Source organism: Zea mays, chromosome 7, assembly GCF_902167145.1.
Source record: "Zea mays cultivar B73 chromosome 7, Zm-B73-REFERENCE-NAM-5.0, whole genome shotgun sequence".
Lineage (NCBI taxonomy): Eukaryota > Viridiplantae > Streptophyta > Magnoliopsida > Poales > Poaceae > Zea > Zea mays.
Window position 1 is genome coordinate 182,024,210 of NC_050102.1, and position 71,922 is coordinate 182,096,131.

The 71,922-nt window shown below is 45.6% G+C and overlaps 3 protein-coding genes across 4 annotated transcripts; 2 read left to right on the plus strand and 1 right to left on the minus strand.

The window, feature by feature from the left end:
* The first annotated feature begins 8,484 nt into the window (after window positions 1-8,484).
* On the plus strand, window positions 8,485-9,546 carry LOC100284532 (uncharacterized). Its single transcript, NM_001157427.2, has one exon. It carries the CDS (start codon window positions 8,607-8,609, stop codon window positions 9,345-9,347), a length of 741 nt encoding a protein of 246 aa, NP_001150899.2. The 5' UTR covers window positions 8,485-8,606; the 3' UTR covers window positions 9,348-9,546.
* Window positions 9,547-13,171: 3,625 nt separating this feature from the next.
* On the plus strand, window positions 13,172-17,727 carry LOC100191764 (Alpha-galactosidase 3). The gene is made up of 15 exons (NM_001137189.1): window positions 13,172-13,507; window positions 13,596-13,654; window positions 14,011-14,067; window positions 14,156-14,190; window positions 14,867-14,970; window positions 15,069-15,141; window positions 15,310-15,368; window positions 15,471-15,536; window positions 15,644-15,727; window positions 15,824-15,888; window positions 15,992-16,074; window positions 16,303-16,393; window positions 16,601-16,659; window positions 17,104-17,244; window positions 17,335-17,727. The coding sequence occupies exons 1-15, from the start codon at window positions 13,314-13,316 to the stop codon at window positions 17,440-17,442; spliced, it is 1,278 nt and encodes a 425-aa protein (NP_001130661.1). The 5' UTR covers window positions 13,172-13,313; the 3' UTR covers window positions 17,443-17,727.
* Window positions 17,728-51,380: 33,653 nt separating this feature from the next.
* LOC103634435 (uncharacterized) lies at window positions 51,381-57,607 on the minus strand. Of its 2 annotated transcripts, none has more exons than XM_008655958.2 (9): window positions 57,173-57,607; window positions 55,322-55,507; window positions 55,086-55,178; window positions 54,827-55,009; window positions 54,629-54,722; window positions 54,358-54,540; window positions 52,846-53,975; window positions 52,071-52,648; window positions 51,381-51,884 (listed from the first exon to the last, which is right to left on the minus strand). In XM_008655958.2, the coding sequence occupies exons 1-9, from the start codon at window positions 57,476-57,478 to the stop codon at window positions 51,809-51,811; spliced, it is 2,829 nt and encodes a 942-aa protein (XP_008654180.1). In that variant the 5' UTR covers window positions 57,479-57,607; the 3' UTR covers window positions 51,381-51,808. The 2 variants fall into 2 exon arrangements, with proteins under 2 accessions (XP_008654180.1, XP_023156402.1); XM_023300634.2 differs by lacking the exon at window positions 57,173-57,607 and adding an exon at window positions 55,670-56,257.
* Window positions 57,608-71,922: the final 14,315 nt, after the last annotated feature.

Genomic DNA, 71,922 nt, shown 5'->3' on the forward strand with positions numbered 1-71,922 from the left:
TATTCATTCGTCACTCCACCGACACCGACCAGTAGCGCACTCCTGTATTGTATTTGTATCAAAGGGCTCTGAATTGCGTCGCCCCCAGTACAGTACAGGCCACAGGAGGATCAAAGCGAATCCCTTCGGATTCGTATAGAAGCAGTCGAGCGTCGTGTCGTGGACCAAGCAGTAGACTTTGCATGGCCCCGCCCCAGCCTGCATTAGCATGCCACCGTACTGCTGCTTTAGCTCCAGAGATAGGCCAGCCAGAGTGACGCCCTCCGTCGACGGACGAGCTCCATCTCCACGGAGACAGACAGTGAGCGCCGGTACGGTACGGGCTGGCTGGTACGTGAAAAGCTGTCTCTCAATGGCTGTCGCTGAATCACTGTGATCTCTGTCTGCCTGCCTGCGCCCTGGTCCTGGAGTAGCTTGGGGGAGTCGGGATCCTCCCCTCTTCGGCTCTTCGCCCCGCCATGGGCGCAGGCGCGCCTGCTTCAGCCCCGTCCCTAGGGCCTGGAGCCCTGGACCTCTCTGTGCTGTGTGTGTGGTCCGGAGTCCAGACCAGACAGACAGCAGTAGGTTTCACTCCGTATACTCCAGAGATTACACGCGCACGTACGGTCGACATGCCTTTCAAATTATTTGACTTCCTACCTTGTCTAATCAATCCATTGCCCGAGCATCAATCAAATGGGACGGAGGCCGTGCATCTCTCTCTCTCACCGATGGAACTGTGTTGGCTCCGGCCTCCGGATCGGGACCGATTACTAGGGTTGAATCTTTAACCGGTGTTATCGACGGTACGTAATTTAGAGCCAGATGGTCCGCGATATCGTTACCGGAGCAGCTCTTCTCTACGCAGCGTTGGATGGTATACGCACAAGGCTAGGCGGTTCGCGATGGCCAGAGCATCTTCTTCCTCGGTAAAACCCTGGGCCTCGCCTCCAAAGAGAGAGACCTCGTCGAAAGGAGAGCTCTATAGGGTGCTCCTGGGTCGACAGACCATCCGAGACGTCCTTAGACGACGTAGAGTCGACTAGATATGAAGGAATAGATTGAGCGAAACTAATACTAAGGCTAAATTACTGTTACTCGTAGTGTGAGAAAGTAAAGAAACTTGTAAGTAGATTAATTGTATCGATTGTGTCATGCGCTAATCGATCGTACCACTTCATATATGTAAGCAGGAGGTCTACCCTCGTTTCTAGGTGTTCCCCAACAGAATCCACATAATTAGTTGGATAAGCATAGATGGAAAAGGGATTTTCTCGCCTGAATTAATCCTATCACGGATCGTCTGGACCATATGGACGGACCGTTTGGCCTTCCAAGGTGCCACATATATGGTGCTCAACACATGCCCCTGCTTTTTGGGAAGCTAAATGAATCAAAAGCACCAAATAAATGTTGTTACCAACTCGATGCAAGACCATCGGTTTTCTAAGCACCTTGCCATACATTAGGATGATATTGCTTTAAGAAACGACTATTCAACATCTTGATTAGTTCGTCAACTTGCAAAGTCTGTAACATGTATGCATCACTAGATAACACATGTGTAACTCTGTAAGACCCTTCCTAGCTTAGGGACCATTTGCCAAACTCCTCGTCCCTGCTCTTTAATGGCAAGATGTTCTTCCAAACTAGATCTCTAGCCTGAAAGGACTTAGCCTTTACCTTCTTGTTGTAGGCTTTGGTGACTATGATCTTGTCTTTTTCAATCTCTCTTATCGGTCACCTCATTAATAATATTCATCATTAGATCATGATAGTCACCGACGGCTAGATCGATTTTGCCAAACAATTCTGATAGTGTTCAGGCTTATCTCCACAAGCAAAACAACTTTCTGTCCATATACAAGCTCAAAAGGAGATACCTTAGTAGCACGGTTTCTATGAGCTCATAAAGCCTCACACAAAACCTTGTGTCAATGTTTAGGATGATCAGATACATTTTTCTTCATAAGGCTAATCAATGTCCTATTACTTGACTCGGTCTGACCATTGGCCTGAGCATAATATGGAGATAAATTGAGCAATTTAATCTTATATGATTCAACAAACTCATGTACCTCCTTTAACATGAAAGAAGTCCCCCTGGTACGTAGTCAAAGTTTGAGAAATGCTGAATCTATGAATAGTATGCTAAGTTGCAAACTCAATTACTTCATTGTGTACCATATTTTTCAGAGCAATGACTTTGGTCCATTTAGTGAACTAATTTGTGGCAATTAGCATAAATCAATGCTCTTTTGATGACGAAGGACGGATTTCTTCTACAAAGTCCAAACCCCATCCCCTAAAGGGCCACAACTGGTAATAGGATGCAGTTCGCCGACATAAACTAATTGCAAATCACTGAACTTCTGGCACACTTGACATTCTTTGTAGTACTAAAAACGGTCATCTATCATGTCAGAAGAATAGAAACCATATCTCTTTAAAGGCACTTTATATTTTTTGAAGTAAAAGTTACTGTAGGGGGTCCTACAGTATTTTATTGCTTATTGCTTTTAAGGAAAACAGAGTGGGGGAGAAGATATAGGGGGGTGAGTACAGAGGAAAGAGGAATTACAGAACAGAATAAAGAAGCCAGGTTCTAATTTTATCTCCAATTACTGGTTTAACTCGGTGGCTAAGAAGGTTCATTTCAGATTTGAACATAGCTCGACAACCTTCTACCGTGGGCGGAGTCTCATTGAACACCCAATTATTTCTGCATTTCCAGATGCCCCAGGTCAATAGAATTATAGCTTCAAGTTTCCAAGGGACGTGCCAATGTCTTCTGATTCTTAAAATGGTGTTTAGTAAATCCGCAGAATGTGAAGGAGAAATTCCAATTAAGGACCAACATCTCTTAGCAAAATTGCATCTGAAAAAGAGGTGAATGGCCGTCTCTTCAACTTGGAGAATACAGTTGTTACAGGAATAAGATTCCAAAAACATGGACCGTTGTCTCAGAAAAGCTCTAGTATTTAGTCTGTCTTTCAGTAGTAGCCAAAATAACACCTTGTGCTTGGGTTGACATTTGGATTTCCACAACCAAGAGAAAATGGGGTGTGTCCACTGGTTACCCATTAGATGAGCATAAATCTTTTGCGAGGAAAATAAGCCAGAAGGAGTAGAGCAGCACCATTTGTCTTTGTGATTATTATGAGGGAGATTATCCATGCAATCATTCAACTCTTGAAGTTGAACGAAGGCTTCAGGGGACAACGGTGCATGGAACAATTCTTGGGAGTCAGCCAGTCTTGCTTGTAGCACAGTGATGTCTTTGCAGGCAGAGAAGGACCAAAGTTCAGGATATTGTGTTGATTTGGGAATACCATCCCAGTTATCATGCCAGAGAAGTGTTGTTTTTCCATCACCAATTTTCACCTTAGCAATACTCTTAAATGGTTGAAACATTTTAAGGACATCTCGCCACCAAAAAGAGCCAACTGGTTTATCCGAGGGCAGATAGTTATTGTAGTGATTGTTCCAAATAATATTGACCCAGGGGATGGCAGCTCTGTTGAAAAATTTATGAAGGTTTTTCATGAGAAGGGCTTGATTTTGTAATGACAGATTGATTACACCCAATCCCCCCTGATGTTTTGGCCTGGAAACCGAACTCCAAGCAACTTGAGGGGGTTTCTTGGCGTTTAAATCAGCACCTCTCCAAAGGCAGTGCCTTCTGAGTCTGTCAATATGCCTGATCACCGTTTTGGGGAGCTTCAGAGTGCACATGTAGTATGTTGGGAGAGAGGAAAAGACTGCATTAACCATTTGAAGCCTTCCAGCCTGTGATAAGAAGATGGAGGTTGACGCCAGTCTTTTTTCAATTTTCTGGATCAGGGGCAGAAAAGCACCCAATTTAGGTCTTTGGATACCCAAGGGAAGCCCTAAGTAAGTAAAGGGCAATGATCCAATTTTGCAATGAAAAGTATTTGCAAGGATCTTCATTTTCTGGTCCGTGACATTGATGGGGTAAATGTTGGACTTATGGTAATTCACATGGAGCCCAGTGAAGTCAGCGAAAGAGTTGAGCATTGCTTTTAAGAAGAAAAGTTGTCTAGGGCAGGCTTCCATTATGAGAATAGTGTCATCAGCATATTGTATGATAGGGAAATCCGGGCCACAATTGTTTGGTAATGGCAGACGAAGAATGCCACCTTCGCAGGCCTTGTTGACAATAGACTGTAAAAGGTCAGCAGCAAGAACAAAAATAAGCGGGGACAGGGGGTCGCCTTGCCTGACGCCGCGTCGACAGTGAAATTTTTTCCCAGGGACTCCATTCAAAAGAACCTCAAAAGATCCGGAGCCAAGAATCATAGAGATCCAGTGGATCCATTTATTACCGAACCCCTTGTGTCTCAAGATCTCTAAGATAGCAGCATGCTCCAGTTTATCAAATGTCTTCTCAAAGTCAAGCTTTAGAATGACCATTTCTTTTCTGGATTTGTGACACAGTGAAATATATTCAAAAGCCCAAGCTAAGCAATCCTGGATCGATCTATCCTTGATAAAACCATATTGATTCCGATGAACGAGCTTTGTGATCACTAGCTGCAGGCGATTGGCTAAGATTTTTGTTAAAACTTTGATACTCGTGTTAAGGAGGGAGATGGGTCTGTAGTCACCAACAGAATCAGGAGAGCCATTTTTGGGAATGAGTGTCACATATGATCCGTTGATGCTATGCATGCAGAGAGATCCTTCAAAAAATTTGTTGAATAGGTCATAGAAATCAGGGGCAATTACCGGCCAGCATTTTTTTAACAAAGTCTGTGTTAAAGCCATCCGGACCTGACGATTTATTTGAAGGCAGACGTGCAATGATTTGATCAATCTCCAGGCTAGAGAAATGTTGTTCAAGCACGGATAGATTACCAATTGGCTGAATCAAAGCAGGTAAGTTGAAGACCATAGTAGTTTGCTGAGAGGTCCCCAAACGGTTCTTGAAGGCATTAAAAAGCACCGCTTCTTTTTCATTGTGAGAGAGAGCCAAATTTCCATTATCATCTTTAAGAGAGGAGATAAGGTTATGTCTGTGCTTGACAGTGGCATTGGCGTGAAAGAATTTAGTACCGGCATCTCCAAGGGTGGCCCATTTGATTTGACCTCTTTGCTTCCAATAAATCTGTTGTTTAGCTAAAAGATCTTGTAAATGAAGAAGCAAGATTTCTTTGAAGTTCCATTCCTGAATGGTTAAATCTCTGCTCTCCTCAATGAAGTCTAGCAGTTGCACCACTAACTTAACCTTATCAATCAATTTTGTTAAGTTGGGGAGAGACTTACACCAGCCATGGATATGCTTGCGTGCCATTTTAAACTTTGCCATGAGCCTTTTAGCAGGGTCTGGTTGAAAGATAGGCTGATTCCAAGAGTCTTGAAAGATAGAGTGGAAATCATCAAGCTGAAGCCAATAGTTTTCAAATCTAAAGATGGGTGGCTTGGGCACATTTATTTGGACATTGACCATCCAAGGGATATGATCCGAGGTTCCTCTAGGAAGCGAGAGTGCAGAGGTAGCTGGAAAGGTGACCGACCAAGCTTGTGAGACAAAGCACCAATCAAGTTTTTCGAGAAGCGGGTGACGTTGCATATTTGACCAAGTGTATACTTGTCCTTTGAGTGGAATTTCCTGTAGCCCCAGTTGACTGATTGCCAGATTAAAACTCATCATTCTGAGGTGATCCCCACCCGGTTTGTTGCGGTTATCAGGGGATCTGATCATATTAAAGTCACCGAGGAAGATCCATAATTTGTTGTCCTCAATCTCAATGCTGGAAAACCAAGAAAGAAACTCATTTCTCCTGTGAGGAGTACAAGGGGCATAATTGTTGGTGAGCCACCAGGTTTGATTGGTAAGCTTTGTATGGAATCGGATTGTGTGGCCGAAAGAATTTTGATCAATAATCTCCCCATCAAAAAGAGAGCCTTTCCAAATTGTTATGAAGCCCCTAGAGGCGCCAATAGAAGGACCGAATTCAAATTTATCAAAGGATCTGTTGCAGAAGCGACGAATGTAGGAATCATCAAAGGACTCTTTTTTGTCTCTTGGTTACATATGATATCACATTTAGAGTCCGAGATGTTATTTCGTAAGGAATTCCATTTAGTCTCTGAGCTAATTCCTCTAATGTTATGGGACAAAATTTTCAGGGAGCAGTGTAAGTTCTGAGGGCCGGAAGTCATGGAAAACTATCAGTCTTACAATTAAGGAATACCGGTATGCGTAGCATACACCAATAGGTCCTTGTTCCAGTATAAATCCGTAAACAGAAGAATTGGAAGGGCCACATAATCAACATGACATGAGGGGAATAAGGCCTCCAATGGGCCCGACCGGAAAAGTGCAAAGAGAGTCCACATAAAAAATAACCGAACCTCCAGCCATCAAAATAAACCATTTCGGGCAGCAAAGAGTCATTGACTCCAACATAGTTAATTGTATCAAACAGGAAAGAGACCTCGATTCCATCAGAGTACATTTCAGCAAAAGCAAAAAGCGCCACATGCGCGCCAGCTCCAACCGTTAACCAACAAAATAGTTGCCAACCAGTGAATAGAAAATACCAAACGACCCAAAAGGGGGAGGCCAAAGCCTTACAACCCCGCCGAGGTATTGTCTTCATCATAATTGTCATCATTGAAGTGAGGGTCCCCCACCTGTTCATCAGAGAAGTCGGATTCCTCATCCTTGCTGTCGGTGGAAGCAGCCGGCCTCTGAATGGCAGTACCAGTGGCCTTGGATCTGTTCAAGTCGTCCGGATTTAGCTTGGAAGGGGTCATTTTATAGAACTCAGCACCCAATTTCTTGATGACGTCAAGATGCATAGAGGGAGGGGCATTTTGAGTGCAGCATGAGCAATTTTTCTTGCCAATCCCAGTGCAATTTTTGAAGCCCTTGGCCTTTGCCCTAAGCCTGGCACTCCTTCTGACTGTCGTGTCGACTGAGATAGGCTGCCTTTTTCTGGGAGTGTGGAGTTGTGGACTACCGGTCACTTTATATTTAAAACCGATTGATGAGTACCACAAATTTCTTCATTCACTTTGGCCATACCTAATGTGGCATCATTAGGGCCTAATTAAAAAATACTTTTAAATCATCATCCTGATCGCTACTTTGTCGGGGTCGGAGGAGTTGGGTTGGGAAGTCGCTGGAGATGTTCTGTCCCTATGCTGCCACTCGCGCTTTCCCGCGGGAGGGGTGAAAACGTGCGGATACGGACGAATAGTAGCTCATCCTGTATCCTACCCTAATATATTTAAAACGGATTCGGGATCAGATACGAATAGTTAGAAACGAGACGGATACGGATATAGGGACCGAATATTTATCCGGGCGGATAAGTGACGGATACGGATATTATTTGATCGGATATCGGATACTTATCGGATAATGCATTAATTAGTTATCATAAAATATTTTTGTTCGACTACGAAATTGCAAGTAAATTAATACTAACAAACATTTAATAGAAGATAATCTCAAGTTCCCACATAAAAATGGTAAAGTGAAGTATTGATTATGTTGAAACTTGGATACTTAGAGTGATTTCACGTGTAATTCATGCAATAAGTGGAAATAAAATAGAAGAAACGTTGACATCCTGTAGATTTTATGGTCACATTATTTTTTATGACTATATGTGGCCATATGTTGTACCTTTGTATAATTTCATAGATTTCTGAGGCTATTTGTACATTATTAATTTCATTCTATATAAAATCATCAAAATATAATTAAAATTCATAAATACACTAGTTTTGACCCAAAATTGCAAAAAGCTTACCAAAACAAATAAACATTCTATTCAAAAAAAACTTCAAGTCGCCACATGAAAATGACAAGTGAAATATTAATTATGTTGAAACTGCGATACATAAAATGATTTCACGTGTAACTCACGCAATAAGTGGGAGTGGAATGGAAGAAACACCAACATCTTGTGGATTTCACGTGTAACTCACGCAAATAAGTTACCAATATTAATAAATAGTTTATAAAAAGATAATCCTAAGTTCCCACATGGAGATAATCTTAAGTTCCCACATAAAAATGATAAAGTCTATTATTTTGATATAAATTTAGACATTACTTCAATGATTTTGGCCTAAAGATATGTTTAAACAAAAATATGTTGTACTACAAAGTTATAGATCTTTTCGAGCTCTACAATTTTCATATAAACTTTATCTTCATCCGATTTCATATGTAAAAGTTATGATTTTATAACTATACTATTATGCAGAAAAAGAAAAAACGGGTATCCGAATTCCGGGTACCCGTATCCGACCCGAATATCCGGTTATTTACTGGGTAGTACTCGCTCCGTATCCGACCCGAATCCGAATCTGTACTATCCGGGTATTACCTGTATCCATCTCGAATATAAAAAATACTCGTATCCGTATCCGAAAAATAATTCCGAATCAGTATCCGTATCCGGTACCCGTTTCGGATACTCTACCTGTTTTCACCACTACCCGCGGCAACTTTCTTCAGCTGCCACCCGCGGCAAAATTTTCCGCCATAAAGTGCACGCACGGCGCCGCAGCTAATCCATCACTAGTCAGTGACCGGTAGTCCACAACTCCACACTCCCCTGCTGGCGCTCGCACCGGCAGTGCAGATGCTAGCAGAGGATGAGCTCTTCCGGGACCGGGACGATCGTGAGGGCCACCGACGCCGAGCCCCCGGCGCCGCCCCCCGCTTCCCGAACAGGGCGTCCTACTACGTGCCGAGCCAGGACCGCGCCATCCCGCGCCGCCTGGCCGTCGCCAGGGAGGAAAACACCAAGCTCCGGGACACTCGGTTCCCCTCGCACAGCCCGCAGCCGAGCGACATCATCTTCGACGTCGTCGCAGCCCGCCGCGACGACCGGTTCAGCGCCGCCGCGCCGGAGCTCAAGCTGCGGCCCATCCTCACGAGGCGGCCGCCCAGGCCCGACGCCGCCGGCGACGGTGGCAGCAACGCGGCCGCGTCGCCGACGGGAAGGGCGCGCCCACCACGGTTCCGCCTCCACGCCGCGAAGGGCGGGCCGCCGCTGCCGCCGCCGGACCAGCACAGGCGGAACATGGCGGAGGGGGGCTGCACCCGGCGGCTGCGGCGCGGCAGCCGGCTTCAGTGGATGTACGAGAGCCTGGTGGTGGTGAAGGAGTCGGCGGACCCCGAGGAGGACTTCCTGGAGAGCATGGCGGAGATGGTCACGGCCAACGGCGTGCGGTCGCCGCGGGGCCTAGAAGAGCTCCTTGCCTGCTACCTCGCGCTTAACGCTGCTGACCACCACCGCGCCATCGTCGTTGCGTTCCGCCGCGCGTGGCTGCACCTGCACCTCCACCTGCGCCGCGTGCCGCCACCGCCGTCGTTGTAGATTAGCTCTAGCTTCTAGCTAGCCATTTTTTCTTCGGTCTCGAACTCACTAGCGATCGCTGCACGGAGCTAGACGCAAAGATCGCGATGTGCCTGCTCTGTTGTACAGTGCGTGTATGTATGATGATTCGGGGACGCGCGCGTTCATGTGAATTGTGGTGTGCGTGCTACGGTTATGAATTATGACCACACTTGTCGTCGAAAAGGCCGTCTGCTTCAATTCGTGTGTGTGTTTTTTTAGCTTGGCTCTTGTTTGGTTCTTGTTGATGATGGTGTGATGCTGCAAGCCTGCGTAAAGCTGAAGGATCGATCGATCGTCCTGTGCGTTGTCACTGGGGTGTCACATGCATTTCAGTTTCGGTCTTTCTTTCAGGAAAGGGTGTACGGTCTTTAGTCTTTACGGAGGCTGCTCAACTTGCTAGCCAGAGCATATTTAAGTTGAGCATCCACTCTTTACTTTTAGGTAATTGCTTAGTTTTAAAAGTAAATTAATTTTTAAAGCAACTACTAAATGAATAATGAATAAATCATACGTGGCAAATAAAAGCTTGTTTGCATAGTAGATTAAATCTACCCAGAACTCATCTAGCAATAACAAGAGCCATGAACTCATTATTACTCACAACAGAGATTGGTCTAGCCGGACTAAAGACGAGTTCACGGTTTTAATGAAGTCCATAAAAGTTGCAACACAAATCAATTCGGGAGCAATCGTGTGATCGCTATCTAAAAACATGATTCACACCAACCCATCGTCGTCGTTACACCGATGACTCTCTTATCTAAAATCTTAACCCATAGTAGATACAAAATTGTTTCTCATCCTTTACGAGGATAATACCCTCTCTATTATAGGGGAGGATTAGGCTTACGGTAACCACGCGTAAAATGTTATAAACTAAAATCGACTTAGTTATGATACCCCCAACCTGATGAATACAATTTTGAACTTGTTGCGCAGGGCAAAGTCAAAAACTGAGTGGGCCTTTGAGATTTATTCTGAAATTTATTGTTAACTAAATAGGCCGAGCCCAATAATCTCCAACAGTAGTCCATCACCAGATCTAGAAGGCACACGCTCTTTAGGCTACCTCCTCAAGTGGAGCTTATAAGTCATATTGTCGTGTCTCATCCATGAGCTTCTTAGAAAACTCTCACAACCCACAGAGTGTGACCAACAATTAGCTCATATAGGTATGTTTGACTAGAATACCCTATGAGATGATATCTTCATGTTAAGCCTATGAATACATTAAGATAAAAATCATCCCGTCTTACACAGTCAAGAGTATTGCATCTTCTCTATAGTGGGTAACGTGATATATACTCTTCTAGTTACACTCATAGCTTGTCCCCCCAAGTCCTAATTTATGGAAACTCTGATCTCAAAGGTTTAGGTTGTCCTTTGTGCAACCCGTCAGTCTCAAACCCATCTCTTTTGATTCATCATCTATCACGTTTCAAGATAAACCTTTCGTAAACATGCTTGTCGATTTTGTAGCTCTTTTTATTTATCAACAACTATCACTCTAGAGTTCATCAGTTCCTGGCAAACTTGAACGACCTTTCATATGCCTTAATTATTTCATATTATCCTTTAAACTTGACACTTATATAACCATTTGATTATCACAGTTTATAAAGATTGTCAGAATGGGGTTTTTCTAGTATAGGTAACTCCATCAAGAACTCTCTCATCCATTTGCCTTCTATAGTAGCTATATCTAATGTAGTAAGCTTAGCATCCACGACTTACCTCATCAATATGATTTGTTTGCATAACCTTCATGAGACATTAGCTCCTCCATGAGTAATGGCATACCCCGTCATTGCATTTATGACATTAACATTAGAAATCTAATTAGAATGACTATATCCTAATGAAGCCCATAATTTATTGTACCACTTAAACATTGTATACCTCTCTCAAGCACACAACAACGATCATCTCCCCGATTAATAGTAAATCGGCTTAGTTTGATAGCTACAAAAAAGATATCAGATCGAATAACACCAACTAAGTACATGAGTGAACCAATTATATAAGAATGCATCGACACTTGCGTGTGTCGGTGTAGTTGTACTGGAAGGGGCTGTATCTTGTGAGATCATACCAATCATGTTTGTGGTGTGGGCATCACCGTGTACCAGGGAGAACGAGGCCCATGATGTTCCAGCCAGAACTCGATTGTGGATACGACAATGAGCATCTGAGAGAGGACGGAAGCGGAGCGCCACTTACTCGTAGAGAAGGCTTGTGGCTATTTACATAATTACCTGACCAAGAGCTTGACCCTCGCATGGGCTGCTACCCGTAGCGTAGATGCTGCAACCAGAATTAGTAGGAAGCTTGTGCGCTTCTTGATACCTTGATAAAAGGTCAATGAGAGTTTGCATCTCTATTTCATTTAATGTTTCACATTTATATTGCTACGTTTAGTTGTGTGCTTTAGCTTTCATAGCTTAGTCACAGATTAGTTGGTAGGACTGAAACACAAGCTGTATAAATTCGTGAGATAGCAAGCAACACTTAAACAAAGTCTTATTAGTTGCACGTAGCAGCCCTTCCCAACAGGCCAAACTTTGTAATAATAATTGTAAAAGCAAAGTTGAACCCTCTGGAAACAAAATAGACAAGAGAGGAGAGCCTGGTGAACGGTGACCACGGCCGTGCACGTGCACGAGTGAGCAGAGCAGGGAAGGAAGGAAATACGCTGGCATTCCAAGAGGACACGTGACGTCGTCCTCGCGCGCGGCCACTGTCCTGTCCTGTTCCAGTCCAGACGCGAGGCCAGGCCAGACAGACCCATGCTAGGCTATGGTGGATGCTTCCTCAGGTGACATGGACGTGTCTGTGCGTCTTCAGTTATCCACTGGTCGGTCTGCTCCTAGAATCCAGTCCAGAGTAACGTAGGAGCAAGCCATGGACTGGAGCGATAGCATAGCGCACTGTTCATGCATGCATGGGCATCTATCTGCTGGTGTCGTCGTCAGGTCGATCAGCTTCCATGGGTCGCCACGCCACTCCGCGGCCGCTCTCTTTCGGTCAGGTGACGAGCGATGCCTCGGCGTACCGATCAAACATGTGCCTACACCTGCAGTGGGTCTTTGCATCGTTCTTGTTCGCAGTCGCCCGCAGTGGCGAGAAGAGGACATGCGCAACGTACAAAGATTTCGCCATCTCGCCCTGCCAGACAGCCATCACTCCCCGTGATGATGGACATGGCCTCCGAGCCGACGGCGACGGTGGCTGGGATGGGGCAAAGTTGCTGTGGTAGGTTTCGCCGGGCTCCTCCTTCAATCCCGTGTCAGGTGTTGGTGGAGTGCAGGTGCAGCAGAGAGCCGTTGGCAGGCCGTCGAATCTCATATAGGGCCCATGTAAATCTGGCCTGCGCCTGACGTATGGGCCTCAAAACTAATTTATCCAAATAAGTTTTTCCTCTTCTTTTTTATTAATGCCGTCCCGTGGTGATGGTGATGGATATTGATGCCGATGCGGACAACTGGATGTGCAGTAGCGTACGTGTCTCGTGGTGGTTGATAGGTTCGTTTCTAGTAATCAGTTTAATAATTAGATTATATTTAATACTTCTAACTAGCATTGAGATATCTATTGTGACATAGACTAAAATTATATTGGGTAACTTCCTATATTATTAACCTTGCTCTAACGGTAATTTGAGATAGGGATCCATTTCATATGGAAAGATTAGAGATGCTAGCATTAATTATGTCGGTGTCCAAGCAGGGAGAAAATAAACCACGAATCGGATAATGCTGGTGGACCCAGCTGCCACCTGCCATTTGGGCCCCCGATGCTTGAAACACCCGCCGCGGGCCGCGTCGGCGTCGGCATCCGTCGCCACAAAACTCTCCTCGCAAGCGTCGCCGCCCCGCACAGATCAACCGCTCGAAATTTGGGGGAAGCAAGCGAGAGCAGCAGCAAGCCTCATCGGGAAGTGGAGAGATGGAGGCGGCGGGTCGCCTCCCCCTCCTCATCGTCTCCTCCCTCCTCCTGCTCCTCTCGCCGGAGCGGCCGGCGGAGGCCGCGCCGCGGCGAATCCAGCCGCTCGCCACCGCCGCGCTGAGCCGCCTCTACGACACCTCCAACTACGGCAGGCTGCAGCTCAACAACGGCCTCGCGCTCACTCCGCAGATGGGGTAGCTGGTGCCTGCCTCTGCAGCTGCCGCCACGATTCCTCCGCCTTTACCAGCGTTAATTCTGTACTGCAACGTTGCGTGTGCGCAGGTGGAACAGCTGGAATTTCTTCGCCTGCAACATCAACGAGACGGTCATCCGCGAGACAGGTTCGATTCCGGCTCCACCGCGGTCTCCGCCTCCTCGCTTCCCGCTGCCAAACTGGGAGCACCGCTACTCTAGATTTACTGATTTAGTATTACCCGTTTCTAAGTTTTTGGCCCAATTCGTAATGTTCGCCTATTTGGTGCGTTCCCCGCTGCTCAAAATACATTCAGATGGGCCATATCACGGGTCAATGATTACTGTTGGATACACATGACAATGGGACTGCTTCGGTTCACTGTTCAAGCGTGCATCTTAGCAAGCAGCAACTAGTGTTTGCATGTTTTGTGTGACAGCTGCCAAAACGCCTTCTCTAAAGCAGAGCTTGCTCAGACATGTTAACCACCTTTTTTTTGAACAGCTGACGCCCTGGTGTCCACGGGACTGGCTGCGCTGGGCTACAACTTCGTCAATATCGGTACACCACTGGGCTCAACACAACGGATTGTTTGTCGGAGACTATTTTGTTTATCTTATCTTTTTTGTTTGTTTCTTTACTTCTTCAGATGATTGCTGGTCATACGTGAAACGTGGAAAGCAGGTAATGGGATGCTTTGATTCCATGTTTTCCCAAATTCTCTTTCAATTTGCATTTGCAGACATGCGCTGAAATTGATTAGGTAGCATATAGTTTACTTGATCATTTTTATGCCATAATGGCATGATCAAATAATCTTAATTGTTGTGCTTGTTGAATGGCTCATTGTATACTTCGTCAGCAAAATGTTCGTGTGATCATCTTTCCTGGTTTTGGGTGAAAACCGGACCTCAGTGCATGTATTCTAAATTGGGAAAATATCTAACCTTGTTTGCAATGTCCTTATTTGTATACTGTTTAGTCTCTGATTTTTGTTTTGCAAAATATTTTTTACAACTCTATATAGGGTTCTAAACTTCTCCATACAACATGCCCCCCTGTACTTTTTTTTTGAGTTGCTCTGTTATATTTTATTTTTAGATTTTTTATTTTAAAATGGAGTTTATCTTTCTTTATGCCTACATGGGGGTACCCACACTGTTATTTGTCAATATCTGTTTTTTGTAGCAAATTGTTTTGCATTCTCCACTCTTTCTGTTTTGGCACATTGGGATGGATAGATACCCTAAATCACAAAATTGACTTATTTGATCCAAAAAATGTATACTAATACTGTAATACTTTCATAATCATCAGCTTATTTATACAATTCTAATGGATCTTTCTTTTTAACATCTAGGATCAATTGCTGCCTGATCCAAAGACTTTCCCTTCAGGCATCAAAGCCCTTGCAGATTATGTGCATGGAAAAGGTCTGAAACTTGGTATATACTCTGATGCTGGGTAAGTGAACATCTCAATTATAGAATTTCAGTTTTCTGCATCTGCGTGCAGTTAACTTAGCATTGACAACAATAACTCAATAAGATAAATCTTTTCAGGAAATTTACTTGCCAAGTTCGACCTGGATCACTCGGTCATGAAAATGACGATGCTGCGATCTTTGCTTCATGGGTATGAGCAAGAAGCATCCACTAAACTACCGCTCCATAAACATTTGCAATACAATATTGATTTAAATTGTTCATGTCAACCTACCTATTTGTGACTTCAGGACTTGAACTACCTATAAAAATGAAGATATTGTACTAATTCATGAATACGGAAACTGTTTATTTTCAGGGTATTGATTACCTGAAGTATGATAACTGCTACAATTTGGGAATTAAGCCTCAGAAAAGGCAAGACAACTCATATATCTTCCCTTAGTGTTGATCACAGTTTAGAACACACATGACCTTGACATATGTGCTAAAGTTTGTTTAATGGTGTTATATTTGTAGATATCCTCCTATGCGAGATGCTCTTAATTCAACTGGGCGCCAAATATTCTACTCTTTGTGTGAATGGTAGGCCTCTTTCCTTTAGAGGGGGAATACAATTATATGTCTTGCTTACCTTCAATGCTTGCTGAATCAAGATCTCTGTAATGTGCTACCATGCTATTTTAACTTAGGGGACAGTATGATCCAGCCTTATGGGCTGGCAAAGTGGGCAATAGTTGGCGTACAACTGACGACATAACGGATACATGGAAAAGGTAACCCATGTTCTTTTCAGAGGAAAAAAGAGATAGAACATTAGCTCTGTCGATGTGCTCTCAAACTGACTTATTTATGTATCTGGTGAAAACAAGCATGACAGACATTGCTGATAAGAACAACAAGTGGGCATCATATGCTGGACCTGGTGGTTGGAATGGTAATTATGTTAGTGATGAGTTCAAGCTGTCTGCAATTTGCTGTGCTTTGTGGAGCTGTTCAGTATACTGTTACTCTGTTATTGAACCTCTGCTTTTCTGCAGACCCAGATATGCTGGAAGTAGGCAATGGTGGCATGACCTTAGCAGAGTATCGCTCACATTTTAGCATATGGGCTCTCATGAAGGTAAGTTTTCACTGAGATTGGACCGATGTTGTATGGTCATATTTTGAGTAAAGAGGGTCGACCAAAGAGTTTTGAAAAATAAAAACTGTAGTTCATTGAAGATGATGGTTGGTATGTAAGTATTACAGTTATTGATTCTCCACTTACTGATGTTACATTTGGATGCGAGAAAGGAGATATCCTACTCCTAATGGGTTAACTGCTACCTTATATACTGTTGTGCTTCAGGCCCCTCTATTAATTGGCTGTGATGTCAGAAACATGACTTCTGAAACAATGGAAATACTGAGCAACAAAGAAGTAATTCAAGTAAACCAAGGTATTATTCTGATTCTTCTTTCGGAGAGAACATGTTATCCTGGTTTAGTATCACAGGCTACAAAAATATGTTTTTACATAGAAACTGACAACCTTCTTATTTTTGTATATAATTTCCCAACATATCTTATATGGCAGAACAATTTAAATTCGTAATGCTCATATAATCACATAAACTCTTGAGTTGCATGTGTTTTATTTTCTGCAGATCCTCTTGGAGTTCAAGGAAGAAAAATTTTAGGACAAGGAAAATATGGATGCCGTGAGGTGATTTTTACTGTCCGTTTTCCCACTTGTTCTAGACAATGTTGTAGCCATAGGGTTGTCCTATTGTAATTGTAAAATATAATTAAGACCACAACGCGTGAGAAAAAATCAGTATTGTAGCCTATGCATGATCAACTTAGATTTAGTAATTCTTTTTTATTTGGTAAATGTATAGCCTTTACCCAACCAGCAACAGCCTAGCAATGTGCATGCCTGTAGGTTGTCTGTTTGATGTATTAGGCAAAAGCTTCATGTCGTATTCAATGGGATCCAAATCTGCAGGCAATATTTGATTAAATTTTGCATTCGTGATCAAGTGAAGCACAAGCATTTTTTAGCAGAGTAGTTGGTTCATGCCTGTATGGAGAGGCCATCAGAATGGAACTTTTTTGTCCAGTCTGAATTTTCAGTGCATCAAACTCACAATGTAACTCGTGGCTGCAGGTGTGGGCTGGTCCCTTGTCTGGGAATCGGCTTGTTGTTGCTCTGTGGAACCGTTGTTCAGATACTGCTAACGTTACAATGAAACTGCCAGCAGTAGGCCTTGATGGGTATGCTGCCTATTCTGTTAGGGATCTGTGGAAGGTAAGCCAAAAGGTTTCAATTGCTGCTAATTTGAAGCACTGGGTCAACAAAAAAACCATTTCTAATGGAATCTGCATTGTTCCTTTTCAGCACGAAACTATATCGGAAAATGTCGTAGGAACTTTTGGCGCTCAAGTTGACGTGCATGACACCAATATGTACATCTTTTCTCCTGCAACCATTGTCGCTTCGGTTTGATCAGGACCGGTGGATCCAAGATGACAGCACCGCTATGATTCAAGGATATGTCACGACAACAAGGGCCTTCGTTTTTCCTGCTGCATTCTGTTCCACCCGAGTGCAGAAGTCCACTTCGTGCAGAACTGTCTCAGTGATGTTTGTATTTCTCACGGAATAGCTCTATTTATCTCAAGATTGAGCAAGCTCGAGGCTTACTCGGTGTACCGGCGTTGTATCCTTGGGGCATCCAAGATCTTGTACGATTTGAAACAGTCTGAACCAATGATGTAAAACAAGATAGTGAAAATACAACTTCACAAATTGCAGCCGTACAAGCAGCACTTGTACAAGCACTCTTTTTTTCTGTTCACATTTACACACACACATATATATATATATAGAGGGCAGGTATAACGGGAGCTCTGGGCTTCGAATATTAAAGGAAGCCCAGGTCGGTTCCCGAGGTCTGGTCGCTGGGACAGGCGCGCCTGTGTTTAACGTGGGGCTGAGAGGCGGCATGCAGGATAGACGACGCCGTGACGCGGTTTTTTGAATGGTAAGGGAATGGCGCGGAATTAAAGGGAATAGTTTCCACATGCAAACGTGATTACTGTGATACGTGGGCGCGTAAATTATGGATCTTGCATGGGAAGTAATGCGCGGAAGGTAAAAAAAAAATGAAGCATAAGATGTTGAAAGATATGGCATAAAACCGAAACGGCATAATAGTTGCATAAACAGTATATACCGTTTGGCGTAAAACGTTGAGTCATTGTGCGTAAATTTTTTTATTATGGATTTTAGTTTGACATAGACGTCGCCATAATATCGGGACGGTTTCGGAAATAATGGGGAGACCCTGTAAACGTGGATGCAGTTACTTTTATAGTATCCGAGATTTACTTTCATTCGGAAAAAAAGACTACTAAGCCTGCATAACTAATCGGAGTTGGAGATGGCCGGCTCTGGAGAGTCGCCGGCGATGGAAGGAGATGGCGTTCGTCTTGATCCAGAGACAGAGGGAGGAGTTGGTGGTAACTCACTGGTGACACCACCTCCTGCTCTAATGGGTTCTGAGATCGCCGAGATGAGCATAGGGGAAGAAGGAGAACAAAGGGTTCGACCTCCTATGTCCAATATTAGCTCCAGGGAGATGGATACGCCACAAATACTGCATTCACATGTAAGTTCAATCGCTGTATTTGATTATTGATTGATTATATTGTTGTGAACATATTCCATGGTACAAACAACAATGACAATGAAATAGCAGGCAAAAAACATTGATCCAACTATAGTGCCAACGGTAGGGATGACTTTCAAGGATGTTGATGCATATAAATTCTATAAAAGGTATGCATATGAAGTTGGATTTCCACTGAAGAAATACAGAGAGAAGACATTCAGTAAGTGGATAAATTGTTCACGTGAAGGTAAAAGTGCACCAAAATCAAATGATACACCTAGGATGAGGAATAGATCATCGGGGCGTACGCAATATAAAGCTGGAATAAAATTTAAAAAAATATATGATGATGAAAACAAAATGGTTGTAGCTGCAAAAATTGAACTGGTAAACTTGGAGCATAACCATGAGTTCATAACTGACGAAGCAGAGAAACAACATTTACGTTGCAACAAAATTAGGGATGCTGAGTTCATAAATTTTGTGGATGCAATACATGATAGCCGAGTGCCGCAGCATTGCATAGTTGATTTTATATCAGAAATGCATGATGGGCCGGAGAACGTACCAGTAACTGCTCAAGATCTGAAAAACATGTAAGCAATACTTTTTTGTTACATGTGTATATATCAAGAGCCATGAATATTACTATAGCAAATGTGTGTGTAATAATTTTTTGTGCAAACAAATGTAGGAGGGCAGCCAGGAGAAGAGAAAACTGCGCAAATGATGTAGCCAAACTTTTGGCTTTCTTTAGAGAATGCAAGAAACAGAATCCACAATTTTTTTGTGATTCTCAGCTAGACAATGATGGGAAAATAGTGAGTATTTTTTGGTCACACGCAAGTATGCAGGGGGAATACGCAGATTATGGTGATGTTGTGACATTTGATACAACACACAAGACAAATATATATGATAAACCACTGGACATGTTTGTTGGAGCTAACAGCCATCTGCAGTGTACAGTGTTTGGATTTGTTTTGTTGGGAGATGAAACTGTACATACTTTTAAATGGGCTTTCAATTCATTCAAAACATGTATGGGATGCGAGGGTCCAAGAGTTATGCTTACAGGTATGTGATATATAAATTTGTTATGCAAAACAATGAATTAATTTATTGTGAAAATAACTGAATAATCTGTGAGCAATTGCAGATCAAGATCCTGCAATGCCAATTGCTCTAAGAACTGTATTTCCAAAAACAGTTCACAGACTGTGCTTATGGCATATACAGAACAGATTTATGCCATTCCTAAATGAGATATATGCAAGGTTTGCTGTTAAGGATTTTAAAACAACATTCCAGTCTATTATACATCATCCATTAACTCCTCATGAGTTTAAATGTGCCTGGGAAATGATGCTAGAGGAGTTCAATCTTCATGAAGATATGACTCTGCGCAAATTATATGAAATAAGAAAAGAATGGATACCTGCATTTTTAAAAATGACTTCTGTGGGGTAATGGTATCTACACAACGAAGTGAGAGCATGAACAGATTAGTGAAGCAATCACATGTAGATGCGAACACCCCACTGCATGAGTTCGCTAAGCAAATGATGAAAATGTTGCACAACAGGAAAATGAAAGAATCAAAGGAGGCATTGGTGAGCAAGGTATGTCGCGCTTGTTATCAATAACGTTTTGCATACATTTATGTAAATAATTTGTTTAATTATGATAATAATGTGTTATAGGCACCAAGGACAACATATACATTATATAGGTTCGAAGTGAGAGTCTCTAGAGCATACACCAGGGCTGTTATGAATAGATTTGAGGAATCAATGAAATACGCCACTGCATACAAAATATTAAAGGACCCAGACGGATGTGATAATGAATGGATCGTACAGCATACAAAACGGTCTAATAAAATTGTGTGGGGACAACATCAATTCAAGATAACAGCAGACATAGAAGCTGGGGAGTATACATGCGAGTGCAAACAGTGGGAACATACAGGTTTGTACGTATTATGTTGGTTAGCATAAAAAATTTGCATACTAAAGAATTTGATGATTGTAGTACAAATTAATGTATATCTTTGAAATAATGGTTCGTTTTCATGTTTTCAGGTCTATTGTGTGTTCATCTTTTAAGAGCCTTCATGCATCTTCAAGTTGAAAAGATACCTTCAAAGTATATATTGCAAAGGTACACTGTCTCATCAAGAAAAGATGTTCCGTTTGAAAGAATTGATAAGAGCTTCAGGGGGAAGGATGGAGTTACTAAATCATACAGACATAAAATGTTGTTAACGAAAACAATGAAAGTAGTTCGCCAGGCGTGTATGTCAAAAGCAGGGTACGATAAGGCGATGGATGTGTTGGATGAGCTCGATGTCGTTCTAAGCCGATTAGAGCCAGATATTGGATGTAATGAGTCAACAGATGTTAGTGATGATGAGGAAGACAAGGTAATAATATTCCAGATGTTTTTAGTGTTATACTATTTGTAACATAAATTATGCATAGTAACATGTTATTTTGTAACAGGAAGAAGAGTTGAATAAAAATAATGCTGGCGATGGGATGGAAGATGACAATACAATTACATGTCATAATAAGGTATGTAAAAGATAGATATATAAGCTTGCATGAAGTATTGTACATAATGAATATATAAAATCAATGTAATAAGCAAATAATATTTTGTAGGATTCGCATAACACTAGGACTGGATGTGAACATGCATTAACAATACTAACAACTGGTAACCATGTACATATTAAAATAATATTGTTCATTTGTCTAAAATGAAAATATATATTTATGCTGCATGTAAATGATGATGTATTTGGGTTGGGCTCTAAAGGAGGACAACATGAGAATTTCACATGAGGTTGGTGATACAAGTTCTCCGTGTCACATAGCACATGAACAAATGGAACATATTGCTGCATCCTCAGAAGCTAAAAAGGTGAGCATTGATAAATGATTTTACTGATTGGTATAAATATATGTAAATATGCGTATACTAAATAGTAACTTCTATTATTATGCAGAGGTTGAATTTTAATGTGGATGTTATAAATCTGAGTATGCCGGATCGTGCAAGACCAAAAGGATGGACAATCAAAAATTTAGAAGATAGGATTATGAGACTAGGTGCGAAAGGAGAGAAAAAGAAGAATAGGAGATGCCATTTGTGTGGAATAGCAGATGGGCATAACAACAGAACATGTCTGTCTGTGGAAGAGAACAGGGCAAGGCTAGCAAAACTGTCTAATCGAAAGAGAGGACGACCAGCCGGATCAAGACTAAACAATAAAACAACTGCTCCACAGTGGAATGAAACATCGACTGCAAAAGAACATCGTATTGATGAAGAAGTGGAAAATGAAGAAGCCGATGAGCATATGGATTTGGGCGAATAATTTGAAGTGTGACTAAAGAGTGGTCGATTTAGTAGAAACTTGTAATAGCACAATGACTTATGCTTTATTTTGTTGGAAATTCAATAGTTTGCATGACAGGGTTATATAATGCGTTGATATAAAACTATAAAATGTTGCGTAAATATAGACAATTACACAAATTATCTAACTGAATATGTACAACAAATTGGCATTGAACGTTTAGCAATCGGAAGGTCTGGACATTAATGGTATATAAAACTGTATACACTTAACAATACCAATCAAATGGGAGTACATACGTCGGTTTCGCACTTCAAATACACCAAACAGGATATAGCATAAACACTTGTTACAATTAGCATAATTAGCGTGGAAAATGTATAAAAGATGAACCTAGTGTATATAAAATAAGGAAGTATATATTATGCATAAAACTTGAATATTGAATCAATATGATAATACAAATAAGCCAAACATTGGAAGCAAAACGATTAACCATCTCACAAACTGGAGATAAAACAACATAGAATTTCTTAATAGATAACATAAATAGACATTCTGGTAACACTTATGTTTGACACACTTCAAATAAAAACTGATCCGAAGTAGCATAGACATTAGACACATTGAACATAAGTGGCACACGGAGTATCAAACACATGATCAGAGGCCTGACATAAGTGACTTAACAAGTAACATAAACAGTTTTGTGGATCCCACAGGGAATCATGTTCAGCTATGCTATCTAAGTCTTGGCTTTCAAACAGCGGCGTCTCCTTGGAGAATACTTGAAAGGCATCAGTTCTGCAGGTAGGGGGGCAACCCTGTTGTTGCGATGAAAGGTAAGGTAATGCAGAACAAAGGCACGTTGGTCCAATGGTTCATCCTGAAATAGCCATAATATCAAATTAATTGTAGGATTAAATCTGAAGGAGTAATATATGCAAGATTAGAAGACTAATTTAGTGACATACCGGAGTATAAAATTCTGATAAGTCGCCATCATCAAAATCGTAGTAGCGGAGGAAGTTTGCGACAAAAAACCACAATCATTTGACCCTGGTGTCATGGTTGGACAATTGGGAAGGAGCCCAATCTTGTAGTTGCCAAACTTTGGTACAATTGACTCAGGTCGAGCTTCATGTAAGGCAATGCTAAGTCTTCTCATTATTAATCTAGACCAAGGTATCTTCGTTCCATTTATCATCATTTGATCATTATGAATTTGTTTCCATGTAGTGCCTCCAAGCAATGTACCATAAGGATTTGAATCTAAGATGTCTATTCGACGACGTTCAAAGTTGATTGCATAAAGGGTCCAGTGGCTTCGGCGTAGCATAGGAACCAGGATCTGTTAAATATATATATGTAAATTTATGAATGATTTATACTATGCATATGAAAAATTAAAACTAATACAACATAAAACTAATGACCAAAAGAACATTATAACATTGTTACAAATGAAACTGATTAGAGCTCACCAATTTAATCTGGTTCATAACTTCATCTGAAGGAAGGGTCGGTTCAAGTTGTTCTTTAAGAAGTGATGTTGAGAAGGGCTGTGGATTTGAACTGTGCTGTTCAAACTCCTCGATATTCAAAATGGTCTGGACAAAAAAAATGATTAGTATTATATATTTATACAGTAAGTGTTGCAATAAGATACAAAGTTGTGGAGAAAAAATTACCCCAACATTGACATTCAGTATTAGAGTGTTGATTACAGAATCTGGATTGTATAATACATCATCCTCACGAATACAGTCGATAAATGCCTGCATGAAAGTATTCTCAAGACATTTGTTGGGACCAAACGACTGGACAACATCAAGGACAGACCCTCCAAATCCTCCAAAATTAATGATAGACCTGGGAAAAAAACTTTGATTACAATTCATCTAATTATACTTAATTGGAATTTGAATAACTAATACATACATGCTCGGATCTAGTTTTCCTGACAAAATGAACTTAAGCAGGTTGCGAGCACAGTCTTCACGTGACACGTGGGGATGTTCAGCGACTGCAGCTTTACAGGAACTATCCTTTGCAACCAGGTCAGTAGTTGCCTAATATATGAATATATGTTAGTAAACAGTTGCATAAATATGTATGTCTTAGTGTATAAATAGGAAAAATATGAAAATGACAACATGTCTTACATCTGTCAGTGGAGTTTTATCAAACTGAGGTGCACAAGATACAGGAGTATCATGTGTAACAGATTTTTGTCCTTCCTGTAACCAATAAATTTATTAATATAAACATAATGAAACATAGGTTATAATTAATATTAGCATAATATGATGAAGGTGTAAATACTTACACTATTTATATCTGGTGTTAACTTAGGAGCAGCAGGCTTGTCTGTTGTGGGAGCCTGGGGATTTAAAAAAAATAAAGCATGCATATATATATTAATGTTGCTTGCATACATTATAAATGAAATAATAATAATTGTGATATAAGGAAGTCAAACATTAGATTTTGGAGTCTTGTCAAAAATAGGGGCATCCATAACTTCATCTTTTTTGCAGACGTTCCCACTGACAATCTGTAATGGAAACAACTGAGATTTGAGTAAACAGTAACTTGTATGCAAAATATAATATATGCATTGTATATATAGTTTGTATGAGAAAACTTACATCATCTGATACTTTGATATGATCAGTAGGAACATGGCTTTCCTGATCATGTTGCTGTTTATCAGGTGTTGGAACAGTTGGTGAGGATACTGGAGCATTTGTTGGAGGCATTGAGGTAGTGGGGGGGGGGGGTTATCTACATTTGGAACATATAATAATATAGTAGTTGTTACTGAAATATAACTGCAATATAAATGTATCGTTATAAAAAAATGGTTAAACAAACACATTTGCAAACTACATCAGTATACTACCAGGATGCATAAATAAAATACAGTTTTCAAAAAATGAAATACACTGAAAAAATATGTTGCTGCTTGTATGAGTATAAATTAATATATAAGTTGTATATACAAAACTGCATATAATAAATTATTTGAGATCGTATAAGTATATATTATTTTCCAGGAAATAATTCGTGAACTTGATTAGTTTAAAAAAATAAACATAAATACTAAAACCTTCTGGCTGTGAATCGCGTTGCGTTGCAGCTCTCAGTACTTCATCGATCATTTCACCAAATGTTTCAGAGAGTTCAATCAGCTTCGAAATAATCATCTGATGGCTCAGCTGAAGGGAATCACAGTATTTATCCACCTCTTTGTCATGAGCATCAAACAATGATTGAAACATTGGCCGCTGCTGGGAGGGCAAACATTGCAACTTGTTGCCAATCAAATTCTTGATATGTGGCACATATATGTTGAAAACGGCAGAAACAGGCCGTTCTGGAGCAATGACGTAACACGTTTCTGAACGGCTACGAAACTGTATAAAGTCATATAGAACAGTTAGCAGTAATAATATTTTAACATCTGCATAACAGGACAAAAATTGTTTATGTCTAACCTCTGCGTATCCGAATGATTCACCAGTTTTACGGGGGGGGGGGGGGCGTCTGCCACCATACGAAGATACTGTTGCTTCGTAGCTCATCAAAAACTGCTTCGGGTCTGAGTGACCATCGAATATGGGAAGCTGGGCAGCTTGTAGGACGGAGGCCAAGGTGTAGCCTGCAGCTCAGCGGACAGAGGAGAAGCATCATCAAAAACAAAATTCCCCTGATGGAAATTGTCATACCAGTCATCTTCGTTGAGGAAACCCTCCTGATGAAGGTCTTGATGCTGAGGCCTTCGGTGTTGTTCATCCTGAGTAAGATGACGAACTTCTTCAGAGGCCTCGTCTATCTGCCTTTGCAGCTCAGCTAGCCTGGCCATCTTTTCCTTCTTCCTCTGCACCTGTTGATGAAGCATCTCCATGTCTCTGATTTCTTGATCTATTTCATCTTCTGGCGGTGTCGGGCTAACAACCTTCCTTTTCTGGCTTCGGGCCTCCCGAAGGGAGAGAGTCTCCTGATTGTGGTCCAGCGGTTGCAGAGCTGCAGCCCCAGTTGCTGAAGCTTTCTTCGGCGCCATAGTGAAGGTTTATGATCGCCGAAGGTGTTCAAAAACCTCAAAGTGTGGAAGTGAGTTCACCGGAGGTGGGCGCCAATGTTGGGGACTTGTTCTCAAATGCTATGAGTTAAGAACAAGGCAACATAGAAAATGTTAAACGATAGAGTCCTTCGTCCTTCGAAGCATTATTTCCCTTAGGATATAATGGCCTTTGGACGAAGGTTACGAAGGGCTCACCTTCATAAGCACAACATAAGATAATGAAGAACGAATCATATGAGATGTAAAGAATAATATAGACAATTATATGTTATTGTCAACTTATCTTTGCATTATTGTTATTATTATGAAATAGGAATGACATCAAATTACAAATGTACCTTCGGCTTGGAAAGAGATGAAAATACAAGTGTGACGCAAAAGCCAATGCCAAGTCAACGTGAACAGTACGGGGGTACTGTTCTCCTATTTATAGGCACGGGACGCAGCCCATACAAAATTACATTCATGCCCTTTACACTTGATAATAATTCTATAGTAATCCACCGAGGTCTGAATAGCCTTTTCATCTTTAAGTCGGTTTCATTTTCTGCTACCATGCCGAAGCTTTCCCGCTCACATCTTCGGCGCTGTATCAACCTTCGTATTATTTTGGGCTTCTCCTACTGTGATACCGACTTGAGTCCGAAGATACCTGTTCACACATTATACTCCAGAAATACTGTTAAATCCTGTTTTTGAGGACCTTCGTAAGCCGAAGGCCCCCAACAGTAGCCCCTCGCAATGTAAATTTGTTTAAAATAATGAATTTAAATTGCGACATGGACGAAGGCTTTAAGCCGAAGGTCCGAAAAAACACCTTCCCTTTGCTAGAATAGCATCATTCACTGACAGGCGGGGTCTTTCAATTTTCAACGCGCTGGGCGTATAAATAAGATCATACTGCAAGCTCATTTGGCACGCTCTCTTGCCATCTGCTCCCGCTCACTCGATTTTTAGCTCTTGCACACCAAGATTTGCTTAGCTTTAAGTTTTGAAGCTTCGGCTTTGAAAACAGTTTTTTAGTGTTTCCGAAGATGTCTGAAGAGAAGAAGGCTGCTGCTGAGATGAAGCTGAGTCTCGACGAAGAGAAGAACTTGGGGTTTCTTATAGCAATGTCGAAGACCAACACATAAAAAATTACCAAAGAGATTTTAGAAGGTTTGTCTGAAGATACTGATGACAGCGATAGTTATGATGTGGATAGTGGTGGTGAAGACTCCGAAGATCGTCCCTGGCGACCAAGCCATTCAGTTTTTGGCAAATCAAGTATCAAAGAAAATCATCTTGTCAACATGAGAGGAAGATACTTCCGGGATTTATCCATTGTGAGGGTCGATGAAGGAGAGAAAACCTGCCCGACACCTGAGGAGAATGAAGTCGTAGTGTTCCGAAGCTTTTTGAAAGCTAGACTACGATTTCCCCTGAGCAGCTTTGTCGTAGAGGTGCTGAAAATGTTTGAAGTCTATCTTCATCAACTTACCCCCGAAGCAATTATAAGGCTGAATATCTTCGTATGGGCCGTGAGAAGCCAAGGTCTGGAACCTGATGCGAAAAGTTTCTGTAACATACACGAATTATCATATGAGACAAAACCTTGGGGTAAGGAACAGTATCACAATAATTTTGGCTGCTACAATTTCGTTTCTCGGTCTGGGTCAAGCTGTCCCGTGCCAACCTTTCGGAAGAGATGGCCCGGCGACTGGATGACAGAATGGTTTTATGTGAAGAATGACCTAAAAGCACGAGAAGATATCAAAGGTATAGTTATGCGCCCTATTTGGCAAAGCTTCGGCTTACGGAGGCCGAAGGTTGAAATGAACGAAGCTGCCGAAGAATGCCAGAGAGCCTTCGGAGTTATTTGTTCTTTTATTGGAACGAGAGATTTGGTCCAAGAGCATATTGCCTTCAGAGTATGGTCCCTTGCGGAAAAATGGGAAATGCCGCAAGAGACCATAAATGAGGCTGACGAAGGTGACCTTATCAGGCTGAAGTATACTTTCAAGTTTGGAGATAAATTCGTTGAGCCAGATGATGACTGGCTAAAAAGCATTGAAAATTTAAGTGATGAGCTACTTGGGGTTTACTCGAAGGCTGAAGATACTGCATTGTCAGCAGCCTTCGGAGGCCGAAAAAAGAAAAGACTGAACCGGGTTTTTGACGCAATCGGGTTTGTCTATCCTGACTATCGTTATCCCATTCGAGGGCAGAAAAGAAAGAACATAACTTCTGCGAAAGAAGAAGCTGCAACTGCTCCTAGCGAGCCAGAACCGGAAAGAAAAAGGATAAAGGTCCTCACACATCGGCCACACTATATTGAACCAGCCTCGGTACCTGAGTTCACCGGAGAGACTTCTTCGGCCACCGAAGCTGAAAAGCCAACCGAGCCAACCTTGCTGCCGGAAGTCGCAGGAATGGCCGAAGTGCCAACAAGGATAGAATCGGAAGAACCAAGGATTTTGTTACCAGAAACCAAAGAGATGGCCGAAGCGCCATCGACAGAAAAAATGGAAGAAGTAAAAGGACCAACTGAGGGATCAAAAACATCAGAAGTTCTAAGTCCTACAACAAATGTTGAGACAGTAAAAAATCAAAAGGTACCAGCAGTGACTCCGAAAAGAAAGAGAATGGTCAATGTGCTAGATGTTCTGGAAACAATTAAATCCTCAAGCACACCTCCGAAGAAGACTGTTGCCATTCCCGAAGCGAAAACTGAAATTTCTGATACTAAAGCTCCAGAACAAGAAACTAAAGCTGAAGCTGGGCCCTCAGAGCCTACGAAGGTAAAATCCTTGGAAACCGAGGAAGAAAAAATAACAGAGCCAGCTGAAGAAATCAGTGCTATTGCCCCCGAAGCATCCCCCAAAGTCTTTGATTATATTGTTTGTCATGCTTCGGGGAAAAAATTATCAGAAAAAGAAAAGCAAGAGGCCCAGCACTACGCCCAAAAACTGAAGTATCCAAAGGGGGCGTTAATATTCAATGGCAGTGGAGAAGAAGACTTTTTGTATTGTCTCCCTGACAGCAAGGAGATTTCTGTCTGTCGGGAGATGAGCAAGAGCTTCGGATTCCCAACATTAGAAGACGGGCTCTCGGTGCTGTCGAAAAACGATCTGGCCGACAGCCTGGCATATAATAGCTTAAAGGTACGATCAAATGGGATTTTTGTATGTTTTGTTGAGACCAAAATTTTTCGTTTGGTTAAGTTCATTGACGCACACACATTTTTCTTTGCAGGGCCTGATACTTAGCAATGCCCTCAGAGCCCAAAAAGATGCTGAAGACGAAGGGTGCGCTATAGCCCTGAGCAACCTTCGTTCCGAAGTAATTGAACTGAGGAACGAAGGTCTCGAAAAAGATAAAATATTACATTCATTGATAAATAGAATAAAAGAAGACGAAGCTACTTTTAAAGGTCAAGCTGAGGCTCAGAAGCGCGAAATTGAAGATCTTCGAAAACAACTGGCCAGGGCCAAAGAGGAACGCATACTTGAAGAAACGAAGCGAGAACTTAGCGACCAATGGGCAAATCATTTAGAGGGAACTGTTGAAGAGCTTCGCTCGTCCAAGAAAAGATGCTATAACAAATCCATGGAGTGCGTTAAGAAATTGAAAACTAGCTTCGCCAGCGTCGGCGCATTCTCGAGCGAAGAAAACTTTGCAAGAGGCAACCCCGAGGGTCCCATCGAATGGATTAATCACGAAGCTGAGGCCTTCGAAGAAATTCTAAATAGTCGCAGAGACATATGTGCTTTCTCGGGTGCCAGGGGGATTGCCACCATTTTGGAGAAAAAGGGCTGCGATCATGTAAAAATTTTAGCGCAATCCGAAGCTACCTTGTCCTTCGAAGATGCGAGAGATCCTTCAGCCGAAGCTAGCATGGTTGGTGGAAAATTTTTCACCGATATCTGGGATAATGGTGGTCGAGAAATGGCTCGAGAAATTATCCAGAAAAGCGAGAAGGGCATTCACGATGCTAGAGAAGTAGCTAAGGCTGCTGAAAAAAGCTCAGAGCCCGAAGGGCAAATAGGTATTAACTAATGGTTTTTATTGTGTTGTAATTTTTGGTTTTAAACTTCGTTCGCAATTTGTAATAGCAATGTAGCCGTATCCTGTCCTCCTTCAGATCCTACTAAAGCGTCTCCGGGCCCTCATCCGAAAGGAGATGACGAAATTAAAAAGATGGCTGAAGCCATCATGGATGAGGTTGTTAATCGGCTCCTGAACGAAGCTGCAAATGTTGTTCTGAGAGAAGATTAAGTACTGTTGTAAAAACTTCTGAAATGTAACATGTGTAACATCTTGTAGCCCTGTATATAATATACCTGTTTTTATTGTTCAATTCTTTACGATGCATGAAATTTTACATACGTACCGTTTTTGAGTCTTTGACGAAAAAAACACCTTCCCTTCTTTTCATGCTTCGTGAAGAAGGACAATATCCGTAATATTCTGATGAATAATATCCATGCTTCGTGAAGATATTTTCCGAAGCTACACTTCCGAAAATAGTGTATCTCCTTGCAACTTAGCATGATTTTCCCCTTTTTCAAAACATTCTTCTGAAGATCGATATTGTGTCCCCCTCTTGTGCCACATGCAACATGATGTATGATGCTTATGCTATGCGAAATGATGCGATGATGTTATGTTATGTAAAATGATGTTTATTCCGAAGGTACACACACATCCCTGCGATAAAACACATAATCTTTTTGAATCAGTATTGACTTTTTGCTATAAGCCTCCCTTAGGAGCTTCTTCGCCTTTTACTTCAGCGGAATCAGCGTTTATTTTTCGCTGTAAGCCTCCCTTAGGAGCTTCTTCGCCTTTTACTTAGGCGGTATCAGCGTTGACTTTTCGCTGTAAGCTCTGCATTCCCTTTGGAACGACTTTGGAGCAGAAAACTTACACTGCGCTCCATTTGGAACGACTTTTTGTGACTTCGGCAAACTTACTCTGCGTTCCTTAGAACGACTTTTTGTTGCTTCGAAGAATTTTCAATAATTCGAAGGTCCTCTTTGTTTTCGCAAATCTTTAAGCTTCAACAACTTAAGCCTGTGGAGAAAATATATTTTCCTTGTGGCAAACAACGAAACTATTACATGAAATCTAAACAATGTCCTTTATTACATAGAAAATAAAACTGAATGAAAAATACTGCTATTAAGGTAGGATATTTGTCAATAGATGTGCTTTGATTCTGGCACAGTGCTGTTGACTGTGCGAGCTTCGGACTGTTCTCTGAAGTCCCTTTGGTGTGGAGCATATTGGCTCCCTTCTGGCTGCTGGCCTTGTTGCAGCGGTGGTGGAGGCGGAGGCTGTTGCCAGGAAGCTTGAGGTTGACTCGCCGAAGCAACAGAAACTGCAGGGTGGTTGCCTACATATTCTGGGATGTAAGGCGAATGATACGAAGCAGTGTGCATGACCTGCTTCGGCTGAGCCTGTTGCGCTGCAGCTTCGGCTATTTCCTTTTGCTTCTGGATGGTAACATGGCACATCCTGGTGGTATGGCCTTTGTTCTCACCACAAAACAAGCAAAAAATTCTTCTTGGTTGATCTCCAAATCTTCCGCCGAAGCCCCTGGCGCCTCTGCCTCTTGGAGCTGGTGGTCGGAAGGAGCCTTGCTGTTGCCCCGAAGCCTGTGAGGAGCACTGTGGCCTTTGCTGCTGGCTCCCCCTATCATCATTTTGAGTAGAGTTGTGAATTGACCTAACATGCCTCGGATAGAACCTCCCTCCGAAGCCCCTGGTCATTTCAGAAAACCTGAAAGCCTCCTCCCTTCTTTGACGAAAATCATTATCAGCTCGAATATACTCGTCCATCTTTTGGAGCAGCTTCTCCAAAGTTTGAGGAGGCTTCCTAGCAAAGTACTGAGCTGAAGGTCCTGGCCGAAGCCCCTTGATCATGGCCTCAATGACAATTTCATTGGGCACTGTTGGTGCCTGTGCCCTCAAACGCAAGAACCTTCGGACGTACGCCTGAAGGTATTCTTCGTGATCCTGGGTACACTGGAATAGAGCTTGAGCAGCGACTGGCTTCGTCTGAAACCCTTGGAAGCTGGTTAACAACAAGTCCTTCAGCTTTTGCCATGAAGTGATCGTTCCTGGTCGAAGGGAGGAATACCAGGTTTGAGCAACACTCCTGACAGCCATAACAAAAGATTTGGCCATGACTGCAGCATTGCCACCATACGAAGATACTGTTGCTTCGTAGCTCATCAAAAACTGCTTCGGGTCTGAGTGGCCATCGAATATGGGAAGCTGGGGCAGCTTGTAGGACGGAGGCCAAGGTGTAGCCTGCAGCTCAGCGGACAGAGGAGAAGCATCATCAAAAACAAAATTCCCCTGATGGAAATTGTCATACCAGTCATCTTCGTTGAGGAAACCCTCCTGATGAAGGTCTTGATGCTGAGGCCTTCGGTGTTGTTCATCCTGAGTAAGATGACGAACTTCTTCAGAGGCCTCGTCTATCTGCCTTTGCAGCTCAGCTAGCCTGGCCATCTTTTCCTTCTTCCTCTGCACCTGTTGATGAAGCATCTCCATATCTCTGATTTCTTGATCTATTTCATCTTCTGGCGGTGTCGGGCTAACATCCTTCCTTTTCTGGCTTCGGGCCTCCCGAAGGGAGAGAGTCTCCTGATTGTGGTCCAGCGGTTGCAGAGCTGCAGCCCCAGTTGCTGAAGCTTTCTTCGGCGCCATAGTGAAGGTTTATGATCGCCGAAGGTGTTCAAAAACCTCAAAGTGTGGAAGTGAGTTCACCGGAGGTGGGCGCCAATGTTGGGGACTTGTTCTCAAATGCTATGAGTTAAGAACAAGGCAACATAGAAAATGTTAAACGATAGAGTCCTTCGTCCTTCGAAGCATTATTTCCCTTAGGATATAATGGCCTTTGGACGAAGGTTACGAAGGGCTCACCTTCATAAGCACAACATAAGATAATGAAGAACGAATCATATGAGATGTAAAGAATAATATAGACAATTATATGTTATTGTCAACTTATCTTTGCATTATTGTTATTATTATGAAATAGGAATGACATCAAATTACAAATGTACCTTCGGCTTGGAAAGAGATGAAAATACAAGTGTGACGCAAAAGCCAATGCCAAGTCAACGTGAACAGTACGGGGGTACTGTTCTCCTATTTATAGGCACGGGACGCAGCCCATACAAAATTACATTCATGCCCTTTACACTTGATAATAATTCTATAGTAATCCACCGAGGTCTGAATAGCCTTTTCATCTTTAAGTCGGTTTCATTTTCTGCTACCATGCCGAAGCTTTCCCGCTCACATCTTCGGCGCTGTATCAACCTTCGTATTATTTTGGGCTTCTCCTACTGTGATACCGACTTGAGTCCGAAGATACCTGTTCACACATTATACTCCAGAAATACTGTTAAATCCTGTTTTTGAGGACCTTCGTAAGCCGAAGGCCCCCAACAACAAATATATAAAATTAGTACATAACAAATATTTGCATATCATATATATGCACATTAAACAAAAAAATACTTACTAGAACAATGAGTGAGCATCCATATATTGTTGCTGTGATGTTTGTTTTGTTCCTTTTATGCCAACGTGCGGCATCATCACACAAATCCGTGTAAACTAGTTGACACCAGTCAATATCAGACATTCGGGCCATGTTTGAAGTCATGAGTACCTCATTGTTTGTAATGCCCCAAGAAGCAGAAGGAAAAAGAAGCCGATTGAATAGAATCAGAAAAAAGCATCTAATTGATAGCTCATTATCGTTGCCAAGCACTATCTTGTCTTGAAGCTTGACAACATCAAAATCTTCTTTACCAACATTGAGATCACGTCTCAGTTTTGCAGCATCATCCACTTCACCATACCAATCAGTAAACTCCCTGCCTCCTCCAGCACATGGCAAACCCAAAATCAGATGAACCATATCTTTTGTTATCTTCAGTTCCTTGCCAGCCCCTGGGCGTATGGTCATGTCATGTGGATCCAATTTATCCATCAACCACCTGATGAGTGATCTGCTCTCTAAGGCATCAGTTCGCAAATCAAATATGCTAGAAAATCCCAACCTAGCGACAGCATCGCGCTGCCGATCGCTCATTATCCAAGATGATACAATAACATCATAGGGAATGCAGCGAATATTCAATTTCTGGAAACATAAATGAATATGCATTAATACACAAAGTATATATATAGTTAGAACTAATGATACAATATTTACATACAAGGGATAATTATTACATGCTTGTAAATAACTAGTCTACAACAATAAAAAAAGTAAACACCATATTTGTTGATAATAATATACATAAATTTAAAGTGGGGGAAAATACAAACTTGATTGGGCACCAAAATTAACACATGAATAAACATAAATATATACATGTTACCTGTGATTTTCTAGGAGTCTTCTGTTTAGGAGAGTTTTTTGTAATGATATTAGACTTTGGACTTCTTTTCACGCAAGGAACTTGAGGAGAAGGTACTTTTAACTTCTTTGCACTGATTTGTTCTGAAGGAGAAGGTGAGGCAGATCTGAATTGCCGCTTCAACGATGGAGCATCCATGAAATCGTCGTCGGACAGTGTGGATGGAGCAGGAGGTTTTCTTTTTAAACGACAAGCTAAAGCCTTTCTGCGAAAACGATGGATTGGGGCTGGCTGTGGCTCATTCTGCTCCTGATTTTGGGGAATATCATCTTGGTGAGCTGAGCTGCTGGATCTTGTACGTCTGGAAATATCAATTGAAAAAACCTTCTGACTGGATTTAATGGTTAATCTTTTTGGATTACTGGGCGGGCGATCAACAGACTTCATGATTAAATACTGAATAAATCTGTAGAAAAAGAAGTTGTTTTTAAATACATTGATTTATGCATGAATATATGCCAAAAAAAGAACTAATTTTTGCTATAACTATCTGAAATGCATACTATATAATGCTAAGTGGAATTACATAACTTAACCTACTTTTTACATTTATGCGATAGCATTTAATGAACAATGGTTATTGTCACACCCGGTTTTAGAAGGCAAACCGAATGCGAACCATGTACGTGCCAGGATCAGTTATTCACGTACACAGCAGTTACATAACATGGACATCATCACACAGTGCTCAAATAGTATTAATAAGGGAAATAGTCGATTACATCATACGTCTGAGACGTCCATATAGTCCTTACAATAAATCAAAGTGCGGAAAAGAAACGTAGATAACCGCGGCCTTCACAGGCAGCCGACTGGGGGGTTGCCGCTAACCCACACCTAGAACTCGTCGTAGTCTTGGAACTCCTGGAAGTCTCCTTCCACAGCTTCATCTTCGCCTGAGCAGTGGTTGCAATGCTGACAACCTGGGGATGGGGGGGGGGGGGTTTGGTGTGTAGAGCAAGGGTGAGTACACATCAACATACTCAGCAAGTATCCTGTTTGGCTGTAGTGGACTAGCTTTATGTGGGGATAAGTCAAGCAGTTGCTTTTAGTTGGTCAGATTATTACTTACTAGTAGAAAGCCAAGTTTTAGCATTAACCCAAGTTATTAACCCGATGTACCCTTTCCAAACGGAAAGAATACCACTTACCAGCACCATAGTCATAACCAGAATCATCGATCTCATAACCACCTGTACCAAAGTATCTCTGATCAAGTATCACTAATCACTGGAGCTCCCTTGGCCGCTCATAACCGCGAGCACGGCTGATATATCAGTTTTTCAAACACTCTGCAGAGGTTGTGCACTTTACCCACAAGCCGTGATTCCCTCTTGCCTCGGGCCGATCAAACCCTTAAACACTACCAAGGTGAATAGGCAGGGTTTCACTACGTAGCCTTTACAAAGATTCCCCGGGGCTGTAGTCGCCCGTTAGGTTTCCTAAATGTACCACACTCCTCCCCAAGGGACAAATCAACCTTGGCAGAGCGAGCCGCATACACCGAGCCCCATTGACGGCACGACGGCGAAGCGAACTACACCCCGGATCCTCTAATTATTCAGCTAAGGGCACCCCATTCCACCCTCATGGTTGCACTGTTTTCCCGGGCGGTCATCCATAGAACAGGTCCTTACGGAGAGGCACTCGAGAAACCGCTCGAGCCCCCTTAAAGGCCATAAGTACAACATCATAAGAAGAGAAGGGAAAACAGCGTATCATAGATAATCTCATCATGTTCATTGATTAGAGTTGAGCAATAGCATAAAGCTAAACAGTAATAATCCAACCCAGATAGGTAAACAAGGACATGGATAACAAAAGCTAGTCAATCCTTAGGCATAAATGTATAAAGCGGGAGGTGAATTAGAGAATGAATAGGACAGAGATAGGTCAAGGGACACTTGCCTCCACCAACCGGCTGCTGCTCAGGGGCTTCTCCTGCGAGTTCCTCGGACTCTTCAACCGGATCGTTCTCTATGCGAGTGCAAACATACATACATCCATCCATTGAAATTAGGAAACCAACAATACACCATACAAGAGAACAAGTAGATTAAACATGCATAGAATATCACAACCGGATCCTTCTCATTCAATGCATCAATCAATTCATTGATTTTATCAATTTTATTTCTATCCAATCCCTTGAACAACCTAGAATAGTCTATGTCATCATCATCACTCGACTCATCACTAGAAGAATCATAAGTACTAGCGTTACGAGTGATTACCTTCTTTTCCCTTGCCATAAGGCAAGTGTGATGCTCGTTTGGGAATAGGGATGACTTGTTGAAGGCGGTAGCGGCGAGTCCTTCGTTGTCGGAGTCGGACGAGGAGCAGTCCGAGTCCCACTCTTTGCCTAGATGCGCCTCGCCCTTGGCCTTCTTGTAATGCTTCTTCTTTTCCCTCTTGTCCCCTTTTTCCTGGTCACTTTCATTATCGGGACAGTTAGCAATGAAATGACCGATCTTACCACATTTGAAGCATGAGCGCTTCTCCTTTGTCTTGGTCTTGCTTGGCTGTCCCTTGCGACCTTTAAGCGCCGTCTTGAAGCGCTTAATGATGAGGGCCATCTCCTCATTATTTAGCCCGGCCGCCTCAACTTGCGCCACCTTGCTTGGTAGCGCCTCCTTGCTCCTTGTTGCCTTGAGAGCAACGGGTTGAGGCTCATGGATAGGACCGTTCAACGCGTCGTCCACGTATCTTGCCTCCTTGATCATCATTCGCCTGCTTACGAACTTCCCAAGAACTTCTTCGGGCGACATTTTGGTGTACCTAGGATTCTCACGAATATTATTCACCAAATGAGGATCAAGAACGGTAAAGGACCTTAGCATTAGGCGGACGACGTCGTGGTCCGTCCATCGCGTGCTTCCATAGCTTCTTATCTTGTTGACAAGGGTTTTGAGCCGGTTGTATGTTTGGGTTGGCTCCTCCCCCCTTATCATAGCGAATCTCCCAAGTTCGCCCTCCACCAACTCCATCTTGGTGAGCATGGTGACGTCGTTGCCCTCGTGAGAGATCTTGAGGGTGTCCCATATCTGCTTGGCATTGTCCAAGCCGCTCACCTTATTGTATTCTTCCCTGCACAAAGATGCTAAGAGAACAGTAGTAGCTTGTGCATTTCTATGGATTTGTTCATTTATAAGCATAGGACTATCCGAGCTATCAAATTTCATTCCATTCTCTACAATCTCCCATATGCTTGGATGGAGAGAGAATAAGTGACTACGCATTTTGTGACTCCAAAATCCGTAGTCCTCCCCATCGAAGTGTGGAGGTTTGCCAAGAGGAATGGAAAGCAAATGCGAATTTGAATTATGTGGAATACGAGAATAGTCAAATGAAAAGTTCGAATTGACCGTCTTCCTGTAGTCGTTGTCGTCGTCCTTTTGGGAAGAGGAAGATTCGTCGCTGTCGTAGTAGACAATCTCCTTTATGCGCCTTGTCTTCTTCTTCTTCCCATCTTTTCGTCTATGGCCTGAGCCCGAGTCGTTGGACTTGTCATCCTTTGGCTCGTTGACGAAGGACTCCTTCTCCTTGTCGTTGATCACGATTCCCTTCCCCTTAGGATCCATCTCTTCGGGCGGTTAGTCCCTTTCTTGAAGAGAACGGCTCCGATACCAATTGAGAGCACCTAGAGGGGGGGGGGTGAATAGGTGATCCTGTAAAATTCAAACTTACAGCCACAAAAACTTTGTTAAGCGTTAGCACAGTTGATGCCAAGTGGCTAGAGTGAAGATCTTGCACAAGATGATAATCACAAGAGGTTCAACACAGAGAAGACACAGTGATTTATCCCGTGGTTCGGCCAAGTACAAAACTTGCCTACTCCACGTTGTGGCGTCCCAACGGACGAGAGTTGCACTCAACTCCTCTCAAGTGATCCAATGATCAACTTGAATACCACAGTGTTATGCTTTTCTTCTCAATATCCCGTTTGCGAGGAATCTCCACAACTTGGAGCCTCTCGCCCTTACACTTGAGATTCACAAAGAAATACGGAGTAAGGAGGGAACTAGCAACGCACACAAGACTCAAAATCAGAGTAACAACACACACACAAGCAGCAACAAGAGCTCGCAACACAACTCAAAGAGTACACAACTTCACAAGAGCTCTATATGCTATCACAATGAATCGAATGCGCGAGATCAATGTCTTGGTGCTTAGAAAGGTTGTAGGAATGCTTGGTGTTCTCCTCCATGCGCCTAGGGGTCCCTTTTATAGCCCCAAGGCAGCTAGGAGCCGTTGAGAACAAATCTGGAAGGCCATCCTTGCCTTCTGTCGTCGGGCGCACCGGACAGTCCGGTGCACACCGGACACTGTCCGGTGCCCGATTTCTTTCCTTACCAGGCGCAGCCGACCGTTGCCGACCGTTGCAGATCTGGCGCACCGGACTGTCCGGTGCACACCGGACAGTCCGGTGCCTTCTTCCGACCGTTGGCCAGACCACGTGTCGCGCGCAGATTCCGCGGCCGACCGTTGGCTCGGCCGACCGTTGGCTCACCGGACAGTCCGGTGCACACCGGACAGTCCGGTGAATTTTAGCCGTACGCCGTTGGCAAATTCCCGAGAGCGGCGTCTTCAGGTCGAGGCAGCCTGGCGCACCGGACACTGTCCGGTGCACCACCGGACAGTCCGGTGCCCCAGACCGAAACAGCCTGTTGGCTGTACACCGCCAACATTCTCCTTTTCTTCTTCTCTCTGTTTCTAACACTTAGACAAATACATTAGTACACATAACCAATGTACTAAGGCTTAGAAACATACCTTTACTTGTGATTTGCACTTTGTTCATCCATGGGCATAGATTCACATTTAAGCACTTGTGTTGGCACTTAATCACCAAAATACTTAGAAATGGCCCAAAGGCACATTTCCCTTTCACTTCAATGAACCGCCGATAATATCCGGCCATTCCAATGAAACTCTTGATTCCTCTAGCATCTGTTGGCGCTTTCCAGTTCAAAATGTCTGCCACTTTCTTCGGATCCACAGCCAATCCTTCTTTATTGATTATGTGACCCAAGAACAGGACCTCACTGATCCAGAACTCACACTTGCTCAACTTTGCATACAACTGGTGCTCTCGCAATCTCTGCAACACCATCCTCAAATGATCTGCGTGCTCTTCTTCGCTTTGAGAATAAACCAGAATGTCATCAATGAATACCACCACAAACTTATCAAGGTAATCCATGAATACATTATTCATCAAGTTCATGAAGAACGCTGGCGCATTGGTCAAACCAAAAGACATCACTGTGAACTCATACAACCCATACTTGGTAATGAAAGCCGTCTTCGGAATGTCTGAAGGTCGGATCCTGAGCTGGTGATAACCTGACCTCAGATCAATCTTGGAGAACACACTGGCTCCTCTCAACTGGTCGAACAGATCTTCTATTCTGGGCAAGGGATACTTGTTCTTGATCGTGACCTCATTCAAAGCTCGGTAATCGATACACATCCTCTTGGTGCCATCTTTCTTCTCCACAAATAGGACAGGGGCGGCCCAAGGCGAGGTGCTTGGCCGAATGTAACCTTTCTCTGACAACTCATCAATCTGCTCCTTAAGCTCAACCAACTCTGGTCCAGATATTCTGTAAGCTCTCTTATAGATAGGGGCGGTTCCGGGAAGAAGCTCTATGGCAAATTCAACTTTCCGCTCTGGTGGCATACCCGGTAAGTCCTTTGGAAACACATCTGGGAACTCGGACACGATCTTGATCCTCTCAATTGGGTCTGCTTCACTGCTATCGACAGCCATCTGATAACAACTTCCTTTCTTTGGCTCAGACGGGACTAATTCGGTCATCACTTCCTCTCCTAGTGGGGACACCAACTTGATTGTCCTTTTATCACAACTGATAACTGCCTGGTACTTATCTAGCCAATTCATCCCTAGGATGACATCTATTCCCTGAGTACCCATTACTATAAGGTTGGCGGGAAACGTTATCCCCCTTATTTCCACACTTATATTCAAACAAATGCTATCGGCTCGAATTCTACCACCGGCTGAGTTAATTTGAATGGGGGTTGACATGGTAGTAATTGGAAGATTATGTGCTTCTACCCATGATGCAGTAATGAAAGAATGCGTTGCTCCAGTATCAAATAACACTTCTGCAATATGGGAGTCGACTGGGAACATACCTACTATCATGCCGGGGGTCTCCTGAACTGCTTCAGCTTCCAAGTGGTTCAATCTTCCATGATTATAGCGCGGCTGAGGGCGATTGCCTGCTCCAGGCTGAGGCACATTCTGCTTCGCTGGGGCATTGGGGCCTGACTGCTGCTGGGCTGCCTTCTTCGGACATTGCATCACCCAATGGCCTTGCTCTCCACAGTGGAAACATGCCCTGTTTCCAACCTGAGCTGGTGCTGCCTGACTGTTCTGTTGGTTTACTGGGGCAGGAAGGCGAGGTGCCTGCTGATTCTGCCTCTGAAACTGACCTCCTGACTGATTGCTCTGACGGTTCTGGTACTGATGCTGAGGATACTGCCTTTGGAATTGCTGATGCTGAGGTGGACGCTGGTTCTGTCTAAACTGCTGAGGTTGATTGCCTGAGAAACGAGGACGACTGCTGCTTCCAGGCTGGGGTCCACTGATCTTGCGCTTACGATCCTCCATCTCCTTACGCTTCCTCTCTGTCATGATCGCTCTGTCAATCAGGTGCTGGAACGTCGGGAAGGTATGATTCATCAGTTGATACTGCAGAGGGTCAACCAAGCCTCTCAGGAAACGGTACTGCCGCTTGGCATCGGTGTTGACATCTTCAGGAGCATAGCGAGACAATTGCAGAAACCTGTCCCGGTACTCACTGACAGACGATGGCCCTTGCTTGAGAGCTAGGAACTCCTCCTTCTTCACTGTCATCAGACCTACAGGAACATGGTACTGACGAAAGCTACTCCTGAACTCTTCCCAGGTGATGGCGTCAGGGTGGGCATGGGTGGCGAGGTAAGACTCCCACCATGATTGGGCTGCTCCTCTCAACAGACGGGGACCATACAGAACTTTCTCCCTGTCATCGCACTGAGCGGTATGCAACTCCCGCTCCACAGTGCGCAGCCAATCTTCAGCATCCATGGGGTCAGAAGAATGAGCGAACGTTGGTGGATGACCTCTCATGAATTCAGCATGCTTGTCTCTGGGCATCTGAGGCATCTGAGGCTGAGGTGGTGCCTGCTGCTGCTGCTGCTGCTGCTGCTGAATGGCGGCCAAAGTCTGACCGATGGCTTGAACCGCCTGAGTCTGCATCAGAAACATTTGTTCGATCGACATCGGGGGCGGGGGCGGTAGGTGCTGTTGCTGGGGCACCTCCTCCTGTTGAGCGGCTCGCTCCTGCTGAGCACGCCTTCCTCCTCTGCGCCTGTTCTCTGACATCTGCAGAATGCAACCACACATCAGAACTGATCTGGCAAATCTTGCAGCATAGGAAAAGAGAATAGAATTCTTCAACAACACTGAACAGATGAGCATCTTCACTGATCTCCAACACAGACCACACAGCTTCTCAGATAGAAAGGAAAGTGGAATAAAAGGGGTTTCCCAACTATATAACTAACTCCATTAACATACTAGATAAACCAAAATGCAGGGGATACCCACACTCTGGTGACAGTCATTACAAAGATCCAAACCAAACATAGTTCATCATGACAAACATAAATGCACAGGATATAGCAAACTACCCTGTCTAACTAAGATTAACTAAGAGCGAGACTAACGCTAAAACTGAGACTAAGACTAAGAGTAAAACTTCTGTATTAAGCACTTATTACAAGAGTCCACACTGACAATCTATGGTTCCAAGTCTATCTTGGTCTTGCAGTCGGGGTTGCCATAAGACTGGTGTCCACGCCGAGGGGAGCGGTACGGGTGCTGAGTCCCAACGGGAGCGGGGGAACCACCATCCAAGTGACGACGTTCCGCGCGCTCAGCCCGCAACAGGGCGATCTCAGCACGAGCCCTACTCAGCTCATCTAATGCATGGTCCAGCTCCGTGTTTAGCACGGCGGCTAGGTTGACCGTGCTGCTCAACCTAGGATTGCCCTCACCGACAGGTGAGACAATCACGCCTCCTGTGCTGCCAGATGGACGGCGGGGGTAATACTTCAGGTCAAGACCGTCAGCTACCCCACCGAAAACCGAGCAGTAGTGCGAAAGCGCACGCCGTGCAGCATCTTGCATGGCTGCCTCAGCTGAGTCCCGCTCAGAGATAGAATAGTGCTCTGAGCAGGCCTCCGCACCCTGGAGACTGTTCTCCGGACGGTGCACCAAGCAGGTTGCCTCCCAGCGGTCCGGGTAGACCCCGCGACTATGCTGGTAGACCACACAGCGATACTCGATGGACCAAGTACGCCGGTTAAGTGCCCGACGTAGCAGGGTATCAAGCGCGTCGTGGAAGTGACACCCGCGAGCAGCGTCGCGAGTGATGGGTCGAGCAACCCATCCTTCCGGCTCAGGGTTAGCAGAGAAGTCGGTGTCGTGGCTCGAGCTGTCGTCGCCACCTCCGTCGTCTGGGTCTCCTCCAGCAGCTACTCCAGAGGCTGGGGCGCCCAGTGGTGATGCAGGGGGCGCCTCCAGAGGAAGCACAGGGGAGCAGCTCCTCACAGACTCTATCTCCTGGTGGAGCGAGAAAGAGGAGCCCTGCTGCTCCTGTCGTCGACGTTCCTGCTCCTCATGCAGGCGGTGGTGCAGCCTCTCCAAGTGGCTGGACTGTCCGGCCACGGGACGGCGAAGCGGACGCTCAGCAAGGCGGGAGGGTAAGAAGGGGATGACGGACTTTCGTGCAGTGTGTCTAAGTCGAGCCATCTACAAAAGACATCGCAAGCAAAAGGGTGAGAACAGAATTAATATGACCAGCAAATAATGAATCATAAGTAAATGAAGGATTAGAATAAAACATGATTTTCAGCAAGGTATATTATATAGTAGAACATAGGTTTGGTCGGTATGACCAACTTTTGAAGGGATATCAAAGTCAAGGCAGAGACAGAGGTCTATAGTCCTTAGAACGACCATTCTACTCTAGGTTAGCGGTCCTACAGTCAGCACGGCTTTGATACCACTTATGTCACACCCGGTTTTAGAAGGCAAACCGAATGCGAACCATGTACGTGCCAGGATCAGTTATTCACGTACACAGCAGTTACATAACATGGACATCATCACACAGTGCTCAAATAGTATTAATAAGGGAAATAGTCGATTACATCATACGTCTGAGACGTCCATATAGTCCTTACAATAAATCAAAGTGCGGAAAAGAAACGTAGATAACCGCGGCCTTCACAGGCAGCCGACTGGGGGGTTGCCGCTAACCCACACCTAGAACTCGTCGTAGTCTTGGAACTCCTGGAAGTCTCCTTCCACAGCTTCATCTTCGCCTGAGCAGTGGTTGCAATGCTGACAACCTGGGGATGGGGGGGGTTTGGTGTGTAGAGCAAGGGTGAGTACACATCAACATACTCAGCAAGTATCCTGTTTGGCTGTAGTGGACTAGCTTTATGTGGGGATAAGTCAAGCAGTTGCTTTTAGTTGGTCAGATTATTACTTACTAGTAGAAAGCCAAGTTTTAGCATTAACCCAAGTTATTAACCCGATGTACCCTTTCCAAACGGAAAGAATACCACTTACCAGCACCATAGTCATAACCAGAATCATCGATCTCATAACCACCTGTACCAAAGTATCTCTGATCAAGTATCACTAATCACTGGAGCTCCCTTGGCCGCTCATAACCGCGAGCACGGCTGATATATCAGTTTTTCAAACACTCTGCAGAGGTTGTGCACTTTACCCACAAGCCGTGATTCCCTCTTGCCTCGGGCCGATCAAACCCTTAAACACTACCAAGGTGAATAGGCAGGGTTTCACTACGTAGCCTTTACAAAGATTCCCCGGGGCTGTAGTCGCCCGTTAGGTTTCCTAAATGTACCGCACTCCTCCCCAAGGGACAAATCAACCTTGGCAGAGCGAGCCGCATACACCGAGCCCCATTGACGGCACGACGGCGAAGCGAACTACACCCCGGATCCTCTAATTATTCAGCTAAGGGCACCCCATTCCACCCTCATGGTTGCACTGTTTTCCCGGGCGGTCATCCATAGAACAGGTCCTTACGGAGAGGCACTCGAGAAACCGCTCGAGCCCCCTTAAAGGCCATAAGTACAACATCATAAGAAGAGAAGGGAAAACAACGTATCATAGATAATCTCATCATGTTCATTGATTAGAGTTGAGCAATAGCATAAAGCTAAACAGTAATAATCCAACCCAGATAGGTAAACAAGGACATGGATAACAAAAGCTAGTCAATCCTTAGGCATAAATGTATAAAGCGGGAGGTGAATTAGAGAATGAATAGGACAGAGATAGGTCAAGGGACACTTGCCTCCACCAACCGACTGCTGCTCAGGGGCTTCTCCTGCGAGTTCCTCGGACTCTTCAACCGGATCGTTCTCTATGCGAGTGCAAACATACATACATCCATCCATTGAAATTAGGAAACCAACAATACACCATACAAGAGAACAAGTAGATTAAACATGCATAGAATATCACATACAATAATGAGTTTACCATTGTTAGAAAGAAACGAGGGAAGGTCTCGCAGGGGTTAAGGCTTATGCTCGAGATGCACTACGGGTAGACGAATAACTCAACGCTACGTGCTCTAGTTCTACTTAGCTCCAATTAGTTCTAACAAACGGATTAGCTACATGCATAATTCGAATCATGACCATTTCCAGTTGATCGACATTAAATGAGATAGATAATTACTTACACGAATTAACTAACGTAACCGATTTCTAAATTGAGTTTCCATTTATTAATTAAATAACGCGGTCACACGCATAGAATGCACGGGGGGGGGGGGGGGGGTAGACGGGTGGCTCGGGGTAGACGATCGTGTCGCGGACTCGACAGGGCGCTATGTGTTGCGTCGCGGGCACGACGAGCCACGCAAATGCACCGTGCACCACGCGAGCACGTACGCGCAAGGCCGCGCTGACGTGTCGCGAACGAGTCGCGCACACGCCGGGGCCGAACCGCGCACGCGCTACGCAGGGGCACCACGGCCGCGCGAGCTGAAGCTGCGCCGGGCCGGGGCCGCGCTGCGCAGGGGCGGGACACGCCAATGCGGGCGGGACCGAGCCGCCGTGGCCGCGAGCCGCGGGTGCGGCGAGCTCGCCGGGGGCACCGTGCGTGCACGGGCCGCGCCGGGGCTCCGCACGCACTGCCGAGGCCGCAGGTCGCCGTGCCATGGCCGGCCGGGGAGGGCGCGCCGGGCGCCGACGGGCGAGACGGGGCCGCGTCGGGCCACCGCGCCATGGCCACGGGCGGGCGAGCGCGCCGTCGCGGGCACGGGGCCGCGAGCGGGCGAGCGGGACCGGCGGCCTTGGCCGGGGAGGGCGGGGCGTCGAGAGCGGGCGAGGCCGGCGAGCCGAGGGCTGGCTGGGGGCGCGCGCGCGGGGGCGGGGCTCGCCGCGCCGCCACGGCTGGCCACGCCGAGGGGAGGGGCGGGGGAGCCCGTCGGGGCCGCGCCGGGACGCCGCCACGGCCGGGGCCGAGCACCGCCGGGCGGGGGCGAGGGGGGGGGGGGGGTTCGTCGGGCGGGGCGGGGCGGCACCGGGACGCCGCGCCATGGCCGCGGACGCCATGGCCGCGAGCTCCGAGGGCGGGGCCGCGCGGATGCCGGGCGGGCGGGATCGCGCCGGGGAGAGGGAGGGAGGGGAGGAGAGAGGGGAGGAAGAAGGGGAGGGGCCGGGGCTTACCACGGGCGGGCGGGGCGCCGGCGGCGAGCGAGCTGGGGCGGGCAGGGGAGCGGCGGCGAACTAGGGCAGAGGAACGGGGACGAGCAGGGGAGGAGAGAGGAAAGGGGGAGGCGGTTTGGGGAGGGCGCGGCTGACGGGTGGGGCCCACCCAAAGGCGGCGGCGGCTTTCCAGGCGGGGGGAGCGGGCGAGCTGGCTGGGGCGGCTGGGCCGCCACGGGCCCAAAGCGCGGGGGGCAGCTGGGCCACGGCGAGGCCGGCCCACGGCGGGGAGAAAAGAAGAAGGGGGGGGAGGGAGGCCGGCTGGGCCGGATTGGCCAGCTGGGCCAGGCACGAGAGAGGGGGGGCTGCGCGCCTAGCTGGGCCGCGCCAGCTGGGCCGCCCAGGCCGGCCGGGCTGAAAGGGGAAGAGGGGGAAGGGAGAGAGAAGGAAAGGTTTTTCCCTTTTTAATCATTTCTTCTGAAATCATGTTTTTCACAAATTCAATCCACAAACAAAATATATGCAGGGACCGGCATGGTGCAACAACTAAATAAAATATTTCTAGGGTTTATTATTATTATATGTCTTGGAGTTTTGAAAGTAGGTAGGGTTTTAGCGAAAAGAAATGGGAAAGAGGTAACGCCCGAATTTAGCGAGCGATATAGAAAGAGAAAAAAATCAACTCGAAATTCGGGGCGTTACAGTTATATACAAGCATAAAGATTGATTTAATATTTCATATAATTGTAAATGGACCAGGATAAAATAAGAGCCTTTTTGCATCAACTAACTATACAACATATTTTAATAACTGGTTCATAGTAATAAAAACATTTAGCTCAAATAACATGAATATTTAAATAACATTTGCTTAAATAACAATATCTGTATGTATTTATATATAATGAGCAGGAGTGTAAACTAATTATTCAAGTAAATAGATCAATGCAAATATGCTTAATATATTGTGAAATGTTCATAAACTTGTGTATGAATGAGCATACACATTACTGCCAATATGCATATATATCAAATCCAATGAGTATATTTTATATATAATAAAACATATGTGTACTCAAATGATTTAATTGAATGGGCATAAAAGGTACTGAGGATATGCATATATATGAAATACAATAAGCATATTAGATAATAAAATAGATGTGAAACAAATCATTAGAGTAAATGTGCATAAAGAATACTGACTATATGCATATATAATAAAACAAATGTGTAAACAAATGACTCAAGTGAATGTGCATAAACAGTACTGAGGATATGCATATATATCAAATACAAATAAGCATATTTAATAATAAAATAGATGTGAAAACAAATCATTAAAGTAAATGTGCATAAAGAGTACTGACTATATGCATATATAATAAAACAAATGTGTAAACTAATGACTCAAGTGAATGTGCATAAACAGTACTGAAGATATGCATATATATTACATACAAAAAGCATATATGTGTTACTTGGGTTGTATAAGAGTACTCTCTGCTAACTCATCAGTAAATACCTAATCCACAGCCTTTGTCTAGATCTATGAATGTCGCACGATAGTGGGGATATAGAATAAATACATATGCCCTAATATCGGGGCTCCTAAACAAAACAGAGATGCAATGCGCGATGCAATGACCCGATTAGAGTGATGTCTAAACGGATACAAATCACACATTTAGCTGGAGAATAAGGGCTACAATCAAATCCACTTCAATCGACCGATAGGCTTCAAAAAATCGACGGCAAACTCGGTGTATTTCAATGTTGGATTATCTGGAACTTCTTGAATCGGGCTCCAATGCTGGGAGATTGAATGATGTAAACTGGAATGGAAGGGCGCTGGATTGGAGCAGCGGTGGATTGGCGCTGCGCTGGTTTGGAGGCACGGAAATCGCCTCGGGAGTCGCCTCCGACGAAAGGAAAATCTGCGCGGCTGGGGTTTTCTTCCTATCGGCGCTGGTCTGTCTCCGTTGATTGCGCGACTACGGTTTTAGAAACAGGAAACGTGGGAGAGGTGGCTGGCTGACGGAGGAAACGGTGTAACGGCGCCGTGACTGGGACCTGTTGACTCGGTGTGGTTCAACCAAAATGCCCATATTGGCTAGCCTGGGCTTCCTCTATTATTGGAAGCCCATGGCTCTTAATATATAAACTATATATATATATATATAAAATTTAGATATTTAGAGCACCGAGCTTCCAATAGCTGAGCGAAAGCTCTGACTCGATGCTACCATTTGGTTCAACCGCACCACCTCAAGCGACCCAGATCCTGGGCGTCTATAAAAGCAGTCTAGACCCCAGGGATTAGGATTTTGATTTCTGGCAGCGGTTGCGATCGCATAAGGTGTGAGCGGCGGCGTGAGACGTGAGGAGCGATCAGAGGTGTGACATCGGCGAGGTTAGAAGACATGCATCCTATTCTCTAATCTATACTATACTTAAAGCACCAGTTTCAACGGTCGTCCCGCGTCATCTTTTTACAAATAACCCTTCACACTATTTTAAATTAATCCGCTGCACACCTATAGATGACCAAACGGTGGCCCGACACGGGCCAGACGCACGCGGGCCACAACTATGTCCCTGGCACGTCATGCCGGCCTGCTAACTGTGTCGGGCCAGCTCGTTAGCCCGTCGGCCCATTTGATTAAATCAATATAAAATGTTAATCTGTTGCACGCCTATAGATGACCAAACGGCGGCCCGGCACGGGCCAACCCGTCGGCCCATTTGATTAAATCAGCGTAAAATGTTAAAAAAACGGTGCATGAGAACCCATGCCCTGATGGAAGAAAGACGAGAGACACTAGGTGAAGCCGTCTAACCAGTATAGAACATCATGTATTTAATATTGAATATAAATTGTATATATGCATATACGTTTTTTTGTAAAATAAAAAATATAACCATGTCGGGCCGGGCCAGCAATACTGGTCGAGGCTACAACCCAAGCACGACACGACGTTCTTGGCTCTTGCAAGCATTAGGTCATTTCTGAGACCACATGGACTACATAGTGTTTGAGGTTGCTGAATTGAATGGAGCAACAATTATTTGTCACACTAACAGTAAACGTTAGTAATTGCTACGAAGTAGCATAATTTATATAGAACACATCCAGTTTTTATTGATGCCTGACTTTAGCAATCACTCCATATTTTGATCTATCTTTTTTATAAGTTTGATTTCATGTAACTTATTTTATAAATTTGAGCTCACAAACTTTCTCTTATTTGGTCTCTGTATGGTGGAATTATGTCATTTTATAATATCTGTTCGTTCAGTCAGTCGTTGTGAACTCTCTTATAATTTCTCACTTCATTGGCCGTGTTGTACAAAGACATATTGCATGGAGTAAACAATAACACAAGTTAGTCAAATCAAAAAAATATTATACAGAGAACAGAGGCAATCAATAAAAAATCTTGAAATTTTTTTGATGGGTATTGTTGTAAGCCGTCGCAACGCACAGGCAACCGACTAGTATACTTAAAGCATCAGTTTCAACGGTCGTCCTGCGTCATCTTTTTATAAAAAAGTCCATATATTTCTTTCAAATCAACTCATCGTAAAGTGTTAAAAAAACAGTGCATAAGGTGAGTTATGTTAAAAAATGCTACAGACGGTGGGGTTTGAACCCACACCTTGATGATGGAAGAAGGGTAAGAGACACTAGATGAAGATGTATAACCAATAGAACATCATGCTCATGTGTTTATAATATTGAATATAAACTGTACATATGTAAATATGATTTTTTTTAAATAAAAAATAATCGTGTCGGGTCAGGCCAGCACTACGGGCTGAGACGCTAGGCGAAGCTGTCTAACCTGCGGAACATCATGCTCAGGTGTTTATAATATTGAATATAAATTGTACATATGTATGATTTTTTGTAAAATAAAAAAATAATCGTGTCGGGCCAGGCCGGGCCAGCACTACGGACCACCGAGGCTACGGTCTAAGCACTGCACGACGCTCGTGTCGGGTTGGCCCAGACACTATTAAATGGGTCGTGCCTCGGGTCGGCTCGTCAGACATGGCTCATTTGGCCATCTATACCTTCACACAATAATGATGGTCCTCGCATCAGTTGCCACCACCTTGTTCGCCATTCTACTTTTCTCTCTCCCCTCATGCATCCACCTCCACGCCACCCCATTCTCGGCAGCGGGCGTAGGAGCATACACCTCCTCCCCCGTATTCGTCTGACACTAGCCCCGACACCGACTTGTGCAGTGGCTATTGCACGTCCACGAGGACGTTTCACATCATGTGCGCACCATCGTTTTTGCCGTCGTCGGACGTCCCATTCGTCTTCCCGGCCTTTGTCCTGTTCTTCCTCCCCATCCTGCTGCCCCCCGCCAACGGTTGCAGCCGCGAGCCGACCGACGCTCGTCGACGAGGGTACGGGGTGAGTCGGCCATGCTCCTGGCCTTTCTCCATGCGTGCCATCGAGGAGGACATGATGGCGCCTGCCACGCTTAGGTTATCTTGGCGATAAGGAGTCCAGGTCTGAGATATTGGACAACCAAGGCCCGTAGCGTGGCAGCAGTCGGTATATGCTATGAAGTTGGTAGTTGTGTTGTGTCGCTTCGGCGCATCCATAGCTAGGAAGATACTCGCATTCTCTCGTCCTTCTCGGATTGACGCCTGGTGCGGGTGCCTCTAGGTTTGGAGCTGCTCCGGCTGAGCTTCTTTCTACGCTTGCGTTCTCTCTCCCTATATATTTAACGGTATACTACTTATGTCGCCTCAAGATGTCCAGGTCTTCGTCATGTCCTTCTCCGGCAACGAACAGGTATGTCCGCCTCTTTCCTCCTCTCCTGCTCTACGAAACCTTGGAAGTGAGGGAGACGAGGGATGAGGGTCTCTGATTTGTTGTCTACGGTACCCGTGCGTTCATAAAAAAATATTATGCGAAGAGCGGAGACAATCAATAAAAAATCTTAAGATTTTTTTGTGGATAATTAATGTGGGTATTGTTGTGAGTCGTCACAACGCACGGATAACCAACTAGTGCCCGTAAATACTACAGTCGCTAATAGCCTAATACATATTTCTCGGTAAAAGAAATGCATGGAAGCAATAGAAAAGATACAACAAACAACTGCACCTAAATGCCTTTTCTTCATTTCTCTATTTTTAAATCAAAAGCTTAAAAAAATCTACAGAATCACGATTCCTTTTTTGGGGAACATTTTCTACTTCCCCTATCCAATTTTTTTGGACTGTCTATGCTAAAGACGAAACTATATTGCTCACTCCGACTTCTGGGTGTTGTTTATCTAAGGATTCATCTAATAAAATGAAATAAAGGTGAGATGAGGATTATTATTGTTTTACACGACACCACATTGCCACCACATCACAAAGGTGAGTAGCCAAGCATCCAAACTTGCTACACTGTCGGACGAAAATCCTGCCGGGGCACCTATCCGACATCCTGCTGTATCTCCGAGCCTCGTCCCGTCATTAACTTCTACCACTACGATTAGCATGGATTATCTCGACGTCCTGTCAGTCTCAGCGGCAGCCAGCTTGGAGGGGAGGGAAATCAGATTCATTTCTCAGTCGGAACATCTCTTCACTCTCTTCTGACCTGCACGTTTTCACCAAAAAAATCATATTATGGGGATTTCTTGGCTCGAATTACTTCTGATACAACAAAACTGCAGACTCGATTATGCCGTAAACTGCAACAGCATGAGCTACATGTTCCAAGCAGTAAATCATTGCAATGCACTGATTGCATAAAAAATCTACACTATGCGATGGAAATGAATACCTGCTTTTGGTTTCAACAGCCTTAGCGCTGGGCGCCACTGAAATGGGGCCTTCGGCTCTCTTTCTAGTAGGAAGCGCTGGGAATTCTTCCTCAAACTGTGTCGAGGTTGAGGGAAGTCCCAATGAGAATGGCCCCAAGGATCCGAACTCCAAACTTTTCGCCGCATTGAACAAATCTGCTGTGACAGGTGAGGAAGGCTGACAGGTAGGTTTTCCTTGTCCATTTTGTAAAAGTACTGTCATTGGCGGAGATGATGGTGGCGTTGTGTGTCTTCCCTTCTCAACAAAATCTCTTCCTACTGCCTGTTTGGTTCCACCATTTGTTGCAACATGCTCCTTGAAACGAACAAAATCTCCATCCGAAATTGAGCTCTTGCTCGAATAACCACTCTGTTGTGCACTGTTTTGCTTAGTCGGCGATTGATTTGTTCCACTTTGAGCTACGCTGTCTTCAGTTTGTGAATCGGCAAATCCTTGCTCAGCTGAGTAATACCGACGATCAGGAAACCTCTGTCGTTGTTTTCTTGCTCGTATGGTTTCTCTTTCAAGCATCATACGTTCCCTGTATGTATGATAACTCTGAAAACCAAAACATGAACGGAGTTTGAGTGAGTAACCAGTAACCACTTGTAGAAAGTTTTACCAAGAAACACAGACACATGATTTCTGGTTAGTGAGCAATTGGTGTGCAAGAAAACATGCAAACGCTAAATAGTTAACTAAAAAAGCGCAAATAAGGACACAAACAAATATGATCATGTGGTAAGAGTTCGTACCATGTTGGGAATGTATGTGCCAGTTCCATGCGATGTAGGAGAGAAACAAAACCAAGAAACATGATAGTTATCTGAATTGTTTGAAGGAGATGGAGTAAATGTTGATCCGTTGGGGGACAATGGCACATTCTGCTGCCAAACCATATCCACTTGAACCTCAGCATGTGATAGTTGTAAATCGTCTCCTGTGCTATGGGAACAATACACATGAGATAGTTTCCTTCTCTCGCTATCAGTAGATGAAACTAGTGACAGGCTTGAGGATCTAGTGCTAGTTTTCAACTTCAAGATAATGTCCGACATCTTGAAAGAATCCTCATCTAGCACATCAGCTAAACATGCTTCTTCAACAGCCTGCAGGAGTTCATCAAACAATGACTCCAGGTGGTACTGAACTTTGCGAAGGCACCCTAAGTGCAACTCCAGATCACCTGAGAGATCCAGCATATTTGACAGCAAGAAGGGTGGGAGTAGCTTTTTTCCTGCGCGGGGAGCAGTCCAATCTGACTCATCACCAAAACAAGAACTGGAAAAATCCAAGATATTTGCACTAGTCGAGTTTGTCAATATATGTGATGGATGCTCTGGATAAATCTGCTGCGGCACATTCTGGTGTAAATCTTCCTCTGCTGCATAATTCTCGAAGCACTCATCACTGCTTCCATTACTATTATCTTGAGAACAGGGTGAGTGGCTGCTTAAGCTTGCTAAAGTTGATGTATGTTCTTTGAAATCAGATGCATATTCCATGAACCAGATTTTGTTCCAAGAAATATCCTGAACAAGACCAGGCAAATACTTACCTGAATTTTTATGCGCATCTGTCACACTCGAATCCTTGTCAGGCAGTTTCGATGAATGGCATTGACATGAACTTCCGTTTTCACCCTCATTCATGCAACAAAATTTAAACTTCGATCCGTCTTCAGTAAGCGCACTCTCGGGACCACGAGAGGGATGGAATGAACTACAAGTGTCAACGTCTGGTCTTTCACCATTTCCGTGTCTCTTCAGTGTGTTTGCGAAAAATCCATAAATCTCATCACGAATGTACTCTGATGGTAACAGGAGAATTTGACCAAGCTTCTGTGCTCCAAATGAGAAAGCACTCCGTATGCGATAAAAGTTTGCTGCGCAAGATTAGCATATGTCAAAAACACTTATCATCAGAACCCTCCATTAAAAGGATGATCAGTATACATGCAGCCAAAAAATGTGATAAACACACATACACTAATTAAAATATTTTTTGTTGTTTTTAAACCTGGTTTATATTTCTCGAAAAAGAATTTTTGTACTGACGATTGTCTTAACTGAACCGTAAGTGGAAATCAATTTTCGCTGGCGGTTCTGATTTAACCGTCAGTGAACAGATCTATTTCTATTGGCCTTTAGTGCTGGCGGTTCTAAAAAAACGCCTATAAAAATGAGTTACAAATCATCTGTATAGTATTTCTTTGTACTTGTGGACACAGTACATAATAAAATGAATTAGTGCCTTTTCATTCCAACCTTTGCTGACACTTCTGCCGAGGTTATTATTCGCCTTGAGTGGATCGATTATGTTTAAAAACTTCTGGCGAAATTGTGTGCCACATCCGTCAAACTCATTTGGAATTACAACAAGCCTATCCAAATAGCCTTGTTGCAATTCTTTGCCAAGCAATGATTCGCCTTGTACATCTGTAGGTTCCACTGCAAGTTGCAAATTTTAACAATTAGACAAGAGATCATTCCACTGGCGATTCATATATATAAAACAAGACAAGAGCATATGACTCACCAGTTAATGATGACAAATCAACCTGACCATTTAAGCTAATGCCATACCGATCCCAGTCAAACTTGCTAAAATATTCCAAAAACCTATAAAGTGCCTGTTAAAAAAAGCAGGCAGTGCATGCAAAAGGGTCCGTTCAAATATCAGTTAAACATATTTGTAAAGAGGTCCAACGAAGTTCTGGGTTCCAAAAATTATTACCTCAAGAGGACCATGCAGAGACTTGTGGAACATATTGAATATGTAAAGAACAAGTGTTTCCAAGGCATAAGTAGATATCAGTCCATGGTGTGCTCCTAATATGCGACTTTCATGGTAGCACCAGGCCTTTATTAACATAATGCTCCTTTTGAACAAATGGTTCTGCCCAATCTGACGGTCAACCTAAGGGAGTAACAGTAACTCGTTGAATCTATAGTGTTCTTCAAACCCAAAAAGTGCATGTGGAGCATTTGCTTACCAGCTCAAGAAAGCAGAACGTGGACACCCCTCCAATCTGGTTGAAAGAGACATCCACTATAATGTTCTCGATAACACATTTTATAAGCTTAACCTAGTTGAACAATAGAATCAAAGTTAGCACAAGGGCAATATATATATCAAAATGTGCCAAGAAAAAAATAGTGTGTAGTATCAAGTGTCAACTACTTTGACACAAAAGTGGGCAAGATGCACAAGTAGGAATATGTACCGTACCTCAGCGTTGATGAACTGCAAGCCTGTGAGTTTGAACTCGGCGTCACAGTTTTCCTGCTCCGACTGGAGCATGCTGCGGACATCATCGATGAATGTACTGTTTAACCATGTGTTCCCCAGTACAGTTATATCAACGTCGCCATCGGGGAGATACGTCCTCAGAGGCACTGATCCAAACGCAAAGACCTGGGGATCATATGATGTTACAGAAACAGCAGTTCAAAATAAAGGAGATCATTTTTGTTTCAGTAAATAAAATGTGTGTGCTGAAGTTTAAAAGAAAGGAGATAAGGTGCTGCGAACTGATAAGAAAATACACTGAGAAAATGTGCTTTGCACTACACTAACATCAGCAAACCAACGAGGAAATGTGGATGTAGCCAACACGGTGCCTTTTTTAATTGCAGACAAAGTTTCAGCAGTTCGGCGAACGACACTGAAGAAACGGCGGGAGCATAGGAGGACAAGGCGCGTGAAGTTCGAATTCGGCATCCATACACACGCGTTCATGGGCCGGAGTGGGCCGAATGAGCTTGGGCTGCGTCCCATAAATACGTTGAGATTGTAATAACCGGATAACAAGAATTTGGAGAAGAAATATAATACTCGCCGTCTTCCTGCCTCTTCTTCCTGTTCCCAACTCTATCTGCTTTCCCCTTCTCCACGGCCCTACTCAAACCTTAACACAAAGCAAAAGTTTCCAGATCTCATGCGTGCACCACAGTTGAACGCAGTACGGTGGCAGGAAGTGCGGAAGGAACCTACGTCTACGTGTACGCTGATCGCTCCTGCTCTGTGGCATCTATCCGTATCTCAAATATTGTTGCCTTGTTAGTCTGTGGCCACAGCAAGCCGAGGAGGTTGACATGAAAGCGTGGTCACCAGATTTCATCAGTAAATATAAATAGGATATGCTCGCTGCATTAGCCTAAAAATGGTCAGGCCCGGGCATGCACGCTCGTCTATAAGCTATAGGCATGCATGCCCTCTGCCGTGGCATGTAGCTAGAGCAGGCGGACACATTTGAGCTGCCTGAACAGTGGTAGCAGCAGTTGTCGAATGCAGCGGCAGCGGCCAGCGAACCAACAAGACTACAGGAGAGCATTGCAGAGGCACACGCAAATACTACGCGCATGAAGAGAACAGCCATGTACGGAGAAAAAAAATAGCCATGGGCCCATGCCCATGGCACGTGTGTGTCTTTTTCGCAAGAAAGAAAGGACGCGGAGAAAGCTACGGGCTACATATCCCCTGCGGGCTGCGGCGACAGCGACCACATAGTCCACGTCACGTCACTAGCGACAGGGTCTAAACCATCATGCGACAGTGTCAACGGCAAATCAGTAAAATAGGACGACAGTACAGGATTATATGATACGTCGTACTTATATGTTATAATAACAAGCATAAAAAATATTATGTTAATTAATGAGAAAATATTTTGTATCTCTATAATAATGATGATGATCTAGTCTAATTACACACATGAACATCGACGACGACGAGCATGAGCCTAGGCCTACTAGGACCCACCACTCCACCAGGTCCTAGACGACGAGACGAGAGCGACGGCGTGCAGTGCAGTACGCGGCGATGCGATTGGGATCGGGGTTGCGGGTACGCAGCGCGGGCCAGCCAGCGGCACGAGGCTTCCGTTCAGCAAGCAGCGCCGCCGCACGAAACGAAACGAAACGGAAAAGCTAAACCCCCCTTCTTCCCTTTCTCTCCCTCCCCTCCCGAAGCTGAAGACGACGACGAGAACCCGGCCGATCGAGGCACCATGCATATATACGGTGGGGGGAATGGAGAGGGATCGGAGCGGGGGCGCACGCACGCACGCACGCAGTGTACCTCGCAGCCGAGGCAGGAGCCGATGAGTCGCCTGAGGTAGGCGATGACGTCCTGGCGGCGGCGCTCCGCCTCCCGGGTGGGGTGGACGCGCAGCACGACCTCGCCGGCGGCCGCCTCCGCGGCGCGCAGCGCGTCCCGCCGGATCGCCGCCGCCGCCGGCGCCCTCCTCGCCATGACCGCCGCCAGCGTTTCGCTCGCGCCGGCGCCGGCGCCGCCCCTCGCCCACGGGAGCGACCGCCCGGAGTCGGCGCAGGGCACGAACCACCCGCCGTCGGCTCCCTGGACGCGGCCGCCCAAGTGCGCCATTGCTGGAGCAAACGGAGGAATCCGATCGGGACGAATGGAAAGTGCCGCGGGCGGAATCGGGAAGATGGGTTTTCGTTCGCCCTGCGACTCTGCGAGGCAGCAAAAGATTTCTGGCGATTCTTCTTTCCCCCCCCCCCCCCCCCCCCCCCCCCCCCCCCCCTCTCCTTCTCCTCTGGGATCGGGTCGGGTCGGGTCCGGTGGGGATCCAGGTGGCGTTGGTTTGGTATCTTCGGCTGCGGGCTGCTGCTGCTCTGACAAGGTGTGGAAGTGGTTTCGTTCTCGCTACCTACCTAGTACTACCTGGGTCTCTCTGCACTCGCCTGCCGCTGCTTATATATATACAGAGAAGGGATAGAGGCTTCGCTACCTGTAGATAGATAGAATAGATTGATTAATTCTGCCTTTTCTTCTTTAAAATAATATTATATATACGATTTGTGGGGTCTAATTATATATGGACAAAAAGAAAAAAGAAAAAGGAAGGAGATGTGGAGGATGAGTGCTAAAACAGGGGGCTGGGGGATATTTAAAATCGATAAGGACATCCAGGTCATGTATGCGTCATTGGGGGTTCTCCGATCCGTCGCTAAAGTGACTGCGTATGTAGAGTTTGTAGACACATCTCCGCTCTGTTGTTTACAAAAGTCAAGTTAAACGTGTTAACTGTCGACGAGAGCGTACGTGCTTGTGCACCGACAAATGGATGCCAAAATCTTTGTTTGTCTTTGACAAGTGTCGGGCACGTACGTACGTATTTTGATTAATTTCCACAAACGGCATAACATGTCCTTCCTACCTAGCTAGAAAGCGGATGAGGAATCGGCCCATTCGACCGTACCGATCGTTGAGTACAATTTTACTAGCAGTACAAGGGGAAAAAATTCCATCTCGCATCCATGAGGTTTACTAATATATCGCACATACTAATGCTAATCTCGAAGAGAATGGTGGCTGCACGAGGGAAGGGGTTGACAGCGACGGCGCGAGTGAGGGGAGAGAACGACAGAATCGTGGTTAGAGGTAGAGGGATGAGTGACAAGAATTAATTCACATAATATTGTTCATTGACTTGAGTGAGTAAGAGAGGTATCCATCGATCTGAACCGTTGGTTTTGATGATGTGTTAAGTCAGTGTGCAATTTATTTGATGGATTATTTAGTGAATGTTATGAATGTGGGTTGATTTGATTTAATGGGTTCTGTAAATTTTATGTGTTGTACTACCTCCATCTTTTTATATTTGACGTTAAACAGCACAAAAATGAAAACATCAAATAAAAAAATATGGAGGGAGTATTATATACTGCCATAGTGGTATAGATATAGATGAACACACACCAAAAAAATTGGGTGCCTTAATATTAGGGAAACTGACGAGGTGCAGTCAGAGGCCACTGCTATAATATACAGCACAGAGATCTCCGTCTTCTAAAGAAGAATGGAATATAATCACATCATTCATTTCCTGCTAGTACGTACATCATCAGAGAATCCAGAGGCACATTGATTATTTTCTTCAAATACAATATAGATAGACGATGCAAGCAAAGGAGGCAAGGTAAATAGGAGTATACTCCCATTAATTGTTTCATTTCAGTAACATTTTTATACAATTGTCTATATATAATGATTAATTTCTCGAAAACCACGAATTCCATTTCTTCCGTAGAACGGGAGGGCAGTACGTATACGTTTATTACCACCTCTCTTGCATATATTGCTTGTGTCCATGTATATTTATTTCTCTCTCTGGCCAAGTATATACTCACTCCGTTCCAAATTATAATTCGTTTGACTTTTTTGGACCAAGTTTGACCGTTCCGTGTTATTCGATTTTTTTTTTTGCAAAAAACTGGAAAATTCAAAGCCAAAACTAAAGTATATTATATGCTAAAAAATAATATAGTAAAAATTTATAATAATTGTGACCTTTTTTTTAATAACGTGAGTCGGTCAAATTTAGATTAAAAAGGTCAAAAGAATTATAAATTGGAACGGAGGAACTATATGGCAGTAGAGATGGAGAACACGTATACTTGGTATATTGTTATTGTTCTCTTAACCATTGTTTTTTTTCCGGATGACTCTTTTTTTTAAGCAGTAGTTGATGGGGGAGCAACATGCATATTTGAAGTGATGCAAATCTTGACTGCCTTTAATTCAATGCCTCTTGGCTGCAGAGAAAGCCTTCTGGATACATCTATATATATATATATATATATATATATATATATATATATATATATATATATATATATATATATATATATATATATATATATATATATAGAGGAAGACCTGCTAGCTGTATATTTTGGATCTAGCTGATAATATGCTACTGGTTACTGGTATTTTTGGCTAAAATAAATAACAAAAATACAGTTTGATGATGACATAACCATAGCCATAGTGAACCACCGGCCGTTCGAATTCGATGCAAAGGAGATGACCATATCTTTAGGCTAGCCTAGCCATGTCTTAAGGGCGCAAAGATAATATTATTAATATCTAGAACGGCTTTAATTTTTTTTTTCGCGGCGCGGCACAGTTGCATCATTGTTTTCCGTCCTGTTCTTCTATTCAAAATAGCCAATTTTGACAGGTCAGCACCCAGGTGGGCCCGCTTTGAATTTCACGAAAATTGTATGCATGCAGGAGACGTAAGAATTTCCCGTGTTCAAAAGCGATGATGTCGTCTGCGAATATTTCGTCAGGGGTGTAAATCAGTAAATGTAATATTGAGCTAATGTAGGTTCTTTGCAGTAATAGCATATAAACTGACATAGTTACTCACTCAGTCCACAAATGTTTGTCGCTATGGTATTCGTGACAGTCAAACTTTCTTAAATTTGCCTAAATTTATAGAATATATTATATGTATCTTCGAATAGTTTTACTTAGGACCTGTTTGGAAATAAAGTTTTTGAAAACTACAATTTTAGAATACTACAGTTTTGAAATGTCAAGATATACCCACATTTTTTTACCACAACATTGAAAACTTTGGTCTGGGGCTAAGTCAGCGCCGGTCTGAGCTAATGTAGGTTCTTTGCAGTAATAGCATATAAACTGACATAGTTACTCACTCAGTCCACAAATGTTTGTCGCTATGGTATTCGTGACAGTCAAACTTTCTTAAATTTGCCTAAATTTATAGAATATATTATATGTATCTTCGAATAGTTTTACTTAGGACCTGTTTGGAAATAAAGTTTTTGAAAACTACAATTTTAGAATACTACAGTTTTGAAATGTCAAGATATACCCACATTTTTTTACCACAACATTGAAAACTTTGGTCTGGGGCTAAGTCAGCGCCGGTCTTGACATTTTAGAGGTCCGGAACAAGACTTATAATGGAGGCCCTTGATAATATTAATTATTACACATAGTTATAGTGCATATATATATATTGTTAATAAATATTTATGTATATTTGAAAACGTTGTTCATATTAAATACAAAGTAACTAAAATATAACATAACATCTCGTAGAAAAATGGGGTATATATGTGTCCAGATGACTCAAAAGAAGGTTACCTCAAACAATGATCAAATAGATGTAATACCTTGTGAGATCAATCGATCATGTCATGTTAGTTTCGTGTTCGCTAGGTAGGGGAAGACAAAAGCGTTGTCGTACCCAATGTCGTGTGTTGGCTACCGAGAGGAGACGGCACAACCGCCTGTCTGTTTGCGACTGAGAGCCTAGGCAGACAGGCCTGAGACTATGAAGTACTACTACTAGAATATAGAAATCAAGATTAATGGGTTACGTCTAATTCTCCTTGCTTGTTATTGCCGTGTTGTTGACTTATAATTAGGTCTTTAAAAGTTTTGTAGAGCCAACAGACATATATATACAATATACGCTATATGGCTGTATATATGTTATTTAGTAACTAAAGTGAGGCCCCATTAATTTGGGGGCCCTGGTCGGGGGCACTGTTCGACCCTCGCCAGGGCCGGCACTGGGCTAAGTTTTCAAAACTGTGAAAGTACTGCAGTATAGCCAAAACCGTAGTTTTAAAAACAGAGTTTTTGAAGAGTCTACCAAACACTTTATTGAAAAAAATACCACAATACCTCAAATACTACAATATTCTAAAAAACAGAGAAAATACTCTACTTGCAAACAGGCCCTTACTTGACAAATGATGATCTAAGGGCTATTTGGGAACCTATTTTTCAAGGGATTTCCATTTTAGCAAGAGAAACTAGTTTATTTTTATATGAGAAAATAGGAATCTTTTTTGGAAAATGGAGTTGTAAAACTAGCCTTAATAAATGAGTGTTTGGTTTGAGGAATCACTCTATCAAAAAGTACATCCATTCCTCAAATTTTATGTGATGACCATATTCCTCATGTTAGTACTAACAAAGTAACTAACTTAGTGATAGATTAACATATTACATTCCACAAATAAAAAAAAGTAAGGAGCGAGAAGATAATAGACTATTTTATTCCTCGATCCAAGCACCCTAAAATTTTTTCGTGATGCACATCGAGGCTAACCTAGAGAACTGCTGATTATTTCGCACAAGGTGCAGCTCTGCAACAGAATGTCATGCATGCATGCATACGTGTGGTGAGGCCGTGGGGGTGATCTGGTGGATCTGCTGTGCAGCCTGCCAGGCTCCATGGCTCCATCCATGCATGATTCATGGTGGTTAATTTCTGTTTCCTTTTGTGTATCCCTTCTGCCTGCGCCAAAAGGCAAAAAAAGCCATGCGCATGTAGGCCTACTATGCGGGGCCAGAAAGTCACAGCAGGGGATCGACAGCCAGAGTAGTGGTCGGCTGTCCCTAGTCGTGACTCATGACAGTGACAGCAGATGAAGATCCTCTCGCTCTGACATGGAGGATGAGCAAGTTTTTTTTTTCTCTGTCTCCATTGATTATTTATAGGCTGTTGGGCACATGCATGAGCCTTTCGTATGCGCACACCACCACCATTGAAAAGTGTTTGCCTGTGGTCAGCTGGAAAAGAATCGAAGACGGTGCCACATGAAAAACCAAATTAAAATAACCTCACTTATAATGGAGATAGTTTTTTTTTCTGACAACAGAGGTAGCTAGTGAGGTTATTAATTTTTCTTGGCGCTAGCTCCATACGGTTCTATTAATTGTTACTAGTGTGCTTGATATTTTTTTTCTGACAACAGAGGTAGCTAGTGACTCAAAACCACAAGCAATTAACCTGCTGCCGGAAATAATTTGTGTACATTCTACAGTTAGTATAGATAAAAATAATATCATTAAAGGCTAGTTTGGGAACACCGTTTTCTCAAGGGATTTTTCAATTTTTTTAAGAGAAAATAAACTAATTTCTCTTGGAAAAATTAGAATCTTTTGGGAAAACGGTGTTCCCAAACTAGCCTTAAGGTTCATGTAATTCATACGGATCGTCCTTGGCGAGCGTGTGGCAATGTAGGCGTGACCGGGACTTTTAAACTTTGTTTGGCAAGTACGTAGTGTATAAACAGTTTTTTTTGTCATATCGTATTATGATCATGAACAATGACTAAGATTCTAGTGGCTGACTATATATGAAGTGGACAGCGTAATCCTGATTACAAGAAGCTAAAGCATATCTGATCATTTTTTAGTTCTTGCTTTCGGACAAAGGACATCGATACCATTTCTCTGGACGGACTACAGCAAGTAACCCTATTTTGTCCCTCAAGGAAAACAGGGGCTACCACCAGCCACCAGGGGTGGAGCTAGCGATTTTTACGGGTTCGTTTGGTAGAGCTATGCTCCATGATTCTCTAGCTTCGAGAGCTGATTCTCTAATAGAGTAATTCTGAGTGATTCTCTACCAGAAGTGAATCTATTTGACAAAAACTGTTTGACAAATAGGTTGTGAAGTAATTTATGGGGAACATGTTGGGAGTGGTGGGAAGCATATTTTTTTGCTCTCACTTTCTAGTACAAAGTAGAGACAAGATTCACTTCACTCTCACCATGAAGCAGTTCAGTTTTTTATCATTTGGCTTACCAAGTGTAATTCTTGCTGGGAGCGGAGTTGTGTGAGCTCTGTCAAACGCCCCCTACGATTAGAACCACTCCCCAAGTGACTATGAAGAACCTAAGCGGGTAAACTGCCTCCCGTGGTTCTGCCATTCTACCCTCCCACGCCCGTACAGACTGACAACTGGACCCTCCTGTCAGAGGCTACTTTCTTCGTACATCCCACACCCACACCCGTTCACCGTATCGACCGCACAACAAACCCCATCCCAAGCTCGTCCCATCCCCCTCCCCTCCGTGCGGAGCGGTTCTCGTGCCCACACTCCGTGCAACCGCTCCCTCCCTCTTGCTCGTAGGCGACCATGCCCGGGGCGACAACCACACGATGGGAAGACGTTCCTGAGGTTCTCGACGCTCGGGGAGGACAAAGACGGCAAGTCAGGAATGGCGCAGGCAAATCCGACGAAGGAGGGATCGACCCACGGCAAGATCAGATCGACGATGTCGTCTATGGTGAAGAGGGCTTTGATCACATCGACGGTGACGACGACGGTGGCACGATTTGGCACTTTGATTAAAACAGGTATGAGTCGTTCTCCTCCTGCCTACGTCCTTCGATCTCAAAGTTACTGGATGCTAGGATTCCTCTTCGTTCTCTATACTCCTTCCCCCTCCCACCTCTGCAACGCAGCAGCGGTGCCCGCATCGGCTGAATCCGGGGATGACAAATCTGTGGCCTATCGTCTCCTTCGTACACACGGTAGTCATGCAAGTCACTGATGTCCTATACCTCCTATTGTCCTTGCAAGTCGCCAATACTGCCGCGACCATGGACTCCACCGAGCGGGAGACGCTGCTCTGCGTCATGTAGTCTGTCTCCTCCGACTGCAACTGGCGCGAGGCAAACGTCGCCGACCCCTGCGGCTCGTCGTGGCTAGGGCTCGAGTGCAGGCTCGGGACGGCGCGACACGAATGCATGTGTCACGTCTCGATTTTGGGGTGCCGCCCAACCCGAGGTGCAAGGACACAACCATGTTCTCAGTCGCCATGTTCGCGCTGCCAGAGCTCCGGGCGTTGTTCCTCGTCGAATGCTTCAAGAACCCGGTCACCGTCACCGCCTTCACCCTAGCGTCGGTGTCCAACCTCTCATCGTCATGACTACAACAGCTCAGTGTCCGTGCGACCGTGCCTACCCATCGCTATCCGGCGCGATAAAGTGCTAGATTGTCTGAAGTGTTGTGCCACACTGGAGTGTCGTTGCGATGGCTATGGAGCTGTTACAACACATGGATAGTTGGATCTGCCAAGTGTCGTCGTTGCTGATAGACTAGGTCCAAGGGTTTGAGCAAAGCAAAAATTGAGGGAGGTGCTATGACGAGCAAGCACCACGACCAAACTAACGACAATGACATGAGTCTTCTTTCTCATTCTGATGTGCATGCTGGGCACTTGGAGTAAGACCACTTTGTATATTTGATATATGTGCTATGAAAAATTAGTGGAGTATAAAAGGAGTTTTTAGTCATGTCTAGGGCCACAACATTGGTGGCCCTAGGCACAAATCTACATATGACTAGATGTATATATACAACACTAAAAGTATTCTTGCGCGTGGATTGGATGCCTATTGTAATACCCTGAGTTTTGGGGTATAAATTTTTTTTGCCCTATACTCAAAATTCAGGTCTTAGATTTTCTTTATTCTCCTCTTTTCTTTTTTCTTTTTCCTAAATAAGGAGAAGTTATTTTGTATTATATAAGTGTTAGGTTTAGTAAAATCAAACCCTAGACAAAAACTTGTGTGATGCATTTCATGCCGAAGCACAATTTTTTGTTTGCGACCACATTAAAATTATTTGGATATGATCTAAAATGAATAAACATATAAGAAATGAAAAAGAGAAAGAAGAAAAAGAAAAGGAAAGGAAAAGGCCCAGTTGTAGTCCCATCTCTTCCCGGCTCAACGCCACGCCCCTAGCCCACCTCTGCCCCCCACGTGGCCCACCGCGCTCCGCGGACGAGTCCATGCATTATAGGATCCCCCGGCCCAGCGCCAAGTGTGTGTGCCTCCTTCCCCGCCCCTAGCCCATCAGGCTGCACGTGAACCCCGCCCCCCAGCCCACACCGCCTCGCTGCCTCGCCCCAGTCACAAACACATGCGCCACACCGTGCTCCTACGCACCAGGCCCCGCCGGTCATCCTCCCCTACTTGGCTAGGTCACCAAGCTGCAGACCCCAATGCGTCATCTCTTAGGGAAACTGAAAGGGAAATGTGCCCTTGGGCCATTTCTATATTGTTTTGGTGATTAGATGCTCAACACATTATGTTTAGACTAACTTGACAAATGAGCAAAGGTACATGAAGCAAATTGAGCTTGAAAGAGGTCATAATACAAATCTATATGGGACCAAGTGAAAAAGGTAAGCTCTGAACACTTAGTCAATTGTTTTGAGTACTAATCGTATTTGTCTAAGTGCTAGGGACTTCATGAAGTCAAGACAAAAGGAGCAAAAGAGAACAATAAAGAAAAAGGAAAGTGTGTTGGACTGCACACCGGACAGTCCGACCAACTGGACACTCTCGGGAATATCAGCCTACGTCGGCTATAATTCACCAGATCGTTCGTGCGGAGCACCGGAAAGTCCGATGTGCCAGCTAGACAACGGTTAGCTTCCACATCGACCAAGGGCCAACGGTCACCTGGAGCACCGGACGGTCTGGTGCCCCCAGAACAGGAAACCAGCCAATCACGCGATTTTCTGCCTGTGCACTGTTCACTGTCCGGTGCACCCACGGACATAACACAACCAAAGCCTACCAAATGGAGCTCCAACGGCTGCTAGATACCTTGGGGCTATAAAAGGGACCCCTAGGCGCATGGAGAGCACTACACCAAGCATCCTTTGAACATCCTATAACGCCGAGACATTGTGACCACACTATTGCTTTGATAGTGTCGGCGTTTCGAGACCGGGGGGTCCCTTGGGCCGACGAGTGAGTGTCGCCGTGTGCCCCAGCCCAGATGGGTCGAGCGCGAGGGCAAGCGCGAAGGGGGAGAGCGAGGCGGCCGGAGACCAGCGTGAGAGAGGTGGGAATCCCGCGGCCTTCGTGTTCGTCCCGCGCCCAGGTCGGGTGCGCTTGCAGTAGGGGGTTACAAGCGTCCACGCGGGTGAGGGAGCGAGCGGCTTCCAAACGAGCGCCTGTCTCGTCCTCGTCCCCGCGCGGCCAACCCTCTCTAAGAGGGCCCCGATCCTTCCTTTTATAGGCGTAAGGAGAGGATCCAGGTGTACAATGGAGGGTGTAGCAGAGTGCTATGTGTCTAGCGGAGGAGAGCTAGCGCCCTAAGTACATGCCGATGTGGCAGCCGGAGAGATTTTGGCACCCAGCTGGTGTGATGTCATGGCCGTCGGAGGAGCGATGGAGCCTGGCGGAGGGACAGTTGTCGGAGCGGTTGAGTCCTTGCTGACGTCCTCTTGCTTCCGTAAGGGGGCTGAGAGCCGCCGTCGTCACAGAGTATGCGGGACGCCATCATTGCCTATCTGGCGGAGCTAGCCAGATGGGACACCGATCTTGTTCCCTGCGGCCTGAGTCAGCTCGGGGTAGGGTGATGATGGCGCCTCCTGTTGACGTGGCTGGCCTGCGCCCTAGGTTGGGCGATGTGGATGCTCCTCCGAAGCTGAGGTCGAGTCTGTCTTCCATGGCCGAGGCCGAGTCCGAGCCCCTGGGTCGGGCGAGGCAGAGGTCGTCGGCAGAGGCCAGGGCGGAGTCCGAGCCCTGGGGTCGGGCGAAGCGGAGTTCATCGTCTTCTGGGGCTGAGCCTGAGTCCGAGCCCTGGGTCGGGCGAAGCGGAGTTCGCCGTCTTCCGGGACTTAGCCTGAGTCCGAGCCCTGGGTCGGGCGGAGCGGAGTTCGCCGTCTTCCGGGACTTAGCCCGAGTCCGAGCCCTGGGTCGGGCGGAGCGGAGTTCGCCGTCTTCCGGGACTTAGCCCGAGTCCGAGCCCTGGGTCGGGCGGAGCGGAGTTCGCCGTCTTCCGGGACTTAGCCCGAGTCCGAGCCCTGGGTCGGGCGGAGCGGAGTTCGCCGTCTTCCGGGACTTAGCCCGAGTCCGAGCCCTGGGTCGGGCGAAGCGGAGCTTCCTATGGTGCCTTTGGCAGGGCCTGACTGCCTGTCAGTCTCACTCTGTCAAGTGGCACTGCAGTCGGAGTGGCGCAGGCGGCGCTGTCCTCCTGTCAGGCCGGCCAGTGGAGCGGCAAAGTGACGGCGGTCACTTCGGCTCTGCCGGGGGGCGCGCGTCAGAATAAAGGTGTCAGACCACCTTTGCGTTAAATGCTCCTGCGATTTGGTCGGTCGGTGCGGCGATTTAGTCAGGGTTGCTTCTTAGCGAAGGCAGGGCCTCGGGCGAGCCGGAAATATGTTCGCCGTAGGAGGGGGGCCTCGGGCGAGACATAAATCCTCCGGGGTCGGCTGCCCTTGTCCGAGGCTAGGCTCGGGTGAGGCGTGATCGAGTCGCTCGAATGGACCGATCCCTGACTTAATCGCACTCATCAGGCCTTAGCAGCTTTATGCTGATGGGGGTTACCAGCTGAGAATTAGGAGTCTTGAGGGTACCCCTAATTATGGTCCCCGACAGTAGCCCCCGAGCCTCGAAGGGAGTGTTAGCACTCGCTTGGAGGCTTTCGTCGCACTTTTTTGCAAAGGGGACCAACCTTTCTCGGTTGCATTTTGTTCCGGTGGGTGCGCGCGAGCGCACCCACCGGGTGTAGCCCCCGAGGCCTCGGAGGAGTGGTTTCACTCCTTCGAGGTCTTAATGCCTCGCGTAATGTTTCGGCTGGTCTGGTTGTTCCCTCATGCGAGCTGGCCGTAGCCCGGGTGTACGGTCGGGTCCCAAGTTCTCGGGCTGGTATGTTGACGCTGTCAACGGTTCGACCGGAGCCGGGTTTGCGAGAGCAGCCCCCGAGCCTCCGCATAGGGCGAGAGGGCGATCAGGGACAGACTCAGCTTTTTTACATACGCCCCTGCGTCGCCTTTCCGCAAGGAGGGGGGGGGGAAGCGCCATGTTGCCCTCGATGGGCGTCGAACATGGTGTCTCCGGTGAGCTGCAAGCGGGTAATCCGAGTGGACGTCCGTGCCCCGTTCGTTAGGGGTCGGCTAGGGGCCCAGAGGCACGCCCAAAAGTACCTGCGGGTGATCTGCCGGACCCGGTCCCCTGGTGACGGGGTCCGAGGGCTCGATGCCTCCCTCTGATGGGATTCCGTTACAAGATCGCTCCCGCTGGTCTCGGAAATGTCCTAGGGTACCTCAGGAGCGCAGCCCGAGCCTTGGTTATGTATCGAACGTACCCATGGTCATCCCTCGCTCGGCGTCTGAGGCGGCTGTGAACCCTTCGGGGGCCAGCCTTCGAACCCCTGATCAGTAATGGGCGCGGAGCCCGAGTAGCCTGAGGCGGCCGTGGAACCCTTCGGGGGGCCGACCTTCGAACCTCTGACCAGTAGTGGGTGTAGGGCCCATGCGATCTGAGGCGGCTGTCGAACCCTTCGGGGGGCCAGCCTTCGAACCTCTGATCAGTAGGAAGGCTTAGAGCCTGGTTCCTTCACGGGGAAGGATCCTTTTCGGGGTATCCCCCTTTCCCGGTCCCTGTTGCAAGAGAGAGAGAAAGAGGAAAAAAGGAAAAGGATACGAAATCGAACGACGTGGCGTACCTTTTTTGGCGCGGTTATTACGGCGAAGGCGAAGCGTCGCCCGCTTCTCCTGCCAGAAGCGCCGCCTGTCCCGCCGCGGAGTTAATGCGACGGGGCGAGTGGTTGGCGGGGCGGCCGTTGCGCGTGCGTGAGCCGTTCGAGGAACGGATCACGGGCGCGTTGTCTTCACGCCGTGAGAGGGGGTTCTCTTGCTGCCCCCGGATGGGACGTGAGCTTGGCTGACGACGTGACCGCTGCTCCCGCCCGCCTGCCACCGTCATTACTGACGACCCATTTTTGGCCGCATTGACCGCCGCGCCAGGCTGGCGCTGCTGGGTCGTGCGCTGGGTCGCCTCGAGTCGCGGTATTGGTTCCGCAATCGAGGAGGCGCGGTGGTGGCGCAAGTGGCGGTGCAGTTGCTTGCATGCAGCATCCGGCGCGCCGGTTGCGTGATGCGTGGGCCTGGGCCTCCATGCTGGGCGTGTCGGGAGTCGGAGAAGCGCGTCCACTTGGCGCGGTTGCATGCCACCTGCATGGCTGCCCGCCCCTTTCGCCCGTTGGTCTGGGCAAAAGTGGAGGGTCACTTGTAACCGCTGGGCGGTCGTGCGCACCGCGCGCGGCGGTTTGGCTTCTTCTGCTCTGAGCCGGTTTGCATGACGTGTGGGACCCAGCCCCCGCGCCGCAGGGGAGGGCCTTGGAGCGTGTTGGAGAAGACTTAGCCCGTGACGGCTGGGGACGCAAGTAGGGATAGTCGCCTTTAAAAGGAGGGTGACCCCCTTGGAAGTAGACCATGTCTTCGCGCTCCCTCATGCATCGTGTCTTTCCACCTTCCAAGCCCCCGGATGGGGGATACCCGCCGTCTTTCCGCCTCATCGTTGGAGAGACGCAACTCCACGGGAGTTGGTACCTTTCAGCCATCGTTCGGCTTCAAGGATTTTCATCATGCGGCCCGGCCGCACCCCTCCGCCGGCGGTCACCCAAGATGGTGACCTCCAGCTTGATGGTGGGGGAAAGCGAGCCGGGCTGCGGCCTCTGCCCCTCCCTCAGCCTCAAGGATTTTCATCACCAGGGCTGGGGAGGGGAGTGTGCCGAGTTGGGGTCGGCCCCTGCGTGGGCGGTGGCCCGCTCCTTCACTCAGTGATCGGAGGGAAGGGCGGTCGTCGTCCGTGGCGCCAGCAGCTGCACCGTGCCTGGCTCTCGGACGCGAGTGGCTTCGGGGCCGCTCGCGGCGCCGGTGTCTGCCACGGCAGCTGGAAGAGGTTCTTCCGCTGACGAGATAGCCAGGGCCGCCCACGGACCGACCTCCAACTCTACGGCCATCTGCCCGTCCTTGCCTCACGAGTTTGGGCATGGGCGGGGGCCTCCTGGCAGCAGCACCCGCCCTGAGGTCAGTGCTGCCGCTGTTCGGCCCCCTGGAGCAGAAGTCGTCATCGTCGCTGCTGCTGGAGCGGGCGACGGCGCGCCGTTCGTCGGTCTTCTATTGCTCCGCAGGCCCTCCCCCATCGAGTGGGGTTGTTCGTACCTACGGAGGGGGAACCGGAGTTCCGTTTGTAATGGCACTTTGAATGCCAGTGTTTTTGTTCATTATGGCTGTCGAGGCCTGAACATGTATGTAATTTTGGCACGGAGCCGTGTTTTTTCCTCATTTTCGAGCACTAAGACTCGCCTTTTGGTTGTCTGAACCGCTTCACCAAGCGTGAGTCGCCCCGTGTCAAGGTGACGAGTGAGGTATCCGTATCCCGGAGGCGTAGGAATCCCTCGGCTCGGTCGGCCTTGTTGTCTGAGGCTTCTCTAGCTTAGTTAAAGGGACCCCTTGGCCGCTCTTCGATGGGCCGAGGCCAGGGGTAGCGATATCAGCATGAACAGGGGCAGAGTTGGCTCAAAAATGAAACCTGGTTGGCCGGAGCCTAGCCGGGTCGTCCGCTGGCGGGACCGATGCTGGAGTTGACCAGCCGAAGCCTTGGGTCGGGCTGGCGCCCTCTGAGGACGGCTGGCCGAGGCCCCGGGGCGACCGGCCGAGCCGCCTGCTCGGGCCGGATTCCCGGAGAAGACCCTGGCAGCGATTGCCCGGGTGTGGCGATGACGTCGTCCTTTGGAGTGGGAATCCTCGGACCGCGTCGCCGTCCGAGGCTAGGTCGGACCTTGCCGAAGGTGTCGTCGATGCCGAGGGTGTTGCTGCCCCCTTCCAGCGCCAAGACCCGAGCCTGCAGGATCAGATTGTCTTGTAGCGTGTGCCTTCTACGGCCGCCGAGGCCAGGACGCACCCTCGCTGTGTTGTAAAGCTGCGTCTCTTTTCCTCTTGTTCCGAGCATCTGGACCTTTTTGTCGGTAACAGGGATGTTTGTGCGAGCAAGAGTTGATTCTCGCGGAAGGTGATGAGTGAGGTATCCGTATCCCGGAGGCGTAGGAGTCCCTCGGCTCGGTCGGCCTTGCCGCTTACGCGCACTTTTACCCGTCCATGAGGCTCTGTCACCGACTCAGACGAGAAGGCTCGAAGGATCACTTCGGCAGAAGAACTTCCGGACGTGAAGACTTGTCTGGTCCGCGGAATCACTTATCCGAACGTGAGTTACTTATCGCAGAAGGTGATGAGTGAGGTATCCGTATCCCGGAGGCGTAGGAGTCCCTCGGCTCGGTCAGCCTTGGCTGCTTACGTGTACTCCGTCGTTTTCAGGATCCACTTTTCGAAGTAGTCCAAAAGCACGAAAGATATTCTGGCAGAAGAGATCTTTTTTCGAGGAAAATTTTGACGCAGAGGGGGTTGCCCCCCTTTTAGCCCCCAAGGGAGGGTCG

Coding starts and splice junctions, on each gene's coding strand:
- LOC100284532 (NM_001157427.2), top strand. CDS start 8,607: ATGCTAGCAGAGGATGAGCTCTTCCGGGACCGGGACGATCGTGAGGGC.
- LOC103634435 (XM_008655958.2), bottom strand. CDS start 57,478: ATGGCGCACTTGGGCGGCCGCGTCCAGGGAGCCGACGGCGGGTGGTTC. Junction 55,179..55,321: donor TGCAGTTCATCAACGCTGAG/GTACGGTACATA, acceptor TTGTTCAACTAG/GTTAAGCTTATAAAATGTGT. Junction 54,723..54,826: donor CTCTGCATGGTCCTCTTGAG/GTAATAATTTTT, acceptor TTTTTTTAACAG/GCACTTTATAGGTTTTTGGA.
- LOC100191764 (NM_001137189.1), top strand. CDS start 13,314: ATGGAGGCGGCGGGTCGCCTCCCCCTCCTCATCGTCTCCTCCCTCCTC. Junction 15,142..15,309: donor CTGCGATCTTTGCTTCATGG/GTATGAGCAAGA, acceptor GTTTATTTTCAG/GGTATTGATTACCTGAAGTA. Junction 15,369..15,470: donor GGAATTAAGCCTCAGAAAAG/GCAAGACAACTC, acceptor TTATATTTGTAG/ATATCCTCCTATGCGAGATG.